Source organism: Lissotriton vulgaris, chromosome 3_1, assembly GCF_964263255.1.
Source record: "Lissotriton vulgaris chromosome 3_1, aLisVul1.2, whole genome shotgun sequence".
Taxonomy (NCBI): Eukaryota; Metazoa; Chordata; class Amphibia; order Caudata; family Salamandridae; genus Lissotriton; species Lissotriton vulgaris.
Window position 1 is genome coordinate 1482130133 of NC_141689.1, and position 72089 is coordinate 1482202221.

Consider the following 72089-nt stretch of genomic DNA (forward strand, 5'->3'; position numbering starts at 1 on the left):
ACCTTCCTGCATGATGTGCATACATGCCACACCATTCAGGAAGTGTGGGTACAAATACTGGGGGCACTGCGTGTGCCCCCCTCATGCACCTCCTACCCCAAATCCAACAGGGCCACCTTTATTGGATTATTGCCATCCTTTTCATGGCAAGATCAATGCCATGAAAAGGGCAACAAAAATGCAACTCGTAATATGCTCGGCTGTGCTGGCAGCATCACCTGCCAGCATGTTGCAGCAGGTTGCAGACCATAAGCCCAGCGGGAGCCTTGATCCCGGTAGTACTGGCACTCTTGTGGAGGTCTGACCACCTATGTCCTAATACTGCAGGTGGTCCTACAATGTGGCGGTGCTCAGACCGCCAGACCACCGAACTTGTAATCAGGGCCTAAGTACGCATTTGCAGCCCTGAAATACTTTGCTGGTGGTCATGTTTGGTTTGCTAAATTACCTGTGCTGTTATTTTTATTTGCTGTCTTTTATTTTGTACTGGACTTTTATTACAAAATAATTGGAGAATCGCACTTGATTTTTATGTAAGAAAACACCAAGCCTTTTTTTCTGTCTTTCATTAGTTACTGATAACACATACTCTTCTCCAGTGGTAACTATCCTTTCTGTGGTGGTCTCGGCTATGCTCTTCGGACCACAGATCGTGCCACACACAAGACACAGAGATAGTTGCCGTAACATACAGTTTGCCTTAGCACCGGACTCTCTTTTGTTGACTCGGGGGCATATGTAGGTAGGCGTTTTGTGATTCGCAAACGGCGATTTGGTATGTAGGTGCCACATCGCAAAATAAGGAATCGCGAAAATTGCGATTCCTTATTTTGCTCAAGCATTTAATTAATCACAATTTTGAGATTCCTTAAATGCTATGTAGGGGTGCCTTAGAAATACCGATTTGGGCTTAAGGAATCGCAAATTACCACCTATTCCAAGTAGATGGTATTTTGCGCTTTCCTTTCAAAATGATTTTTTTTTAATTCAAAGTGCCATGTAGCGCACTGGCATGCCCTTAGGTAATGTATGTGCGCTACATGTACTTACAGGCACATTCCAGGGGTGCAACAGGTGTCCTTTGGACACCCAGGCACCCTTGAATTTGAGATTCTCAAATTGCGATTTTCTATGAGAAAATCGCAATTTGATAATGTATACCCATTCATTCCTACATAGGAATGAATGGGACACTCATTCCTTAATTGCGATTCGCAATTTGCTAATGGCAATTAAGGAATTTTTGAGATTCGCTAAAAAATTGGGAATTTTTACCTACATTACATTTTGCAAATCTCATATAGCGATTCCTTAAAAATCGCTATTTAAGAATCGCAGAATGTGAATTACCTACATATGCTCCCATGTCAGGTGACCATCAGGCCAAAACAATAACTCACAACTCCAGGGCTAAACCAATAAACCACCCGCCCTAAAGCAAGGTCCCTGTTAACTCACAGGGATATTCCATTACGCAAGTATACGCCGGTTGGTCGAGTTAGCAATGACAGATTATGGTACTACATTTATCGACGTGGGATGGATGACAAACTGCCTGTACGGGGGTCCAGTCTCTTGACCTTCACAAGGTTCCTGAAGTCACCAGCAAGCCATCGCACAAGGAGCCATTGTGCCAGTTTGAAGACCTGAATCACAACAGCTCACTGCTGCTGAGCGGTGCCATAATGCACTTCACAAATGTCTGTGTTGGGACAACGTGCCCTGCCTTATGTGCAATGCATCCAATATGGAAAGATACTTCGTGTGCTCGAGATGACAAAGTGATGAGAGAAAAGGCATTCAGAGCCATAGCACAGTAATATGTTAGAAGTTTATGAAGTGACATCCAGTGACTGCCACTAAGTAAGTATGCCCGTTCAGGTGGCAAAAGTATTTTTAATAAGAGGCAGTCAGAGTTTCTCTGAAAGTATATTGAGTCTAAGTTTATCAGTATTTTTGTCTTTTAGAAACAAATTGATAAACCTGACCACTTGCTGGTCTCCCTTGCATTTACCCTGCTGCTTTCCATACCTCTGACCTTGTCGTAGTCTAAACATTCTAAATGGGGTGATGTTTCCATGCTCCATTCCAAATGTCTCTTAATTGGGACTGCTGTGCAGCTGGCCGCTCCCAGCAGACACTCCATCACTTGCCGCTATGTGGCTGCTAAGTGTAATGGAAGCGTTATTCGCTTCGCTCTTGATGAATTAAAGTTGTCACTCTATCCCTCTGCCTCTGGACTATCTCCTTCCGTCTCCCTTCTTTTAACTAACTTCACCACCACAGTTGTTTGCATATATTTGTGTGTTGACCACTATGCTCTTTTATGCCCAGTGCCAGAAATAGGGCATGTTTGCCCCCTGCTGAGTATTCAGTGTCTTAATGTCTTCAAAGCACACACAGGTTATCGATCCCTCCATGCCATGCATTAATACCCCATGCCATAGGTGAAAACTGAGCCTGGGGTGTCGCCTATCTTTTCCAAGTCCCTTCTAAACGGATTCTTTGGTTATAAGTAACTAGCTAATATTTTTAGAAAGTGGAGGACTCATCATCGATTTTATGTTCCCTGACAATTCATATAAGTGCATAGTCTCACATCTTTTCAAAGTTTCAGGCTGTGGGGGGTTTTAGTGGGATCTGGGCCATCAGACGGTAGCAGGGTCGTTCACAGGCCTTGGACGTGTTTCAAACTTTAGAAATATGTCCTGTGGGGATAGTCGCATCTCCTTGACTTCCATGGCAAAGCTTTATTTTAGGGTCAGTTATGCGGCCCTTGAGAATACTGCTACCCTATACTATAAGAAACTCCTCTTCTGCGTGCTGTCCTTGTGCCTTTTCACCCTACGATATCAGTCAGTGGGGCTAATATGAGATGGGCGCAGTGCCACCAGCTACAGAGTATTCAATGTATAAGTCAGTAATAACATTATTTCTATGTACTCTGTTAACAGTTGTGAAGTTGGCCTTGAAATCCTTGTTGATCAAAATATAACACAGAAAAAAACATTCAAAGATGTGTTGTGTTAACTTATTTCCTCTCTTAGGCGTCTCACATGCTGGGTTTGTTGGCATTTGCTTCAAAATGTCCACTCCTGAAACAAGCAGTGGCAAAGCCAATAGGTTTCGTCTTTTGGCTGCCAATGCAGACCTATTGTCTTTATCAGTGCTTTTTTTCCCAATGTAGTTTAGCGTCGACAAAGTAAAAATGTACTTTCTGCTGATGGTGTTCAGCATCTGCAAATAAAGTTCAATGAGACAGCACCGCCGCCTTTAGCAGCGCCGCCTTTAGCGCTGGTGGCGCCCAGTGTGACTATGTTTGTAGACGCCCCCCAAAGACAACCTCAACCACGACTCCCTCTCTAACACCCTTTAACCATGACCCTCACATCTCCATAACCACTCTCTCTCACAGGCTTTTCTTTTGGTTTATGGCGCTACTCATACCAGTATAGGGTGTCAGAGCACTTTACATCACACACAAGTTACACAGAGGCAATGAATCACACATGTGTAAATCAGTAAATAGGTAATGTTACATCAGAAAGAGGACTATAGGGTATAGGAGTCACATGTCATCCATACTGGTAGGCTGCATACTTCAAGAGTGCTTGATATAGAGAAGCACAAGCTCAGTACTCAAAATGTACCACCATGGGTGGGGGTTGTCTTTATTAATAAGAATTACCCAACTGAACCCTTTTTGCAACATTAGGAAAATGAAAGACTGGGGTTAACCTATACCTTCCATGCAGCTCTTTGATGACAGTTAATAGTTCACTGTTCTATATTTGGATTTCATTTATAAATTGAAAGTAAGAAAAGGATCTCTCTGACAAAAGCAGTAACCCATTGACCTATTTACAATATGTGAACGTCTGTGATCGGCATGTTACATGTCCTTTGCTAGCAGGCATATTAACACTCTGCATTACTTTATGATGAGTCAAAACCTCCACTAGATAAAACTCGATCTCGCTGCAGCCAGTCCATTAATCACCGTTGTTGTCTTGACATTTTTATTGCTGCCTGAAAACTGCTTGAGGCAAGGAACATTGCAGCAGGTGCTTTTAAATCCAAAATATAATTGACAACACAGCCTCCCCTGAAGTCAGCGCCCAGTGCGGTTGCACCAATAGCACCGCCCTCTAGCCGGCCCTGTTGATGTGTCAACACACATGAGCACATTTGTTATGATGCTACAACTGCACAGGTTGATAAAGTGTTCATGCTTTAGCACACATGCACGTGTATAGGGGCGTGATGTAATCTACTCTCTAAGAAAGCAAACACCAATGTTTGAGTGGTAAATAAAACAAATCATAATTTAAACGTGTGTTAAAGTGTGTTTTGAAAAAGGAGCAGCCTGTCAGCAAATAACAACTGCCTGGACAGTCAATTATTTTTATATTAATTTCGTTTCTCAAAGAAGGTAAATGTCATGATGGGTGGGACGGGAAAGCAATGTAGAAGTAGGAGCGAGAAAAGTCAAAGCGGAGGGGGGCAAAGGAAAGTGGGAGAAGGTGTCAGGGATCAACTGAGAAGCTTGAAGAGGAGAGGCATGGGGAAAAAAGGTTTCAGGGATCAACTGAGAAGCTTGAAGAGGAGAGGCATGAGGAAAAAAGGTTTCAGGGATCAACTGAGAAGCTTGAAGAGGAGAGGGATGAGGAAAAAAGGTGTCAGGGATCAACTGAGAAGCTTGAAGAGGAGAGGCATGAGGAAAAAAGGTTTCAGGGATCAACTGAGAAGCTTGAAGAGGAGAGGCATGAGGAAAAAAGGTTTCAGGGATCAACTGAGAAGCTTGAAGAGGAGAGGCATGAGGAAAAAAGGTTTCAGGGATCAACTTGAAGAGGAGAGGCATGAGGAAAAAAGGTTTCAGGGATCAACTGAGAAGCTTGAAGAGGAGAGGGATGAGGAAAAAAGGTGTCAGGGATCAACTGAGAAGCTTGAAGAGGAGAGGGATGAGGAAAAAAGGTTTCAGGGATCAACTGAGAAGCTTGAAGAGGAGAGGCATGAGGAAAAAACAAATAAAAGCAAAACAACTGGCGAGCTGGGTAGGAGTTGACGGGTACAACAGGGGAGGTGTTTGAGAGGGGGAAGCAGCACACTGGGAAAGAAAAAGAAAACACATGCAATCCCATGGAGTTTACAAAACTAGTTCCAAAATTCAATTAGTGGCAGGACTAAATCATCGAATTAGAACACAGAAAAGCAGAAATGCTCCATTGGCAGGACAAACAAAACATAGGGAAGCAGGTAAATGGGATAGACAAGAAAGCTATCGCACTCTATGAACTCTCTTCTCCATAATGACAAAAGTTCCTATATAGCTTGATAGTATGTATTCTATCTCCTTACCACCACATAAAAGTCACCTTTAACCTGTTGTCCTACTATTTAAACCTCTTTTCCCTTTTTCACGCACCTAACTCTTCTTTACTGCCTCCTTCCCATTTTTGAGCCTTTAATTCTCTTTGCGCTTGATTTGGATCTTGGAGGGACTGGTCCCACCGCCGCTTTTTCAGTGGTCTTCCCACCTCTTGCCTTGGCAGTCTGCCAGCTCAATTTAGATGTTGGCTGGTCAGTGGAGAAGTCCGCCGCAGTCCTGTCGCCTCCGCCAGAATCTTTCTACTGCGTCAATGCCAACAGAGGCAGAAGCTGCTGTTAGAGTAAGTCTCACCAAGATTCCCCGTCCATATTTACGATGTGCCTCTCTGTCGAAGCAACTGTGATGGGGACACCTCCAAGCTCAAATTGAGGGAATGGAGGAAAGAGGTGAAAACCAACCATTTGTGCACGTCCCAGCACTTATTCCGTCATGAACGCCATTGTCCAGGTCCATCCTGTGCTGCTGCTACTTGACCACGATGCTCAGCCATCCTGATTGTGCAGTACACATTTCCTAAATATATATTTTGGAAGATTCACAACACATATGTGGATTGAGATGAAAATAAATAGTACTTACCTGCCTCTACACCACAATGGCTTAACTCTGTCAGGATTCCACCTCCAGCACAACAAGAACATCTAAATCATATTGTGGCTAGTCCGCCAGCTGACAGAGTATTGTCAGCCAGCAGAGAAGACCACCATGGGGCAGTGTATATTGCTACAACATCTAAATAAGGCAGGTGGGCAATCATCGGCTCGATGGAGTACTTGTGTGCACCTCCGCAGCTGGACAACAGTAATACTTCCAAGATATAAATTAGGCCCTTTGTCTATTCATTGCATCGATCCCTATCATTCATTTTTTCTCTCACAATTAACTCAAACTGCCCCCATCCCCAATCAAACATCCTCTCAATATGCTTCTTTATTACCACATGTTCTGTCTAACCCCTCATCTCAGAATCCTGCTAATATGTTTAGCTTTTGCATAACATCCCTTGCCACCTTAGGGCTTTTATGTAGCATAAATTAAAGAGTAGACTGTGCCGCATCACATCTCCACCCACAAACCCTCTTTTCCCAGTTTCCATTTTTCTTCTAACCTCCCAACTCTTGACAACCTTAACTTACAACACTGGCTAGCTTCCTTCTTCCCACACGGACCATATCCATTCTCTGCCTGCTGACTTTGATCTCTCTCCCATTACCCTGCTTAACCCCTCTTTCTAAAACCCCTATTAATGCCTTTCCCTCTGTACCTTCTGTGTGCTCCCAACGAGCCCTCATTTAAGTCACATACTGATCCACACAAGCATTATCCAAAACTCAGGAAAAGAATCTAACTATGAAGCAATCACTGCCCTATCTTTTTCATCCTTAGGTTTCCTTCAAGACAACTCCGAGATAATACAATTAATTCAGCTTCTAGGAACACAGATTACAACTCTTGACAAAATAAAAGATGTTAACAAGTTTACTCCACCAGACAAATTCAAGTAAAAAGCTATTGTGATACATATATTGTTGCAGTAATATTGTTATGTCAAAAATGTAATCAAGTTTAATATCACAGGCAAGAATATATTTGTAAGTGTTTTATTAATATTGTTGTTAATAATATAATTGTCTAAACCATTGTTATATTTACTGTCAGTTTATGCTATTTTGTATGTATATGTTTTCTGTTACATTTAATTTACATTTTTAGGAGTGGGCTGTGAGGTTTATAGGGAAATAGGGTAAGAGTAATTTTTGTATTAGAATGTTTTAAAAAAGCTTACAGTATGATTGTGATGTATTTTCTTATTTTTATATGTATTGTGTTTTTCTGCATAATGTAATAATAACATCCAGATATTGGTGATTTACTTAGGCATGCACTTTTAAATATTAAAATGTTTTTTTAGTGGAATGTTGGGTTCATTGGGGAATTAGGTGAGGAGTATTCAAAGTGTGAATATTTGTTTAAAGTTTATATTGTTTAATCAGGTAAAAACGTAGGATAATTCTCACATATTTGAGTTATATTTTTAAATGCATTGTTGTGTGTTATTTAAATAATATTATTGCTTAATTGTGAATGCTTTACAATATAATAATATTTATATTTACTGCTTTCTATGTGGATTGTTTTATTGTTTGAACATGTAATTACTTTCTTGGGTATTGTTATTTTAATAAAAGTATTTATATATAATGTACATTTTAATAAAATTATTTAATTTGTCGCACTTTGTACATTTTCAATTTATGCATACATTTTGAATATTCATTGTACTTTGCATTTGCTTTTATAAGGTTGTTTACATTTTATAAAGTAGAATAGAATTAAAATTGTAAATCTACACCCTCCAACATTTCAAATTTACTACACTGTATTTTATTTTGGAGCTAGAATATCAATTTACACCTTTGTAAATGTAACACTTGGTTTACTGTGTTTAACTTTTTTTTACACAAAGTTTGCTTTTTATGCAGTATTTTTTTATTTTGTTGCCTTTATTTTTTTTATAGGTAAAAGTAGTATTTATATGTGAATGTAAACTCTTTATTAGCATGCTTTGCTTTCTATTTAAGGCTATCAAGTGGAAATTCAAGAATGACACGCTGTTTTTTATGAGATACATTTTATGTATTACATGTAGTCATTTTGGTAACCCCCAATACCATTGTATTTGCTGTGTGTTAATAAATTATATTTATTTGCATTTCAACACTCACTGTCATACGTTTTTTCAACATAATTGTCATTTACAAAGACTTTTTTATCAACATGAACATTTTAACCCCTTGACTGCTGGCCCGTTTCCGCCCCTGTGCTGTAAACAAATGAACAGGGGCGGGCCATGACGAACCCCAGCCGTCATCAGCACACGAGCACCGTAGTGCATGACGACTGGGGTTCGTCATCAGCATGCAAGGGGTTAAACATATTTCTTTAGTGTTTTGCAATATATTGTTTTAGCATATATGATGTATACATTACGTTTCTAGAGTTTTATTATGTAAATATATGTTTAACATATTTTTTCACAAATATAATACATTTTGTCTTCATATATACAATTTATTGTGTATATCGTATAATATATTAAAAAGTACTATAAGTTATTTTAAACTTGTTTTTATTTATAGATTTTTTAATATGTGTTTCCATTTTTGGTACAATTATATTTCTTTACATTTTTTAAAATAGTTTTTTGCTTTTTACTATTTTTTTATATAATAAAATCAAATATTATAAAATATGAAATAATATGATGTAATTTTAAATTGTTCTCCGCAGAGTTTGAGCCATTTGTGTACACTGTTTGTTATTTTGGGCTGTTTCTGGTTGTGGTTCCTGTGTTACTTTTTCTGGGCCAATTAAGATTATATTTTTGTAAAATTTAGGGGTTTTAGTGTTTTGGGGTGTGTGTTTAGGATTAGTTTAGTCAGATTATGATAGCACTTTTTAGCATTTTGTTTGGTTCTAAATGTGCTGTATTTGTGGTAGTTGATTGTGGTAGGCCTCATTATCTTGTCATTATAGGTTTATTGTGTGGAAAGGAACGCTGAGTGGTCCTCATGTGATACTTCAGAGAGATGCAAGAATCTTTCCAAATCTTGTGAAATTTTCAAACATAGACAGGATTCTAAAATTTGCATTGAAGAGACGTGATGTTTATAGTTCAGAAATGTTAGTGAACATGTTAATCAATACTAAAGCCAAGTCAACACATGTTTTGCTACTTCTACAATTAACTGTTGCTTCTTCTGGGCTTCTTATGCACATTTATTTTTAAGTTTATGAAAATACATAAAGGATTATTTATTGCTCACAATGTTTTAATGCTCTATATATATTAAATTGTATTTTGTATCAGATCTTGTGGTTTTCAGAGTTGATATTTGTTTATTTAATATTGATTTTTTTAAGGATTTTTATTTGAGTATTTTTTACAATTCAGTCCTATAAATTAAATATTTTTTAAGCTTATTTTTTAGCGCCGTACTCGCGGAGTCAGTCCGACGACCACTGTCCGCCCGCTGTATTAAGATTGCCGTGGTCAGAACGCCAGCAGCCCGCTACACACTGACGGGACCGCCAAGATCCTTGATCCTGTGATGCCGGTGGTGTGTGAAATAAGGAGGAATAGAGGTGGTGCCAATCCCGCCACCGCCAGCCATATTACAAATTGCCCATTCGCAAGCCTTTTTATGGCGGTTCTTCCTCCATGAAAAAGCTGGAAGAAAGGCAAGGGTGGGGTCCCAACATGGCCCCTAGGCAAATCATCCCATGGGGTCGGGTACAGGGGGTACTTCATAGAGGGCACATGAAGTGCCCCCCTACAAATGCATGGTCATGTTTGCAATGTGTGGCATTCACGTATGAGCATTCAGTGGTTTTACAGGTGCTGTATGCTGTATAGGCTTTCCTATGAGCCTAACATACCCTCCGCCATGTCGACACCACCATATAGCCTGCCCACCCTGGATTATACTCATAATGACCATCAAACTGGAAATAAGTCCCTGTTTATTGAATAGTAAAAATATGAATGTATTTATAGCCAAAAAATAAATTGTTCAGTTTTTTATAGATTGGTTAGGGTTGATTTTTGATGTGATGTCGACTTTCTCCCCTCTCCCCCGTCCTCCAGGTAGCTTATCCGCGCTGAAGACCTCCGACAGCGACATGCCTGAGCAGTGGAACCCAAGCAACTGGGCTTGAATACTGGGCCTGGTACTTCGACAGCTGCCCCGGCCCTTGTGTTGATGGCCGGACCGCCCCTCGACCCCGGACTTCGCCGTCCGTGCCACACTGGAAGCACCCCTGGGGAGTGGGGTTGCTGGACCTGGCCGACAGTGGTGCATCCTGATATCCAGCAGGTGGCCCTACTGGTGCTCCGCCTGAATCTGAGGACAGACCTGGAAATGGCCTAAGTGCCAGCAGGGCCCTAGCGGAACAGGGGAAATCTGGGGCAGTAGGGACTAGAGGTAGTGAGGCAGCCTCAACCCTAGTAGCCCCACCGCTGCTCCTCAGACCCAGCGGATGGAGGCACACCCCTTGCCCTACACACTTGGCATGCCTGGGGAACAGGAGACATGGGGTGGGTCAGTGGCCTCGGAAGAACCCAGCTTCACCCTGCAGCTGAGCACTGGGCCTAATCGAGGTCCTGGACTGGCCCACACCACAAGCCCAGCAGATGCCCGGGCACATCTAGGGGGCCTACACCGACCCAAGCCCCTACCCAGGTGAGCAGTGGGACCAGTAAGGGCAAAACAGCACAGCGATTTCCCCATCTCCCGCTCTCCCTGATTCGCACAACAGGCACGCGGGAACCAGGGAGGAGGAGAAGATCAGAGAGGACGGAGACTCACCCAGTGGCCTTCCTAGCCGCACAGGCCCTCACACCTCCATCTGGACTGGTGGCAACACACACGCCTGCTACATCATTCCTGAGTTGCCTGCAAGACCCCAATCACAGGGATACAGCGGAGGTCGCTCCAGCCTTAATACCATTTCAGACCAACCCTACTGCCTAACCTGTGATGTACCCACTGCTTGCGAAGTCCCATTCCGTGCCCTGCCTACAACCGGACAATGTGAGGGTCGAGAGGACTGCCCGCCCTCGGACCACATGACAAGCAGGTGCCCACTCACTGTATCCCATGGCCCCAGCAGGCGATCAGGCCCATCGCATCAAGATGGCATGGAGGAAAGGCTGGATGGGGGATCCCTACCTCATGGACACTAGGGACGACAAAGCGACCACGGCCTCCCCCTCCTCTGCACTGAGCTTTGACAGCTGTCTAGGCCTCACCGCCTCTTTCTTTCAGGCCTGCCCCCTAAGGAGAATTGGTGCACCCCTTACAACAGGCCTCTTTAGCTTGACTTCCATGGGCATCTCCTGTGCATCCATTTCATACCCAACGGAAGCTGACCACTCATCACTGCCTCGTCAGCCTTCTCCTCCCGCTGAACCAGGTGCAATGGCATAGGGGAGCAGAGTATCACTACACTCCGGAGGGTCAATGTCCACTAGCAAGTACACAAGCAAGTCTTCCAGGCAATGTCTCATCACCGAAGCTCTCAAGAAGCCACATACTATGGCTATGAAGAGTATCGCTCCCCCCACGAGTAATGCACCCCAGCCCTTCACCACCTCCACGCAAGGTGCGACCATGGACCGCATCCTGCAGGAAATATCGTCAGTAGGCTGACAGCTGGAGGCAATGAATACTAACATTTCTAAACTCACAGATGAGGTAAAATCGATAAGGTCGGACATTTTGGGGTTTCGCTCACCAGTGGAGGGGCTGGACAAATAAGTGACAGCAGTAGAAGGCAGACTTGATGAGGTACTGGACAGGGACCGAGAGCTCCTCTTCCTCCACAGTAAGCTAATAGATTTGGAGGACCGCAGTAGGATGGACTATGTCCTTCCCAAAAACAGCAGAAGGATCAAACCTCAAAGCATTCCTCGGGGACAAACTCCCGGGTCTTACAGGTCTCACCTTAGACCCCCTGCTGGAAATGCAATGCACCCACTACGTCGCCCCCCACTCAAGGACTTCATGACGTGTCCCCTGCCCCCCATCGCCTGCTTCCTGGACCATGAATAGGTGCAGCAAATGCTGTCTGCGGCCTGCATACAAGGTCCATTCACATTTGAAGTTCAGAGATCTGAATGGCAGCCAATTGATCTAGGAAGACCAACTTTCACCACAAGGCCTTTTTCTCTCTTTGTCCCCGTCTTCACCAAATGGACATTAAATATAGTTTCTTTGGGATGGCATCTCCAAGCACCTGCACCTGTTCATGGACAATGTTGGACAGCAGGACATGGAAATCCCACAGACGGACAGGAACACAACAATGGATCCACCCTCCTGCCCCGGGAGGCAGGCGGAGAACCCACAGTGGGTCGCGGAACCATGTCAGAGACCAGGAGAGAGCAGGCCGAACCCACAGAAACAGGGCGCAAGCCCTCCAATCAGTGGCTGCCTTCATCCATGAGCAGAAAAGAGACAAATCTTGCTCTCGTTTAAAGCCCACCTCGGAGGCAAAATGAGAGGGAGAGGATTTTTGTTGTAACCCCACACCAGAGGCGCCCCATAGTGCTGATGTTGCACCAAGAGACTTGGCAGATCCCAGACTTCGGGCAGCTGAGTATCACTTGCACTTTTACTGGATTGATTGCATGGGGGCATGGCTTAGCCGGCTGCAAGATGGCTGCACTTTAAGTGGGCTGTGCCGGCCAAGCCTAAAATCCATCTTCATCCTGCGGATTTCACCAGAGCTGGCTCTCATACCTTAACACCTGTGATTCCCTGACTCCCGGGGCGATGAACGATCCTTCAGCTGGTGACAACTCCGCTGCTATGCCAATTTCTGCTGGGCTCCCCCGGCCCGCACCCAGTTGCTGGGCCAGCCTGATGAGGCACCCAAGACGCACCCGGCCCGTGTTCATCCTGTGGCAGTAACCTCCGCATTATGGGCGTGCCGGAATCCTCCAACATTTCCAAAATGGAAGACTTTGTTGAGCAACTCCTGCGTGACCTATTTGGCGAGGTACTATCCCCTGTCTTCATTGTCGATCAGGCCCAATGCTCCTTGGGCCAGCAGCTCGCTCCTGGCTTGCCCGCACATCCAATATTCGCCACGCTGTTAATCTTTCGGGACCGAGACGCAGTCCTCCGTGCTGCCAGCGAGATGGGCATGATCCACCACCAAGGCAACTCCCTTGCCTTTTATCCCGATTACACGCTGGCGATGCAGGCTGCCAGACATGAGTTTCTTCTGGCTCAACGGCTGCTCCAGAAGCACAACGTCTCCTACTCTCTGGCCTACCTGGCCAAGCTGCCTGTCAAACAAGGCTCCCACATGCACGTCTTTACTGAGCCCAAGGATGCCCTGGTCTACGCTAAGAAACTTGAAAAACAGCACCGCTCTACCCCACCCAGTTCCCAGCCAGTCGATGAAGGTGGTTTAAGTGACAATGACTTATACCGGTCCTCTTGGCCAGGACTATGATTGTTTGGTTGCTTGCTTTGCTGTTCTCTGATTCCACTGTCTGGTTGCCCAGGTGTGTTACTGCTACAACGCATCTTTTACAACGTAATGCTGTTACAACGCAGCTTTTACATCACAAATACCATTACAATGCATGCCATTACAACGCATGGCATTACATAGCAGATGCTATTACAACGCATACCATTACATCGTAAGTATTGGTAAGTATTTAATTTTTTTTTAATTTTATTTAATATTTTATAATTGATTTAATTATTATTAATTATAAAAAAATATTTATTTCGTTTTTAAATATTATAAATTAAATATATTAATTTAAGTATTTTTTAAAATAAGTATGAGTATAGGAGTATATGTTTTGGGGTACTGATGTATATGTTTTGGGGTGTTTGGGTATTTTTAGGTTTTAGGGCAGTGTTTGGGTTTTGGGGTACAGGGGTGTTTTTAGGTTTTAGGGCAGTGTTTGGGTTTTGGGGTACAGGGGTGTTTTTAGGTTTTAGGGCAGGGTTTGGGTTTTGGGGTACAGGGGTGTTTTTAGGTTTTAGGGCAGGGTTTGGGTTTTGGGGTACAGGGGTGTTTTTAGGTTTTAGGGCAGGGTTTGGGTTTTGGGGTACAGGGGTGTTTTTAGGTTTTAGGGCAGTGTTTGGGTTTTGGGGTGCAGGGGTGTTTTTAGGTTTTAGGGCAGGGTTTGGGTTTTGGGGTACAGGGGTGTTTTTAGGTTTTAGGGCAGGGTTTGGGTTTTGGGGTACAGGGGTGTTTTTAGGTTTTAGGGCAGGGTTTGGGTTTTGGGGTACAGGGGTGTTTTTAGGTTTTAGGGCAGGGTTTGGGTTTTGGGGTACAGGGGTGTTTTTAGGTTTTAGGGCAGGGTTTGGGTTTTGGGGTACAGGGGTGTTTTTAGGTTTTAGGGCAGGGTTTGGGTTTTGGGGTACAGGGGTGTTTTTAGGTTTTAGGGCAGGGTTTGGGTTTTGGGTACAGGGGTGTTTTTAGGTTTTAGGGCAGGGTTTGGGTTTTGGGGTACAGGGGTGTTTTTAGGTTTTAGGGCAGGGTTTGGGTTTTGGGGTACAGGGGTGTTTTTAGGTTTTAGGGCTGGGTTTGTTTTTGGGGGTACAGGGGTATTACGACTTTATATAAATTAAATTAATTAAATTAATTGAATTTAATTTAATTACATTAATAACTATATTTACAATTAATAATTTAATTGTATTAATAAACGATTATAATTAAATTATATTATTTAAAAATGTTAAATTAATTAAATTCTTTTAATTATATTAAATATAATTATATTATGTATTATTTATAATTTAATTAAATTATAATTATCTTTATTGTAATTAATTACATTATATTATTTACTATTTAAAAATGTTTTATATTTCATTAATTATATTATTTTAAATATATTAAATTAATATCAATTTTAATATTAATTAAATTACTATAATTAAATTAATTACTGTTTTAAAAATGTTATATTATTTTTTTTATTTTAAATTTATTTAATTAACTTTATTACATTTTTTTAAAAAAAGATATACTTACCTATACTTACGATGTAATGCCATGCGTTGTAAAAGTATCTGCTATGTAATGCCATGCGTTGTAATGGCATGCATTGTAATGGTTTTTGCGTTGTAAAAATCGCGTTGTAACGGAACGCGTTGTAATACATCGCGTTGTACTGACACCAATCCGGTTGCCCACTGTTATAATTGCACCTGCTGTTTACTTTATACGTGACTCAGATGTTACAATGTTATTGGGTATCTGTCAGCCTGTAGCCTGTTTTCCTCAGCACCACAATTGAAGCTTGTTTCTTATTTGTATTGATATGTTGCACCCTTGATGCGGGGATGCTCTTCTATTGTTCTAGCTCTTGATCACCACCATCATATAAGGGTAAGCCACCCTGTCCTAGCGGCAGGGGTGTACGCCTGGCAGAGCCATGCCTCCTCGGGAGGATTCCCTTTTTTGCTCATGACTATTCCCCTTCCAGTTGGGGTGACCCGGGGGGGAAGGAAGGGTAGCTCAACTTAATTGGGGAGATGGAGTGGGTGGGGGGTTGGGGGGTTGTGATATGGGATGTTGACTCCTCATGGAGGCCTGTGTTTCTTATTGCTTTGTTCTGTTTTTTATTATTGGTCACACAAGGTGCTCACTTGCATTTCATACATCTCAGCACTCGCTATTCTTAACACTCTGGCACACCTGGCATGCCTAATTTTTTATCCCGATCTCACCTCTCATGGCTGACACTAGAGTCTGGACCTGGAATATCAGAGGTCTGAATGACCACCGAAAAGCACGACTTATGCATGCACACCTCAAACGCCATCAGGTCGACATCTGTTTCCTCCAGGAAACCCACCTTCTCTCTGCTACCTCATCCAGGTTACGATTGCGGCACTGTGATGAGACCCACTCGTCATACTATTCTAATTATTACCGGGGCATCTCCATTCTGCTACGCAGGGGGCTCCCTTGGCACACCACCCAATCTCCTATTGATCCTGAGGGCTGCTATGTCATTTTAAAAGGGGCACTTTTTACACTACCCCTAACACTCACCACAATGTATGGTCCTAATACTGACATCCCTGCATTTTTTATTAATGTTTGGCAACTTATCACTTCTTTGGGTCCCTGCCCTCTCCTTTGGGGGGGGGGGGGATGACTTCAAAATTGCTCTTTCCCAGACACTGGACCGCTCTGGTCTGCGCGTGCAACACCCCCAATCCACCACCCTTCTCAATGCGATAATCTCCGACCACTCCTTGCTTGATATGTGGAGACACACCAAGCCGGATCGGCATGAAGGTACTTGCATGTCTTCTTCGCGGGGGTGCTGGTCCCGTCCCGACTTTTGGCTTGCCACCTGTGATACCGCCTCTTGGGTCGCATCTGCAGACCACATATCCTGCACCCTCTCCGACCACGCTCCCAGGCAGATACGCCTACAGCTTCCACTCTCCACGCGGCGCATGTTTGCCTGGAAGCTGCCTCCGAACGCCCTCCTTGAAGCAGCCTTCCAGGAAGAAATCCACATTGCTATTGTTGATTATTTCGAGCTGACTGTCTGCTCTGTTGAGTCCTCCTCAACTCTCTGGGAGGGCTTTAAGGTAGTTATCTGGGGGAGAGTGTATATCCAAACAATCCGGAAAGCTGCGCTCCCTTCTCGGAACCTTGCGCGCCTTGAAACTGAAATCAAAGCCCTGGACCTTCAACAAACCCTCGACCCAAGGCCCAAAACTGTAGCCCAGATTCGGGGCAAACTTTCTGGATTCCATGATGAGGCGGATAGAGAACTGGCGTTTCAGGGCTAAGTGGCGAAAGCCCGTCGCAATGGAAAAGGCGACCGGCCCGGCAAGACCCATTCCAACCTACTCCAGCACCCCTACGCTTCCTCCTATGTCACAGCTCCACAAACTGGACCCACTGACAGAATTACCACTCCTTCTATACTATCGCCCACTTCTCTGCTTTTTATGCCCAACTTTACACTGCACGTCCGGTGCCATCCCGCGAGATATTTAACCAATTCTTCGACACCCTCAGACTCCTGTGGCTGGACAATGCGAACCAGGAGATATCCGCTGTTATCCCAGGTCTTCCTGGGGATACAGCCCCTGGCTCTGATGACCTCACCCCGGCCTTCTACCAGCAATATGTGCCTCTCCTGGTTCCTCACATAGCTGCCATGTACAATGATTCCCTGGAAAGCTGGTGTCTTCCCCCTTCCCTTCATGAAGTCATGCTCATCCTTCTCCTTAAGCCCGACAAGTCCCCCGAGCTGTGTGACTCTTACCGCCCTTTGTCCCTCAATACATTGACAACAATATCTACGCTAAACTACTGCCCACCCGCCTTCTTCCTCTAATGGTGCTGATTGCGCTTCCAGATCAGTCTGGATTTATCCCTGGGTGAGCCACGTTACATAACCTCCAGACCATTTTTGCTGTGCTTCACCAGATAACCCAGTCTCTTCCAGTTGTAGCTGCACTTTTGGATGCTACTAAAGCCTTTAACACCCTTGAGTGGCCTTTCCTCTTCTATCTCCTCCCTTGCCCGGGCTTTAGTCCGGGCTTTGTGCGCAAGATCCAGCTTCTCTACACCCTACCTATGGCCCACATCTGCATCAATGGTCATGCAACAGAGCCTTTTTTCATCTCAAGGGGCACTAGGCAGGGGTGCCCTCTCTCCCCCTTGCTTTTTGCCATTCGCTGTGGAGCTTCTCACTACGTGCCTCTGTCATTACCATATTCAGCGTGGACTCGGCTTCCCTGCCCGGGTCCTGGTTGCATCCATACATGCTGATGACGTTACACTTTAAATCCGAAATCAGCAAGAAAATCTTGGCCCTATGACAAGGGAGGTTATGCGATTTGGGGGCCTCTCCGTCATCCAGGTTAACTGGAGTAAATCTATTCTTTTCTCCCTTACCGATGCTACTACACCCTTCACCCCAGACTATGCTTTTGTCTGGGTATCTGGCCCCACCAGATACCTTGGTATCTGGCTAAGATGTGACAGTGACGAACTTTAGCGCTCTACCAGTTTGGCATAAACTCCCTCTATCGCTGGTGGGGCGCATTGCGATAGCTAAAATGATCGTCCTCCCGAAATTTTTATATCTCATTTTAAACATCCCGCTTCCTCCCGCCTCACACTTTTTACGTAAACTGAATTCACATATCATCGCTCATATGGGCTGGCCGGAAACCTAGGATTGCATACAGTATTCTCACTCTCCCCCTGTCCCTCGGGGTTATGGGTGCTCCTGACTTCCATCATATGTGTTCTGCCCCCAAGCCAGCTTTCTTCACTTCTGGCTACACCCCACCCCCTTCCAACCCCACGTTGCTGTTAAAGCTGATTTTGCTCCTCCTTGGCCGCTCCAGACCACTTTATTTATTGCATCTAGTCCTCGGCGAGGTGAGGTGGACTCGGTGGAGTGTTTGCGCTGGGCCTGGAATAGACTCCGGAGACTTGCTGGGCTCTCTATTCTCTATGCTACTTCAATGCTGCTTGCTTGTAACCCTGCGTTTCCTCCTCTCCAAATGTCCGGCGTGGTTAAACACGCCGTGTCCTTAGGCCTCACTACTTTTGCTGACCTCTACCCTGCCTATACCTTCCTTGCCCTTCCTGAAGACATCAGGCCACTTGATCGGCTCCTGTACTAACAAATTCCTGTCACCTGTAGAGATCTCCACCCCACGTTTCCAAAACCACCACCTAAACTTGCTGCCCTTGAGTGGGTATTCTCTTCTAGCTCTTCCCGGTAATAGTCACTATGCTTTATGCTATGTCACTTGCCGCCTTCTCCTCTGATACTGCCAGGGCCTGCACAGCTTGGAGTGAGGACCTTGGCAGGGATCTCCCCCAGACTTCTGGCTGTATTGCTGCAACCAGATAAAACGTTTGTCGCCCAACTATCGTTTGCGGTTAATTCATTTTAAATATATGCCCAGGCTGTATCGCAACCCTGCTTCACTGGATAGAATAGGGCTCCTAGCCAGCGATAGATGTGTGCGCTGCTCTGCTTCCGCTGCCGACTTTTCACACCTGGCTTGGCTCTGCCCGAGGGTCTTTACCTACTGGCAGGCTGCATGTGCGACCATTGTGCTTTCATCTCTGTGAGAATAGACCCTGACCCGTTGGTGTATCTCCTTGGATATGTTAAGCATATACCTGTCGCTAGTCGTAAACTGACCTCCATGCTCCTAGTCCTGGCTAAACACAGGGTGTCGCTCCACGGGGGGCGCAGACCGGAGTCAACTGTGGAAAGATGGAAGAATGACGCTACCCACTGACAAACATAGGACCCGATTAGGATTGCGGTGAATCCGCATCCTCCGGGCCGGCGAAAGCCACCGCCGGCCCGGAGGATGCGGATTCACCGCTGCAGTGATGTACAAGACCCCCCGCCAGATTAGGATGGCAGGGGGGTCGTGAAGACCGTCCGCAGCTTTTCTGCGGTGGAAAAGCTCCAATATGGTGGCGGTGTCTGTCAGACACCGCCAGCCATATTAGGATTAGCCGTGTGACATGCCTTTCCGCGGCGGCAATGCCGCCACGAAAAAGCATACGGTCTTTTCTTTGGGGGCCCGTTGCGGGGGTGGGGGTGCACATGGGGGGTTCCTATGGTATCCCCTGCATTTGCTTCCACATAGCGGCAGGCACCACGCGGTGCCTGCCGCTCTGTGCATGCAAATGCACTGCATGCAGTTTTAACATTGCCAGAGTGGCGGTCACATCCTAATTCGCTCGGTGAGACCGCCGCTGCCACTGCAGACGGTCCCTCCACCTCTGGGGTGGCGGACGGACGCAGGTCCGTCCGCCATCATAATGACCCCCATTGTTGGGTGAATTTTGGGATGCGCTGCCTGCAGCTAGCCGTCCTCCTGAAATATGGGACCCCCTTATTTCATATTTACAGACTTGAACCACCAATGCCAGTTCCTTACTGGGCTCCCCCAGCAGTGACATTCGGGTCATTCCTGCTCGAATTACAGCCGACCCTCCTGCCCATGATATAGACACTCCACTCCCTGAGTAACATTGCTCAAACCACCGTTCTGATCATCTCACCTGTAATGTACCCTCTTTTCCTTTTTCTCTATTATGCAAGATTTCCTCTCTCAGGATCTGAAGTGTAAAGATGCTGTATACTATGTGTTGATGTCATTAAGTGACTGTATACTGTGCTGTGCAATTGCCTGCCTATTTTATACTGTATTCTCAAAACCAATAAACAAAATTAAACAAAAAAAAAACTGTATTGATTGCATGCATAGTTGCTCATATTACCTGGGAATGGCGATGTTATGGCTTTTGCTGGTCTTATTGGGGTTACTGTTTGTTTGATTAATATTATGCTCCTTATGACTTCGCTCATGCCCCGTCTAACTCCCCCTCCCAGAGACAGCAGCATCGCAACACCGCTTCCCTCCCTCTGTCAACGCTTCAGCACATCTGGTACTACAGTCCCCGGACTCTCCCCCCTCGCCCTTCTGAAGGTCCACCCGGAGCACTCAACATAGACCCCCTAGCTCAGACACATACAGGGGCACACTAGATCACTAGAACCATGAGACCCCCAAGCCCGCACCTGCCTGTAAGCATGGCCCCAAATGCCCCCTTCTCCTCTCAGACTCTGATTGCTCTATCAGTTCATGCTACTCGTCCTGACCACTACAGAACAGCCCCTGAGCTCCCTCCCACACATACAGATACTACACCCAAACTGCCCAAGCAACCTACAGACTCACATTGGGCAACACCCTGCCTTCCTGAAGGGGCCTCCCCTTGAAGCGAGGCCCCAGCAAGTTTAGATCTGTGGTACAAAGTCTAGTACAAAGTATTGTAGTAAATTATCTACGTACAAAACGTATATAGAGTCGCTGGAATATAAACAACTACGGCCATACCTGGGCCTCTCACTATCACATGGAGCTAGAAGGTGTATTACTATGTTGCGTCTAGGCATTCTCCCAGTTTCAATTGTTACATCTAAATGGTTCCCGGGAGATTCCCCCATTTGTAACCTTTGTTTTGGGGGTGATCAGGATATTGTGCATACTTTATTTGTATGTCCTCATATAACTGTAGTAAATGCACGCGCAAGATACCTCAAGCCGATATATCAGAAATGCAACATTACAACGATTAATAACTTACTTGCAATTTGTAAGCAACCGACCGAAGAATGGGTTTGCTATAATGTCTATAAATTTTTTAAATCCTTTTTAAAACTGTATTGAATACTTTGACAAAACTTTTATATTTTGTAAATTGTTTTAAATTTGTGGTCCTCAGATGAGTACCAAAACAAATAAAAACTTTTTGACTTTGACTTGACTTGACTACAAAGTCTAGGACCCTCAGCACTGCACACTAGATAGCAGACACCCCGGTAACTATGCGGAGCCTTATTGCCTTAAACTACATGCCACCATTCTACAAGACATCACTACATCTTCCCCTTTCTTAACAACAATGAAACATTGTTGACTTACATATAGTAAAAATCAAAATAAAACAAACTATAAACATTGAATCTTTGAGGTCTTCTTTGCATTAATATTGTTCAATCAATCTTTGATGTCTTCTTTGCATTCTTCCTGTTCTTCTGAGAGAAACACAATCATTCATATCATCTCTCTTTTCATGCACTGTGATTGAAGCTGGATTTAGAAACTTTCTGAAATGCACCTTGTTTCTTATTATTGTCTTATCTTCACTCTGTACAGTAATAGCTGATCCATTTACTTTTGTCATTTCCAAAGGAGATGGAGGATATCTGCTCACAGACGTTCATGTCTGATTTTGTCTAACTAATGTCAGATCTCCAACTTGTAGTTTCTTGTGTGAATATATTTCCTTTGCTCTGCATAATGTTCCATCTTTTCTTTCATCATTTCATCCCTGTTTGCAATTTGTGCATGTTCCTTAAGAGGTTTCAAAGGTATCTGTGGTAAGCACGTTTGTCTAGACTGTCCAAACATCAACTCTGAGGGACTTTTTCTAGTCGATCCATGAGGTGCATTTCTGTATCACGGAAAACTCAACACACAGCTTGGTTTATAGAAATGTCTGTTAGTTTTTCCCTTTGCACACTTTTTTTTAAGTTAGCCATCAATCTTTCCACCATTGCATTCACTTGTTGCCAGACTGGCGTAATCCATTTATGTTTCACTCCCATGTAATCAAGAAACTTGTCAAACTCTTTTCCTTTAAAACGGGGACCATTATCTGTCTTTAATACTTTGGGTATACCCCAAGCTGAAAAAATGTCTTCAAGAATAGGTAGCATCATGGATGTAGAGGTGGACGATACTGACTTTACAACCGGAAATCTTGAATACTCATCAATTAGGACAAACAAGTATTGTCTAATGTCCAATAAAAATCACATGCTAGCTCAGACCACACTGGATCCAGTAGTTTAGACAATTGTAACTCTTCAACATCTCTTTCTCTTGTCGTACACGGACAGAAATGACAAGATTGACTGTCAAGTCTTGGAAACCACACTTTTCCTCCTGACAGAGTTTTTGTTGCTGATATTCCTCCTAACTTTCAGGTGTAAGATTAATGACACATCTTTGTAAATAACTTGGAATGACTAGTCTGCTCCTTCTTATAGGAATCGGCACTTGTAGCCAATCTGTAACATTGCAGAGCCTTATTGCCTTTTTAAAGTTATTTATTCATGTAGATATGGAGCAGTCTCCTTGACTCACAACCATCACCAAACCCAATGTTATAATAAATTGTAGAAAAATCTACATTCCACATGTGGCCATGACTACAGGCCACCATTCTACATGACACCACTACAAACCCTTACTTGCTCACCCTAACTACCTCATTCTTCCTTCCCCAGTCCTAACTTGGTCTTCCCCTCCTCTTCTCTTCTCCCTATCGGCTGCCATTCTTACCGTCTGCTGCATCACTAAGACTAGAGTCAGCCCACCATCGGTGCCGGGTACCCCTCAGAAGCATCCCACACCCTTTGCGTGCCAGGGGTTCTCCCCACACTCTCTTCCCCTGTCCCTCTTCTATACCTGTGTAATCTTCCTCTACCTCCCCACTTGGCACCTGCCTTTACAAACTATCTCTCCCACATACAGGCTTATCTCTGGGCTCCCTTTCTCCCCTGCCTCGAATTTCCCTGCCTCTTACATATATCCACAGACTTTAACCTACCACCACATATGCTGAACCCGTGTTCTGCTCTTACTACTCTCTTTCACACCCATTCACTTTGAGGGGCTCTGATATACGCCAATGCAGGGTCACATCACTTCGGGCACTATAGCCCCCAACATGTGTGTCATGCACCATCGATGTGCCATAACCTGAAATGTGAATGTACTCACACACTACAATAAATGGAAAAAGTACTCTCTTACCTCCAATCCAAGTGGGTGGATGTAGCCCTCCTACTGGAAACAAACTTGAATGCCCTGGAAGCTGACAAACTGTGCTGGGACTGGGTTGGAAAAGTGATCCACTGCAGTGTACATAGCAGAGCCACCCTGGGTGACGGACCACCCCATAAATGTGGCACAGCAATTTAACTTTGCGAATTCCTACCGGTTATGATAAAAAAAACGTGGACGGACCCAGGTGGAAGGTATGAGTTTGCCAAACTACACCTAGGGGGCAATTCTATATGCATAGGGTTGGTGTACACTCCAACGGGTCAAAACAATCATTCCTCTTCCAGTTGAACTACATCTTAGGTGCCTCGCACTACCTTATCAGCGGAGACTGGAACCTAGAAAGGGACCCATCCTGGATAGAACAGGACCCCTTGATAAAGGCAACGCTGCGGACAGGGCATTCATGGAGGATGTGCTAGTGACACTGGTCTTGTAGACCCCTGGTGCCTCAGCCACCCGACAGACAAAGAATTTACCTTCCCCTCCCCAGTACATGGCACTCTGTCCAGGTTAGACTACTTTCTGGTCTCCCACAGGACAGTAGCGATTATCCCAAATTCTCAAATATTGGAGGCGTCACTCTCAGACCACTTCCCGTTTTTCCTGTACGTGGAATTAGGGCTGGCCAGACAGGGACCCTAGCCTTGGCGTATGACTGTACAGTGCTACCGGCCCCCACAAGGCAAATCCCAACTGAAGGCACATCTCACGGAGTGCCTCACTTATAACCATGGGTAGGTGGCTTCCCAGTGGACCCTTTGGGCTACCGCGAAGGTCACCATCAGAGACCAACTCATGAGGGATGCAGCACAGGCTAACAGGAAGGCGGCTGCCAGACAGCAGGAACTGGAAAGGGATATCTTGTCCTATACCCACCTATACTCAGCACACCCTACCCTACAGCAACGCAAGTCTCTGGAAGGTGCCCAGATGGCACTAAATAGCCTCCAAACAGAGTATGCCCTGCAATAGATGAAAGGGAGAAACTACGAGCAGGGGGAAAAAGTGGGATGACTACTGGTGGTGCAGCTTTGCCAGTGTGAAGCAACCATGGCCATCCCTGCCATACAATCAGCAGGAGGCGAGACCCTCACCCGTCCCCAAGATATCGTGAACAAATTCACCTCATTCTACAAATCCCTTTACACTCCCGGAGAAGCAGCTGAGGAATGACAACATGACCGCTTTCTTTAAGAATGCAGACCTCCCCAGCCTCTCAGATAATGGTAGAGAGATTCTGGATGGGGATTTCAGCAAGGAGGAGACCAAGCTAGCCATATCTAAATTACCGTACCACAAAGCCCCAGGAGAAGACTGATTTTTTGTGCATATTTTATAAAGCGCGAACTCGATCCGAAGGAATTGGGGCGCTTTACATGAGCACTGTATTCACATTACACATTCAGGCATGGGGAGATTAAGTGATTTGTCCAGAATCACAGGATGCGGACGCGACCTTGAGGCTCGAACCCTGGTTTACAGCACCAGCGTCGGGTGTTTATGCCGACGGACCACATCCACATTCTGCTTCCCTGCAGAATTCTATTGGTGGGCAGGGGATGAGATAGTTGGGACGTTGTAGACTGCATTCCATGAGGCGGAGAGAACGTCCTACCTGGGTCCCCTCTCTGACAGGGAGGTGATTGCCATCTTATCCAAACCTGGGAAAGACCCCCTATTATGCAGCAGTTACCGGCCTATCTCCTTACTAAACTGCGATATCAAATTCTTGGCCAGTGTTTTGGCCTCCCACCTACGCAAAGTTCTTACCTTCCTGATACATCATACTCAAGTAGTTTTGGTGCCAGGCCGCTCCCCAAGCAATCACCTTTGCACCCTGGGTATACGCTCTAGTCAGCTAAGACTCTTCGTACAGACACATTGGCTCTCTCACTTGAAAACAAGTAGGCATTTGACTGCATCAAATGGCACTACCTCTTTAAGATGATGGAACACTTTGGCCTGGGGACCAATTCATCGCTAAGGTGCGACTGTTGTATGACAGCCCCACTGTACAGGTCAACTGTGGGGGCTTTCTATCGGACCCTTTCCTGATTCGTCGAGGGACTTGCAAGGGCTGTCCCCTTTACCCGCTTCTTTTCCTCCTAGCCATGGAACCCCTGGCCTCCACCATACGCAATGTGGCCACTGTTACGGGCATACCTCTTCCTTCCAGCACCTCCAAAATATACCTCTACACGGACGATATACTACTCACACTTACGGACCTGCACCACTCCCTACAGTGTCCACTAGGCATCATTGACTACTTCTCGTCCTTTTCTGGATACTAAATCAACTGGGATAAGAGTGAAGCTCTTCCCGTCTCAGTTGGCACCAGTTAGGTGGCCATATGCGGATACCCCTTCCTCTGGCAACCCCCCAGTCTTAAGTATCTTGGGATCCTGGTGAACAGAGGGCTTGTAGGAATGGTACCGTACAATTTTAACCCACTGCTTGCTCAGATGTTAAATGACTTTGAGAAATGGGCCATGTTGGGGTTCCCTCCCATGCTACATATATACCCTTGGAATGCTCCCCATCCAAGTACCCTTTACCATACTATGCCTCATAGATTCCTGGATATGGTCCTTTATATGGGGCTCTTCGAAACTCTGCATAGCAGCGTCCAAATTGAAAGCCCGCCATAGCAGCGGAGGCCTGAGCCTCCTATCTGTGGAACACTATGCCCTTGCCCTCCAGCTCTCTCAACTGGCCTATATTCTACATGGGGTCCCGAACCCGCCACAGTGGGTGGCCGTCGAATTGTAGCTACTATCAGTGGATAAAGACCTCTCTGCTCAATATGGGAAGGAGACGTGCCAGCATGATCCCACCAACCCGGTACTGTATGGCATGCACAAGGCCTGGCAGTGTGCACACCGCTTGCTGGATGCAAATACACAGCTCCATGAGAAAGCCCCCTATGGGGAAAGCTAGCATATGCATCAATGGACAAAGTCTGTCCTGCCCTGATGGAAAGCAGCAGGAATACACACCCTTCAACTATCTCCTCCATAATGGAGATCTCACACCTTTCGAAAGGCTTAGGGAGGAGTTTGGCCTTTCTGCCCCACAGTCTTGGTACTACATGCAGCTGCAGAACTGCCTGAGGGGATGCCTGGGTCCACTCCTGTGATCCCTGCCAGCATCACTGGTGGCATCATATATTCACCTCTGGGGAAGCATAAAGGGGTGATGTCAGGACTATGCAATACACTATCAACTCATCATTTCTCGCAACCCCTAGCGCGAGCTCTCTATACCAGATGGCAGGCTCGACTATCAGTCTCCTATGAAGAGGATGAATGGGCGGAATCCCTGGAAGCCCTGAACAGAGGTACCAGAGAGGAGAGACTGAAGTTCTGCCCTTTCAAGACAGTACATGACTGGCATTGGACCCCAATAAAAAATTGAGTAGAGCAGGCTTACTTCCACACGCAAACGGCTGGAGATGCGCTAACAACTGCTGTGACACAACTCACATTATCTGTGAATGCACATTGATACAACCCTCCTGGTCTTATGTGTGACAAGTTTTGAGCGCCTCCATGCCCCTCCACTAGCCGCTTACCCCCTCAGCTATCCTCCTCCAGGATCTATGGAATGCACATGAGTTGTCGAATCTACAAGGCCGTCACTTCCACACGACATTGGCCGCAGCAAAAATTTCATCCCACAAAAGTGCAGGTCACCGACACCCCTATCCTGGGAGACATAGCTTGTCACCATGATACACAATGCCTCTCATGAATGAGTCACTTACTACTGACAAGACCAGGCAGATCCATTTTACAGACATGGGCGCCCTTCCTACACGCGGAAGACAATAAGGGAAAGCCTAAACAGTGTTATCAAGGCTCCCCCACCATGTCCGGATTGAAATAGGCACTGTTGCCCTATACACTGGCCTGATCCCTGAGATACCACGCCCAGCGCACTCATAGCCCCTTCTCTCTGCCCCCTTGCCCCTTTCCTTAAAACTCTACCTGCAGCAAATCCCCCCTCTCACAACCCTTCCTACCCCCATAGCATCCCTCTTCCATCCCTCCCCACCCCCCGGTCACAAAGAGCCGCAGACCCTCAGTGAAAGGACTCCCCCTTTCTCCCCCCTGATAATAGTAGGGGAGACCTCTGACACTGCTGGACAGAACTGCACACCCCTGCCTGTCCTTAACACCCACCCCAGTAGCTCACACTTATCGAGGCTTCGTGCACAGACAGAATGGCATTGCTGTAATTCTTCCTCTAAACCTTGCTGCTACATTTGACGTAGTTCACCAGCCGCTCACTTATATAGAGATGACAACAATTTTGCATGTATGGAAGTATGCAAGATCGATTCTCCTACCTCTGTGGCACATAAAGCATCATCTCACTTCCCCATGCACAGGACTGCATTTCAGTATCAAGACCTGCATACCTGAAAGATCAATCATTGTTCTGCTCCTCTTCAATGTCTCCCTTGGCGTAATACTTGATCTTATCTAATCATTCAACCAGTCATGTTTTAACTATGGCAAAATCCTAAAAAGGATTAAAGGGACCTTCATTGATCATGACTAGACCACTGTCTCTGAACCATCAACCAATGGAGGTTGACAAATCACCTTAAACATAATTCATCCAAAAGAGGTATCTTGACATGTAGAAATTAGAAAACTGACATAATTTATCAGACTGGCATAAGGAACAAGGAGTCCCACCAATAGAAGTGAGAAAACCAGACGTGATCATGGATTCCAGCCTATTCCTGGTTTTCCAACCTCACCAAGTCACAGTAGAGGCTACTACTCAATGCACTCCCTTAGACAAATGTAACCACATATAGGATTCCACAGCAGCTCTGGATGACCATCTCTTTTGTTTTGTCTGCGAGGCTTTGTCTAGACAAATGGACGTTAACAGACAGTCTCTATCTCATCATTGTAAAGATTTCAAAGAATACAGTTCACTTCAGCAAGACTATTGCTGCAGATTAATTTATATGATCATATCTAACCCCCCTTAGAAGCTCTTCATTGACTTCCTATCAGTAGACATTAAGCTTTCATGACAATTGGTATCACCCAAAGGCCCATCAACTGCAATTGACCACATTTCACACAAGCGAAGATCAAAAGATAGTCATGGAAGAGAATATGCTATCCCTTCGTATGTGAAATATGACATTGAAGAGTGGGACCTTCTCTCTCTGATGCTAAGCTCTGAGGCTCCCTTCCACTGAGGTTATAGCCATCTGAAATCACCTGGATGTCAAGAAGGATCTTGAGACCGGCTTTTTCCAAGATGATGTGAAAATGTCTACACCTATTCCCATAATGATCAAGAAGCAGTCATAGTCTGAGCTGCTCTAGATGGACTTTGCATGACCAATGCTCTGACTGAACTATAAAAGCTGAATGAATCAATGATCTTCAGATTACCAAAAGAGGATTTGACTGCCACCATGATGTCCTGCCAGAAACTGAAGCAGTATGCCTAATGCTCATTTTCTAACATTTGCCAAGAAAGTCTGCCTGGTCTTCAAAAAGTGCTGATTACACTACTTAGTGTGTTTTTACCTCACTAAAATCAAAAAGGGGTTTTGTACTTTTCATGTGTTTTGTGTGAACAGTGCTACATAACGTTTTATTGCTGTGCTATTATTTTTACAGTCTGTTTAACGTCCGCCTGAATTCTCGAGTGCTGATCTGCTCAAGTTTTGTGAGAATGGGACCACCACCTTAATGCTTAATTTTCTGTACTGCATTACTACATCATTTGATCTGTTTGAGGTTCACCTGAATACAAATGAATTCTTCAATGAATCATGTTTTGTTTACAAAATGCCACTGGTGCAAAGAGTTTTGTGTTGTATTGCAAAACTAGCAAGCTCTGCATCAGTACCTGCAGGCCATGCTTCCTTGGGCAGTGTCAATCCCTCCCAATTATCCTTTGAAATGTTCATCTGTCACCCCCTTGATTCACCTTATAACTTTCTGGAAAGATGCTTATACCATGCTCAATACAATGGGTTGATATCTGTACACTTCGGTAGGCACAAGAAGACGTTGACTATGGCTGGCCAACAGTAACCCCTCCTATTTCCACTCCAAAATAGACCTAACAGATGATATACAATGTCTGGTACTAAAATGCCCCTTCCTTTGGAGTTCTTCCTTTCACTCGTGAAAATCTCAGAGCATATGACATGGCTGATTACATAATGTCCATTCCTATGGGTCGCTTCTCTACATCCTGGAGGGACGCCACAGAATATACTACAGTTAATGCCAACTGCAGCTCTAAAAGTAACATCCTTGAACTCTAGGTGTCTCCCTGGGTGCCATAGTTAACTGGATGTCACGTACCTCTCCATGAATTCTTGTGTCTCTTACAGTTTTTCTTACACCCATGCATATGCACAGCTGATTAGGATGGAATGGGGCTTTATCACAAAAACTGAGCACTGGAAGTGCTATTTGAAGACAACTTTGAGCAACAGTTTTGGGCAAACAGATGTTTTAAATAGCTGAAGAGCTGAAACAGGAGTGTTCTGCCACCTTAGATAGTTATTTGTCACTGGAACTTTAAATGAATGTGCTGTTTTATCTGGTAATGTAGCATCATCTCTAAAATTAACAACAGAACATAACACAATAACCTTACACAAAGCAACATTGCAACACAACTAAACATGAGACGACACAACTAAACAGTCAAAAAGAACACAGTCTTCGGACTTGCAGAAAAAAATAAAAAAGGGAAAGAGAGAAAGGCAAATTGGGCAAGTATGAGAGAAAATATAAGCACAATAAAGGAGGGAAGAAAAGAAACAAATATATAGCATGATACATTAAGGAGAGAAAGAAGAATTGAAGGCTGAGACAAAGGAGGAAAGGTTGCAGAAACAAAGGGGAAAAAGAAAGGAATGGTGAAATGATGGATGAATAGCAATTTAGTAAAAGGATGAAAGGAAAGATGGAAAGCTAAAAACAATGGATGGAAGTGTAAAGGCTCCAGCGATTGATGGAGGACAGGATTGATGGGTGAAAGTTAGAAGGATTGAAGCATCAAAAGATGGGTGTAAGGATGGATGAAAGAATGGAGAGAAGATGAAAGGATGGAAAGTTGAATGGAAGGGCAAAAGGATAAAAGAGTGAAAGGATGGGCATTCCCATGCAACTACCCAAGCATGGGTTCTGCTGTAAAGCCCTATCTACTAATAATAATGCACAGAGGGGTGTATTAGCAAGAACCTCGTTAAAAATATTGTTGTTTTAGCAGTAATAAACTGCCACTAAAACTGAGATAATGGGCTTGCTAATATGCGTTATAGAATTCCAATAGAAGCCCAGGTTAGATGTCTAGGACATCTAACCTGGGTTTCTATTGGAAATCTATAACGCATATTAGCCAGACCATTATCGCCGTTTTAGTGGCAGTTTCCTGCCGCTAAAATGGCGATAATTTTAACGAGGTTCTGGCTAATATGCCCCAGAGTTTTGGTCCAAAAAAAAAACCTTTTCGATATTTGATAGTGGCGTTATCTCGGACAAATGCTATTATTTCTCCAATTTGTCTGACTTTGCACGTGTGCTACACCGGACCGTGTTTTGTACTTGAAATACAAAACCTAAACTAGACATCACACACACTCCCTGGCATTATGGCACAAAGTTGTGTGTGGCGGCTAGGCAGACCAATTGCAGGGCTAGGGAGAGAGCAGGACAGTGCCATACCTACTAATGTCAAACAATGGAACTCAACAACAGTAGCTGCTGCACTGATTCGCAATGGTTTTTAGCAAATGTCCCAACATGAAAAGAAGAAGCACAGCTTCCTTTTGGAATATATTGTCCCCTGACATAGTTCTGATACTTCATACCCCCTTCAGGCCATTTTACTATAAAACTGCCTGAAAATAACCGTCTAAACGGTATACACCTGTTACAACGCATTCGTTACTCCGCACTACCATTACAACGCGACTTTTACAACACATACCATTACAACGCATTGCGCTGGGGGGCGCTCTAGGATAGGGAATAAGTATAATTTACTATCCAACACCTTCCCTAGGGTCCACGGGGACTGGAGTTAGAATAGTAAATTATACTTACCACTATCCAGCACCTCAAAGCGCTATGCGTTGTAATGGTATGCGTTGTAATGGTCGCGTTGTAATAGTAGGTAGTTGTAACGGTATGCGTTGTAACATGGTACATCCGTCTAAACGGCCCCAAAAAGGCATTTCTTGCAGCTTTCAGGTACTGTTAGCAGAACTTTCAGGGTACATTCTGTTGCAACATTTAGAAAGTTCACCGTGCCTTTATGGCAGCCTTTCCAATGTATGCTGAGTCATTTGATAAGGTGGTTGTTCTGACAGCTTTCTGCTCCATCTCAGAAGCATTCTGGTATTTTATTTAACTTCTAAAGCTTTTGTCTTTTATGCAAGAAAAGATGAACGTCGCTGTCAGCGTAGTTGTGTGCCAAGAGTCCCCCGGGGTAATCACTTGCAGATAGATACGCTGACATGGAAAGAAATTAGATCTGGCTACTGAGTAGTAAAATCATATGATACCATGAGGAGCAACCCAATAAAATGACCAACAGGCTCTCAGGCAGTTTTCTTCACTTCTGGAGCTGCAGGGGTATTTGGCCCTGTCTTCAGGTCTGATGCCTCCAGTATTCTCGTGCTTGCGTGACACTGATTAAAAAATGTTGCCCTTTGCAATCACATCTCTGATCATTAGCCATATGGAGGGGTTGGAATGCGTGTCCACCTGATATGCATGTCAAGGGTATCGTTTTTATGGGCAGAGGTGTGCAAAATATATTCCATTTATGTGCAGCGCCCACAGAATTTGTCAAAGCTGTCAACTGAAACCTTCTGCTAATTAGCCTTTCTGTTATTTTACACTCAGAAGCTTTTGTGCTGACTTTGGAGACGAGGGATTAAATAAAAAAACGCCATGTTGAACGCTCTCCACTGATTTGTGATTACGTTTCATTTAGAAACTTACTAGATCGGTATACTAATGTCTTGAACCGGGTTTGCATCAAAAAGGATTTACTTTCCAGTATTAAACTTTGCACTGTAAAATAGCCCCAGGGAATGCAGAGTAGTGCCAGTGCTGCTATGCATCAACATGGCATACCATGGGTGGTACGTCTGCATCCCAGTTCAACCACTCATGATTTTTTATACAAGGCCCCAGCTGCTACCATTAAACAAGCATTTACAATGCAATGGTTTTGCCTTTGTTAAAGTTAGAGCTATTGGCATTGCTCTTGACATTATTTTTATTTATGTTTTTTTAACATAAATAAATGGCATTGTCATTTACAATGCCACTAGCTTTATCTATCGCAAATGACACACACAAACACACACAGAGCCGCCCCACACACATCCCCACACAGAGCCCCGCACACACAGCCCCCCACACACACAGCCACACAGAGCCCCCCACACACACAGCCACACAGAGCCCTCCACACACACAGCCACACAAAGCTTCCTACACACACAGCCACACAGAGCCCTCCACACACACCAACACAGGTTTCCGGGTTATCTTGACATAAATAAATAAGACGATAGTTTCCTCATCGGATGCTACCTACGCTTAATTATTACAACTTAACACAACCCATAGTGCATGTGCTGTTTTAGGCGAGACCGAAAAACTAATGGAGCCGAGGGTCATGATGCCTGCTCCTCCTACATTTGAAATGATGCCTGGCAATTCTAGCCTTTTGCTGACAAAGCACTTAGTTGTATTAAAGAAGAGCAATTTTTGCACTCCAATGTGTATTTTACCCCTGACAAATACAATTATTACTATCCAAGTATATGAACTGACATAGCACTTTAAAGGTTACTAAAGAAACATTAGTCAAAAAATGTCCTTCTAGACAACAAAGACCGATTTTTTTCACTACAAATCTTGGAAAAAGCTAATAAATATTTTGCCACTTTTAGAAAAGTTGGTGTTTCTTATTTTCTATGTAATTTTGTCTACACGAGGCTGGAAAAAATAATTACAAATAATTTACATACAGGCAAATTTAAAATAAAGACATTTTTGATGGGAAGTTGCTGCCTTCGTGAATAACTGCGATTCCTGCTTTCAAGTGCATGAAACACTTATACTTCCAAAATGGCTTTCTCGTCTGGGTAGGTGCAGAATAATGTGCGCCTATGCATGCCTTTATCGTCCCTTTTCTATATCTATGCTTACTGTACTGAACTGTACAGTACAGCTGCAGCTCCATCCGGGTAATTTTCTTCCCCTGGGCAGCAAACGAAACGGCGGCAGCAGAGGCTACATCCGGGTACTCGCTGGCTACAGGTTAGTGCACCGAGTGGGTCCATGCTGGTGCTTCAGCCCGCAAGACGCTCTTCCGTAGTCACTACCAGAGGAATGAGCCGCGATGGGCAGGGAAAGGCCGCGACGAAAGGAAGGGGCGCGTGAACGTTCAAATCCTGCCCAGCGGGGCCTCGTCGCTCGTCCCCCGGGGGTGAGAAGACACGGGCGGAAATGACATTCCAGTCAGCGCCGAGAGGCCAACCGCCATTTTCACAGGCAGAGGGGAAGCCATGCGCAAGGCAGGGCGTAGAGGAGGAAGGGTGCTATTAGGCGGGGTAGAGCCCTGTGCAGGCAGATTAGCGGGGGGACTTTACTGCCGGAGGGCGGGCAGCCGCTGTCGGCCGGGGAGTGGGGTGGTGGAAGCTGTGCTCTCTGTCAGTCAGTATGGAGGGAAGAGGTGCGGCCGCTGACTCACCAGGGACGATGAAACGCTCTGCCTTCGGGTATGGAGGAGGAGAAGCTGCCGCCGAGGGAAAAATCTGCAGTTCAAGTTCAAGGGTTTTCATGCAACATAGTCTTATTTAAGTGAGGGCAGTTCAGAGGGGAATAGTTTGGCATGCTGTCTGTTGCATTATATGCTGCTTGCTTTTTTTAGTTTTCACCATTCCTCCACATTAGATTTTGGCATGTAACCCTTTCGACTTTCTATAGAAAATGTTTCCTCTAGCGTGGAAGTCTAAACCTTCGTAGCTTAAAGATATTCATCTTGATCATGACATTGACAATACCTCATGCTCAATGCATGGAATAATGGTTGGCTGTCGGCATCAAGCCGGCATTTGAATGCATCGGCATTTTTAGAATGCATCGTAAAATCAACACATCTCGTGCAGTCATTTCTGTATCCGATAGCCCGAAAACTCGATCGACAATGGCTGCAGGCATACTAAAATCACCATTTATTTATTGATTCCATCCGCATGATGACATTTTCCTATTGTATTTTGCTATTGTTTCACGCGCTAGCATACAATTAACGCCTTTTCCAAAAACGCACTCTGACTATACTTCCGACTAGTGGTTGTGAATTAAGATAGGCAGAAACTGAGACCCCACCGTTGGAATTTAGTGAAATTCACATCTTGTGAGCTTCCCTTTACCTAGAGACAATCATTTTTTTCTTGCCTTACGTAGGAGGCCACAGCATTAAATGACATCCCTGATCCACGTCCATGCCAACTTGGTGTACTTCAATTTTAATACAATGGCTGTGCACCATTAACGGTACTAGCTGATTTTGGTACCTGATTCGAGTGAATAGCTAATTGTTTTATTCCCAGCATGCATCTTAACTGTGTTCTCGTTGGCTCTCGTGTCTGTCATGTTGCCAACTTTCCTGACTCATCCCGTCTTTCTGCCGCTCATTATTTTATTTTTCCTTCTGTTGCAATTTATGCAGCTCATTCCTCCAGGTACCATGTATGACGGTGATTTTCCTTTTATCTCAGACTAGTACTCTTATACTTTGCAGTTTTAATTATTGGGCCGCTACCCGTTACTCTACCTGCACCATTCCATTACCTCCTCCCCCATTATAGTACTCGTTGCCCCTGGACATTGGTCTGCTGGTTTCGGTCCGTATGCCGCACCGCAAAGGTAACTGTTTGTTTCTAAGGTAGCCCGAAAAAAGCGCCGCAGCATTCAGTCACATTTATCCTATTTAGCAACCTCGGCTTTCTCTGAAACATGATTTGCGAAAGCCCCACCCACGCGATGAAAGCCGATAGGGTCCCTTCATATTCTGCTTTTTGCCGAGTGGTTGTTCGGACTGCCAATTTCGGAACGACGTCACTTCCTCCACCAGGTTTGCTGGAAGGGGAGACCTTGGCCTTGGGGGTTGGTATGCTGGAGGTGTGTCCCGGCCATCTGAGCCGACTGCGCGCCTCTGCTTTGCCTGTAATAGGCAGTGTGCAGCAGCCTACAGCAGCCGACCGATCGGAAACCATGCGAAGTAGGTAAGAAGCAGCAGATTATCGTACTTTTAAAAAACCTTATTTAGCTTGTTAAGAACTATAAATAGTTGCATTGCACGAATGTTAAAAAAAAAAAATACCCCTTTTTAAAATGTAATCTCGGGGGCGTTCTTGACATAATTTTTTGTTTTCTCAGCAGGAATTGTACTCGCAGAGGCAAGCGGGTTTATTTCTGTCGTTGCAATCGTATATTTGGCGTTTTAGAGGAAAACAGACTAGGTAAGAGCTCGAGTTGTAATCTCCAACCCATTGCCTAATATACTATCCATTAAACTATCGGTGTATTAGTTTCTTATATGACTTTTTAAGTAGTAACTGCACCGGGACAATATTTTTTTTAATCTGTCTTGACCGCACATACCTATCTGCAACTTCTGCTGAGGGTCCCGGCCAGGCGAGCTCCGTATACTCTTGCCGTCTTCCTTCTTCCCCCGGGCTGCGGGGGGCGGGCACTTCCGGCCGGCCGTGCTAGGATTGGCCGGCCGGCCAGTCACGGGGCAGGAGAGACGCAGAAGTGCCGGCAATGCCGGACCAGACTCGGGGGCGTTCCCGGCGTCGCGTGACGTCGGCAAAAGCCAAAGAATGTCGGGAACGCCCCCGTGTCTGGTCCGGCATTGACGGACAGGCCCCTCGTCCAATGGCAAGGCTCCATTTACGGAGCCAGCCAATGAATGACGAGGGCCGAGCCAAAGCACACTACAATTCTCATCAGGTTTTCGCCTGCGCGAAAAAGCTGCGCAGAAAGCGCAGCTTTCGCCAGGCAAAACCTAAAAAGGAGAAATGTTTTTATTTCTCCAAGCTTTTTTCACTTTGCATGTGTGCTGCACTGAACAGTGCACATCCAAAGTGGGAAACATTTTAAAGTTTCTCTTGGCGTAGTAGTTTGTATTGGAAGGATATTCTTGCTGTGGGATCTGACTGGGACAGAAAATAGGCTGTGGCACTAAAATAAAAGTGCCCCTCATTAGAGAATCAGACAGCTAAGAAAGTGGCCCACATTTTGGGTGGTATGGCAGATGGCATGCATTTGTGCTTACTCTCGGTAATATTTGTGGTAACATCCGTGCAAACGATAGTAAAAACTGTCCCATCCGGCCATAGAACACTCACACAAACATGCAGAAAACTGGGCCACACACTGACCTGTAAGACCAGCCCCTCCACAGTGCCAGATTGCCCTATAGACTAGTTCAGTTCAAGTTCTTTATTCGGTTTTAGAAACAAACCATACAAGCATGCCAATAAAAACAATTACAATTTCGATAATAGGCAGAAGTAATCATAAAATATGTACAATTTAGTTCATCTTGAAATTAAAGTGCGAATAAAGGGGTTCATTACAATGGTGGAACAATTGCCACAGCTTGGCCGGCAGTGACGATTGTTCCGCCATTACATTGAGATTTACCCACCACCATATTAGGATGGCTATGAGTTTTGCGGCGGACGCAAAGTTCATCCGCTGCTTTTCAGCCAGTGGAAATTGTGCCGATTGCATGGTGGGCGGAGAAGGGCCTCTAGTATGGAGGCGGTGCCTAGCAGGCACCATCTGCCATGTTAGGATGTGTGTGGCCAGGCGCCTTTCCATGGCAGCGGTGCTGCCATGGAAAAGCTGGCAGGGATTGGGCTTGGGGGCCCATTGCGGCCCCACCTTGTTGGGGGGTGGTGTCGATTACTGGGGGGGTACCCATGGTACCCCCTAAATTTCCAGGCACAAGGTGGCAGGCAACGGGTGGTGCCTGCCACGTTGTGCATGCAAATGCACAACATGCATTTTTCAACACTGTGGCGGTGCTGCAGCCAGGAGAACTGTCTGCAATGTTAAAATGCTGGATGCGGCCACCACGGTGGTGGTCACATCCTGATTTGAAGTGCAGGACCACCGCCTTGCATGCGGGTGGTCCCATTACCGCTAGGATTGTGGGGCGGACTCAAATCTGCCAGCCACCCTATTGACCCCCATAGTGCTTTAGCACATATTCAATAAAATATCTCATAAAACATTTCACTTAAACCATATTAAAACAGGTAAGCGTCAAATAATTCATACTTATTTCCCAATGAATTTTCTGTGTTTCATGACATGCAGTACATCTATATGCAGTTATACAAATATGCACAGCATGGGTCAATTGTAGATACAATAAAGCCTCTTTGCACTTTCTAATGTTTAAAATACTCATGAGGGGCTTTAGAATCCAAATTCTCAGTTCTTTATGAAGGTTGCATTAACAAAATATGTGCATTTGAAGATTGGAGCATAACTGAATTGCATGGGCATGGAGTTAAATCTATTTCACTACAAACATTGGAAGGGTAAGACACCAAAAAGTGGGCCAGACCACGTCTAAACCTTAACAGAAGAATTCTCCGGGGACGGGGCACCTTCAGCAGATATGGCTCTATGCTAGATGTAGTGCACAAAGGAAAATGCATCCTCACCAAACCCTTCTTCTGCTCACCCTCCCCCCTCCTTTCAGCTACCAGATGCGGTAGCTCCCTTTTTACCAGTAATCTGGTCTGGTGGTTGATGGGCATCGCATCAGTGAACAACTCTATCCTGTCTATTGATCGTAACTCTTTCTTCACATAGATCAGCCACTTGATCTTGTGGACCCCTGATAAATTCCACCAATCATTGATCATTGTATCAGTGCTGCCTCAGATCTGGACCAAACTGAAAGTCAAAGTAACGCAGGTGCCATCCTTACTTTGTCCCCCAAATACTGCAATCCTAATTCCTCGTGCATTATTGATGAGGGAATACTACTAGGGAGAGATCAATTTGACACTGCGTTCAAGTACAAATCTATGCTAGACATGACCCAGGAACCTTTGCACTATAGTGTATAGGTGAGTCCTTGGCCCCCTCTAGCCTGCTCTTCGCTCTCACGCAATCCAAGGCCGCAAATTTGATTTCTAGGCTGCCTAAAAACTTTGTAAATATGCCACTGCATCTTTAAATCCACAGATCCGTTCAAATATACACCTAAATGGGCATGCATCTGTTTTGATATCTATATGTTACTCATGTGCCTCAAAGTTGTTAGGTGGGTCTGAGAGAGGAAATACCACAGATGTAACCCTGTAATGTACAAATGGGAAAGCAGCACTGGCCAGGTTTCTTTCTCAGTTTGGAATTCTGCACACAAGTTGTGCACAAGACTGTGATGTCTCTGATGATGATAGGTTGCCTAAATAATTAATCACTGACAGCTGGAACAAAGCAGGGCTTTCGGTGCTGTAGAAATTCAAGCTTTTTGTAAATGGGTTTCTATCTGCGCCATTACAATTAGGTAATTTTTGGGCCACACCCCTAAAGTTTATGAATGAAATTTCAAACAATTGCATTTAGTGACTGGAGTAAAACCTAGTAACGACTTGTAGTACTACAGGTTTGTGAAGCCTTGAAGCAGTTAGTTCACACTCCAGAGGGATAACTAGTAACCACTTGAACTACTGCTGCTTATTCAAAAATATAGGGCCAGGTTTATTAAGAGTTAGCATTAGGGTTGCATCACTTTTATGGCACAGCCCAGACACATAATACATTGTGGCAGTTACTAAGCTGAAAGTCGATTTGCATGACTTTGCATGGTTTAGTAAATTGAAAATAACAAAACACAGTGCATAGTGCTCCCCTGCCATACTTTGCATCGGGTAGGCTTTACTTGGGTGTGGTATGAGTGCTCCCATGTGTGTGATGCAAACCCAGATTTACAGACACTTGTAAACCTGGTTTTGCACTAAAAGGGTGCCCCTAACTGACTGAGGAAGAACAAGGAAAAACATTTTCTTTTCTCCTCAGTGTTTCCTCTTTCCGTGTGTGTTGCATTTTGCAGCACTAAAAGAATAAGCATATGCATATAAAGCTAGTTTTTTTTGCAGGAAGGCATCCCTACCTTCACAAAAACTATTCTGCCATAACTCAAGCATCCTTGCACTATGGCGCAAGGGTGACTGAATTACCACAAGCAGCCACTATGTACCAGCGATTAGAGGGCTCTGAACAGCACCATATTTTGTTAAATGTGGCACTATTCAGCTCACTACTATCAATGCAATGCAGCACAGCAAGGCACATTCCATGAACTGTAAGTAAATGTGCCTCCAGACTTTTACACCTGCTGAAAGAGGAACATATAGTACAACACACCAAACACACCTTTTCTAAAGTTATTCATAGGAAAAAAGCATCATTCTACTTATACTTCTGAGTAAAATAAAAATCTTTTCCTTTTTTTATTCAATGGTTTGTGCAACTGGTCTTGATATCTTACAACAGAAACAGCCTTGTTTTACTAAAACCAATTGCAATTTACTAGCATACATGTATATAACTACTCTAAACACAGTGTGATAAGGATACATTTGAAAGACCTTAATCATGTCAGTACATAATTATATTGGTATGTCATCACAAAAGCTGCATAGTAATCAAGACATGAATTGAAAATTGCGATATTGACTAATCATATTTATCACTGGCATATTTATTTATCCTATAGGACAAAAAAGAAATCATTAGAGTAGCAATTGCATATATGCACATTTCTAGATTGAACCCACGCCCCCACAGATTTTTGAAGAATATTTGAGGAAGCTGAATTTAACTTGAGAGGGACATCGACTTAATGTACTGCAATGTTGTGAAAGACATTATTTTATGCTTTTACATCTGACTTGAGAAAGCCATCTAACAAAACGCAGAGTAACAGCAGCTTTTGAAGATGTTCAAACAGTTGCAGCTGTCTCAAGAAGTGCATTTAGTAACCACTAGAAAGTACTGCATAGTTGTAAAATACATTTCAGACTATTGACTTTGAACCAAGAGGCACGTTTTAATAACATGAAAAACGACAGCTCTGTGAAGATTTTAAACAGCACCTTCTAACTAGAGAGGGGTAACTAGTAACTTCTTGAATGAATGCAATTTAGTGATAGACTTTTGAAACTGTTACATCTAACTCAAGAAGGACTTCTTTTTAATAGTAATGGATCATGGAACGCACATATTAATCTATGTAAATTAAAAGTTATAAGATCGAGTGAGGCAATTTTTAGATTCTCCCAAGAAATAGGCAGTAAGCCAGTACGCAAAATCCTTGAGCTATACGGAAGCAAATATATAACCGGTGCCATTTATGGTGGAGAATTATGGGGTAGGACATGTATTACCTCATTACAAACCCTCGAAAATAAATTTTTAAGGAGGGTACTATCGGTGCCAAATTAAACGGCCACCTTCATTGCTCATAGTCATAAGGAACTAAACACACCTTATATCAGCGACCTTATTAGTATGACTGCGCTTACATTGTGGTTCAGAATATGGACCAAAGATGAGACGCATTTTACAAGAGATATAATAAAGGACTGACTTACACTAGATCATTATAGGAAGATACCATGGTTAAAGTATATTTATAGCTTTTTATTAGAGTGTAATGTGACAATTGATCACTGCAACCCCAATACTATTTTGAAGTATACTAAAGGGGAGTTAAAAAAGAGATTATTGGAATCTAGAGAATTTGCAAGAGAGGTGGAAGCAAGGAAAAAATCATTTGTTAGTTCTTACTGGGATTTTCCGATTTCACTAGGCATTCAGCCATACTTAACAGCAATAAGAAATCCGCGACATAGATTTTTTCTAACTAGGTCAAGGTAGAGCACTCTGCACTTCCAGGTTGCCTTTCCCAAGATGGGCAATTGGAGTGCCAACCTACCCAAATGCCCATGTGATGGCAAAACACTTCAGTCCACCCTGCTCTTTCAACTCTTTCGCAAATTTTATAGGGATATCAGAAATGCAATCTTACGTCCTTTGTTCAAGGCCAACAGTTTGTTTACGTATAAATTTGCTTATTATTATATATGCAATTTGGAAAATGGTACAATATGTAATACCATTATCCTCTTTGTACAATCGGCTATAAAGAGTAGAAAGGTCTTTTTTTATCTGGAATCGTTGAGTTATGAAAATGAATAGTACTCATTTTAATGAAATTGTTTACTCTTTTAGATTATTTTCATCCTTGGATAGCTCTGTGATGCCAAGTAATATTAACTATTTTGTCTGGCCTGAAAGTATATCTAAATGTTTTGTATATGGAATGTTCTTTTTTTATACTCTATAGATGAAATGATTTTCTGAAATGTTTATTATGATGAACCGTTTTACGTAGTATGTTTTTATGGATATATTGTGTATATTCCGAATAAAGCTGATTTGATTTGACTTCTAGTAATAACTTGAGATAATGGAAATTTGTTAAAGACTTTTCATGCAGTTGCTCCGAGCTCAAAAGGGACATATAGTAATGTCTTGAAAAACTGCAATGTCGTTAAAGACTTGAAGCTAGTAATGACCTTGCAGTACTGCAGCTATGTCAAATCCCATACTAATCGTTGTTGAAAATACTTATCTCTGTGTAGGAGAGTAGGGTCTGCTATCCTATGGTCACCCCAATTTTTGCTTTTTGCTTCACTGGTTTTCGACTTACTGAGGCTGTGGGCCTGCTAATCAGACCCCCAGCCTGCTGTTCTCTCTCTAAATTTATAATACATGTGCTATAGGTACATACCACAATTGGAAATGGACTCCTTGTCAGCCCCTGTACCATGCACTATAGGTGCTCAGGGCATAGGTGCCACCAAGGCCTACCAGGGGCTGAAGCATAGCTTTTGCCACCCCTGGCTGGTTCTTAAATTGACACAACTGGCTGATCACTCAGCTGGGGCAAGTGGGTGTAATCACCCCTTGCTTAGATATAGTATACCTATATCTAAACCTATATCTGGACACATATATAGCCTGTAAGCCACTCCTATGGAAGGCCTCATCAGTCCTGGAGGCAGAGTGCGTGGTTTTATGTGAGATGGTGCTCTGGCATGAGCTGAGCCTGTCTGCAGCTGTCGGGAACAACTCCCTAAGCTGATCCGGGATAATGCCATACCATATACTCTTAAGCGCCTTATAATCCTCGCGGTTATATAGCAACTTTGGTTTGGCTTTATCAAAACATGTCGTGTAAGGTGTCATACGAATTGGAATACTACCCCCTCGCCAGTTCTGGCGACGGGGGTAGCATTCCACCCTTCTAGAGGGAGAAGACATGTTACTTTACTGAAACGCGGTTGATTTAAAATGAGCCTCAGATCCACAAAATGGATGCCCCTGCCACAGACACGGGTCTGGCCTCCTGCTGCTGACCGAAACCCGGCAGAGGAGGCCTGGACAAAGAGTATCCTGTCACAGGGCGGTGTCAAACCACCCCAGACAGGAGATAGTGGATTGGAGTAGGGAGGTTTCAAAGAAACCAGACACTGCCTGGGGAGCACAAGGCTGCCCCTTGCAGGATCCGGCCAAACCGGTTCTGGGGCCTCCCAGCCCCTGTCCCAGCGCGGCCAGGATCAAAGGAGAGGGGTGTAACCACCCCCTTCCTGGGTCCCACCCATAGGAGGGGACCTAGCAGGATGTCCAACCCCCGAGATTCGAATAAGAGGGGGAGCAGTCCCAATGGAACTCAGATCATCCTGAAGAAACATAAGAAACGAATTCTGGACCCTTCGACTTTCTACACGACGTGAGAAGACTGAAGAATCTCCCTTGTGGTCAAGGAGTGACCACCCTGTGCAAACAGGTACCATCCAGCCCTCGACCCTTGCTTTGTTGCAGTTCCCGCCGGAACTCGAGCGACAGAGATCGACGAGATCAAGCTTGCCTTCCTTCTACCTGCCCGATCCACAGTCCCTGCAGAGCTGAGACCCGTGGAGGCGACCGGAAGCGTGGGGCACGCCATCTTGAAAAGGCCACGAGACGCTGACCGTGCAGCCCACGAGTGACCCTCGAAGCTGTACACCGGGGTTTGAGAAGCCCCAGCCCCGAGCTCCACTTGCACCAAAGCTCACCCCTCCACACTCGACGAGTGCTGCGTGGGGCCCTTCTGCTTGTGTGCGCTCGACGCGTTGGCCCGGTCACTTGCCAGCTGGCTTGTGGCCCCTGTGCCGACGAAACTTGAAATACGACTCGCTTTTCTGGTTGCTCCAGATCTGCACCAGCTCCTGTGAAAAGGAGCCCCCACTCTGACCCTCCTGGTTCGAGTGATAAGCAATCTCCCGGTTCCGCGTGGATTGCTTTTGCCAAGTGCTGTTTGCTGCAATCTTGAAGCCGACGGTGCTGACGGCGAGAGCCTACGTGGGACAGATCGTGACCTGCTCCTGGACGTCGCAGATGCCCCAGAGCCCACGTGACAGCGGAGAGAAGCCTATCAACAACCGCCTGATTGCGCCCGACATTGCCTGGTTCCGTCCTGGTTCCACCCTGGTCACTGCTGAGTGACCCAGACTCTGTCCCCTCTGCTTTCAGGTACTTTTCTACTTCGATCCAATCTTGGATCGCACCGGACACTTCTGCTTCACAGCGCCTGCAGCTGCAACAGCTTCAAGCACCAAGAACCTGCGTGTCAGAACCCGACGCCACTTCGACCCTGTGCACCCACGGCCTGTGGGTGAGGTAACATTGCAACGCCGGTGTCCATACACTGGTACACACCTCTAGGGTCTGTGTCTAAAGTTTTGTGTTCCTAGGTTCAGCGGAAGTATCTTTTAATTCACTTTAACTAACTTTTACGCACCATTGACAGTGCATTGGTGCGCGCCGCACTTTCCGTGCTGCACCCGTCTCCTGTGGGCTTCTCCCGACTTCATCATTGTTAGTCCTGACTGCTCCCAGCGAATCTCTAGGCCCTAGGCCTAACCATTGCTCGATAAGTGTTACTTATACCACTTTTTTAGTATATGGTTTGAGTGGCCACCCGCCCTCATCCATAATTGTGCAACTTTATATGTGTAACAGTGCTTTTGATTTAACGCTTGTGCCCCTTTCCTCATAAAGAGTACTGGGGAGTAATTTAGAAATAAATACATATATTTTTATAATATATACTTGTGTGGTGTCCTTTCATTTGATTACAGGATTGTATGTGGTAAAACAGCTCGCTTAACACGACCTCTTAAGTTAAGCCTTTAAGGCTGCTTAGTCCATGCTACCACTAGGATAGCTTGTCTAACAAGGTTGACTTACAACCTGACATCTTTGGGGTTTGTCTGGACTGATACCCAGTGGTTCCAGAATTGGAAACACTACATATCAGGCCAACTTCTCACATTGGTGTGCAGCGGTGCGGATTTGAGCTTGCTGTTTGTTTTACCATTGCAATCTTTATCAAATTGAAAGATCACATCAAGTACCTCTAGGTACATATAAATCAAAAGCTTAGCATATTAAGTTCTACTGAACTTAGTAGTTGTAGATTAAAGGGATTAGCACACCCTGACTACAACTCACTAGCAAGGTACAGTAGGAAACCACTTAGTGTAGGTAAGTGCACCACTTACACCTCACTAGCAGTCATGTCTGATACAGGTAGAGCTTCAGGCTCTGCTCCTGTAATAGTTGATCCTATAGGGACAACATCCAGATATGACAACCTTAGCCACAAAGACCTGAGTGCCTTGTGCACAGCCAGGGGGCTAAAAAAAGGGCAGAGGCCCTACCATTCCTTCCCTAGTAGCTCTCCTAGAAAAGGATGACCTAGATAAGGTGAGTCAGACTCCCTTAGAAACAGAGGAAGGGATAAACTCCCCTGAGAATGAGGATCTTCAAGAAGAAGTAGAGGAGGAGGAGGAAGACCCAGAGGAAGGCTCTGATTTAGAAGAGCCTGAAGATCAGGATCAGGGGGGAAACCAGGTACAGGTTGCCAGGCTTAACCAGGCCAACTTGGACCTACATGGGAATGGAGAGGGCCAGCACCACTCCAGATCTCATAACCACATTCTCCCAGGTAACAGGAGGGTGAGATCTCTATCAAGGGATTCTCATCGTTCTAGTGCCTCAAGAGAATCTCAAAGAGGAATGACTTCCTCCCAGAGAAAAGAGCATAGGGCCAGGATGAGGGCTGTCCAACTCCAAATAGAAAGGGAAGAGGTAGCCTTGGCTCAAGCTAAACTTGCTTTAGCAAGAGAAAGAAAATTGTGTGGCTTAGATGCCACTGGTGGCAGCAAAGTTCCTAAAGAAAAATACAGGGCCTATGACAATAGAAACCTGACAAAAATGGTGCCCCCCTACAAGGAAGGGGATGATATCCACAAATGGATGACTGCTCTTGAGAGGGCCTGCATGGTACAGCAGGTCCCTGAGGATCAGTGGGCAGCAATTTTATGGTACTCCTTTTCTGAGAAAGGGAGGGACAGGCTCCTCACTGTTAGACCTGAGGATGCCAAAAACTACTCTGTTCTGAAGAGTGCTCTTATTGAAGGGTTTGGCCTAACCACTGAGCAATACAGGTTGTTGTTCAGAGACACCCAAAAAGCACAGACTCAGGACTGGACTGATTTTGTAGATTGTGCCACTAAGGCTCTGGAGGGTTGGCTGCAGGGAAGTAAAGTTTCAGACTATACAGGATTGTACAATCTTATGATGAGAGAACAGATCCTTAATAACTGTCAGAACCAGCTGTTGCATCAATACCTTGTTGACTCTGATTTGACCTCTCCCCAAGAATTGGGAAAGAAGGCAGACAAATGGGTCAGAACAAGGATTAAGCAGAAAAACCAGAACCAAGGTGACCAGAAGAAAACAGACCAGAAGGGTGGGAATCAAAAAGATAAAGAAAAGGACCAGAAGTCTTCAGGCCCCCAAACTAGCAATAAGGAGGGGGGTTCCCAAAATGGAAACAAGAAAAAGAAGAATGATGGCCCAAAGAAACCTTGGTGTAATACCTGCAAATCAGTTTCACACTGGGGCAGTGAATGCACTAAGAAAAATCCAGTCCCCACCACTGCAGCTCCTAAAGCAACTGCACCCCCTAGTACAGTCAGCAGTGGTGGTACACAGCCAAAGGGTTTAGTAGGGTTGACCCTGGGTACTGAGGTGGAATCTGGCCTAGTCAGAATCCCCACACAGGCAGTTCTCCTATATGATGTGGACTTATCTTTGCCCACTGCAGTAAGCCCTAGTAACCTGGGCAAATATAGGCAGACTCCCTTAATTAATGAGAAACTGGCTCAGGCCTACAGGGACACTTGTGCCAGTGTCACAATGGTGACACCTGGCTTTGTGGACCCTGGGCAGATTGTACTAGGTGAAAGTTACCTAGTGACCAATGCAAGCAACTCCACTACTTCCCATAGTGTGGCTGTTGTGAACTTCTCCTGGGGAGGGGTAGATGGCCTAAAGAAAGTTGTTGTGAGTGCAGACCTCCCAGTAGACTGTCTGTTAGGCAATGATCTTGAAAGCTCAGTTTGGTCAGAAGTGGAGTACAGGACTCATGCAGAAATGCTAGGGATTTCAGCTCATGTCCTTGCAGTGACAAGGTCTCAGGCTAAGAAGTGCCTTCCTGAACCAGTGGTGGATCTTGAAACAATAGACCAACCACAACCCAAGAGAAGGAGCAAGAGGGTTAAGGCTGTGCCTTCCCACTTGCCCCAGGTTGAGGATCAGGTTTCACAGGAAACTGATTCTGCAGTCCAAGAGGAGACTGTCTCTGAGGAGCTTGAACCTGATCAGGTTGAGTTTCTGGGGACAGGGGGACCCTCAAGGGCAGACCTGGGGCAGGCCCAATTAGATTGCCCTTCACTTGAACCCCTCAGACAGCAAGCTGCTGCTGAGGCTGCAGGGAATGCTCAAGGTACCCATAAGGTGTATTGGGATGAAGGACTCCTTTATTCAGAGGCTAGAGACCCCAAGCCTGGCACAACCAGGAGGTTGGTTATACCTTTGAAGTTTAGGGGCTTCCTTCTTACCTTGGCCCATGATATTCCCCTTGCAGGACACTTAGGCCAGAATAAGACTTGGGACAGGCTTGTTCCACACTTTCACTGGCCTCACATGTCAGAAAATGTCAAGGAGTTTTGTCGCTCCTGTGTCACTTGCCAAGCCAGTGGTAAGTCAGGTGGCACAACAAAGGCCCCCCTGATACCACTACCTGTGGTGGGGGTACCCTTTGAAAGAGTTGGAATAGACATTGTGGGTCCCATGGATCCTCCAACAGCATCTGGGCACAGATTTATACTGGTGGTAGTGGATCATGCCACCAGGTATCCAGAGGCAATTCCCCTGAGGACCACCACAGCTCCTGTGGTGGCAAAAGCCCTCATTGCAGTTTTCTCAAGAGTGGGCTTTCCAAAGGAGGTTCTTTCAGACAGAGGTACAAACTTCATGTCTGGATACTTAAAAGCAATGTGGAAAGAGTGTGGAGTAAACTATAAGTTTACCACACCCTACCATCCACAGTGCAATGGGCTTGTGGAAAGGTTCAACAAGACCCTAAAGGGAATGATAAAAGGTTTACCAGAGAAGCTTAGGCGGAAATGGGACATCCTTTTACCCTGCTTGCTCTTTGCTTACAGAGAGGTCCCACAGAAGGGGGTTGGCTACAGCCCTTTTGAACTTTTGTTTGGCCACCCTGTAAGGGGTCCACTGAGTTTGGTGAAGGAAGGATGGGAGTTACCTCTCAAAAAGCCTAAACTAGACATTGTGGACTATGTACTTGGTCTCCGCTCCAGGATGGCTGAATACATGGAGAGAGCATCCAAAAACCTTGAGGCAAGTCAGGAATTACAGAAAGCCTGGCATGACCAAAAGGCTGTTCTGGTTGAGTACCATCCAGGGCAGAAGGTGTGGGTGTTGGACCCAGTGGGGCCAGCAGCTCTCCAGGACAAATGGACTGGACCCTACCCTATCATTGAGAAAAAGGGAGAAGTCACCTATGTGGTTGACTTTGGCACCCCTAGGAGCCCCCACAGGGTGCTCCATGTCAATCGTTTGAAAACATTTGTTGACAGGGAGGACATGAGTCTCCTCATGGCCACAGATGGGGAACAGGAGGAAGAGAGTGACCCTCTCCCAGACCTGCTTTCCCAGAACCCTGATGATGGTTCAGTTGATGGAGTAGCCTTGGCAGGCAGCCTCACTGAGCAGCAACAGGTGGACTGCAGACAGGTGTTGCAGGCCCACAGACACTTGTTTTCACTCACACCCAGTCAGACTAACTGGTGCACCCATGAGGTGGATACTGGTGACAATCTGCCTGTGAAGAATAAGATCTACAGGCAACCTGACCATGTCAGGGATTGTATAAAGGCTGAGGTGCAAAAGATGTTGGAGCTTGGAGTGATTGAGCCATCAGAGAGCCCATGGGCTAGCCCAGTGGTCCTTGTGCCAAAACCTCATACCAAAGATGGGAAGAGAGAAATGAGGTTTTGTGTGGACTACAGAGGTCTCAATGCTGTCACTAGGACAGATGCTCATCCCATTCCAAGAGCAGATGAGCTCATTGATAAATTGCTTCTGCCAAGTTTCTGAGCACATTTGATTTGACAGCTGGCTACTGGCAAATCAGACTAGCTGAAGAGTCAAAAGCCAAAACAGCATTCTCTACCCCTAGTGGACATTATCAGTTTGTGGTGATGCCCTTTGGTTTGAAGAATGCACCTGCCACCTTCCAAAGGTTGGTGAATCAAGTCCTTGCTGGGCTGGATGACTTTTGTGCAGCATATCTAGATGATATTGCTGTCTTTAGCTCCACCTGGGAGGATCACCTGATCCACCTGAAGAAGGTTCTGGAGGCCCTGCAAAAGGCAGGCCTGACTATCAAGGCTACTAAGTGCCAGATAGGGCAGAGCAAGGTTGTGTACTTGGGCCACCTAGTAGGTGGGGGTCAAGTTCAACCACTGGAGAGCAAGATCCAGACCATACAGGACTGGGCTCCTCCAACTACCCAGACACAAGTCAGAGCCTTCTTGGGCCTGACTGGGTATTACAGAAAATTTGTAAAGAACTATGGGTCCATTGTGACACCATTGAATGACTTGACATCCAAGAAGATGCCCAAAAAGGTTCAGTGGACAGTTAGCTGTCAAAAGGCATTTGATGACCTGAAGAAGGCCATGTGCTCTGCACCTATCCTGAAGAGTCCTGACTACTCCAAACAGTTCATTGTACAGACAGATGCTTCTGAGTTGGGGGTGGGAGCTGTGCTTTCACAACTTAATCAAGATGGTCAAGACCAGCCCATTGCTTTTATTAGCAGAAGGCTGACCCCCAGGGAGAAACGTTGGTCAGCTATTGAGAGGGAGGCCTTTGCTGTGGTTTGGGCCCTGAAGAAGTTGAGGCCATACTTGTTTGGTACTCACTTCCTAATTCAGACAGACCATAAGCCCCTCTTGTGGCTAAATCAGATGAAGGGTGAAAATCCCAAACTGCTCAGGTGGTCCATTTCCCTACAGGGGATGGACTTTACAGTGGAGCACCGCCCAGGGACTGACCATGGTAATGCAGATGGTCTCTCCAGGTACTTCCACTTAGAACATGAAGACTTATCTGGTCAAGGTTAAGTTTAATGTCCCTGCGTTTGGGGGGGGGTTATGTAGGAGAGTAGGGTCTGCTATCCTATGGTCACCCCAATTTTTGCTTTTTGCTTCACTGGTTTTCGACTTACTGAGGCTGTGGGCCTGCTAATCAGACCCCCAGCCTGCTGTTCTCTCTCTAAATTTATAATACATGTGCTATAGGTACATACCACAATTGGAAATGGACTCCTTGTCAGCCCCTGTACCATGCACTATAGGTGCTCAGGGCATAGGTGCCACCAAGGCCTACCAGGGGCTGAAGCATAGCTTTTGCCACCCCTGGCTGGTTCTTAAATTGACACAACTGGCTGATCACTCAGCTGGGGCAAGTGGGTGTAATCACCCCTTGCTTAGATATAGTATACCTATATCTAAACCTATATCTGGACACATATATAGCCTGTAAGCCACTCCTATGGAAGGCCTCATCAGTCCTGGAGGCAGAGTGCGTGGTTTTATGTGAGATGGTGCTCTGGCATGAGCTGAGCCTGTCTGCAGCTGTCGGGAACAACTCCCTAAGCTGATCCGGGATAATGCCATACCATATACTCTTAAGCGCCTTATAATCCTCGCGGTTATATAGCAACTTTGGTTTGGCTTTATCAAAACATGTCGTGTAAGGTGTCATACGAATTGGAATACTACCCCCTCGCCAGTTCTGGCGACGGGGGTAGCATTCCACCCTTCTAGAGGGAGAAGACATGTTACTTTACTGAAACGCGGTTGATTTAAAATGAGCCTCAGATCCACAAAATGGATGCCCCTGCCACAGACACGGGTCTGGCCTCCTGCTGCTGACCGAAACCCGGCAGAGGAGGCCTGGACAAAGAGTTTCCTGTCACAGGGCGGTGTCAAACCACCCCAGACAGGAGATAGTGGATTGGAGTAGGGAGGTTTCAAAGAAACCAGACACTGCCTGGGGAGCACAAGGCTGCCCCTTGCAGGATCCGGCCAAACCGGTTCTGGGGCCTCCCAGCCCCTGTCCCAGCGCGGCCAGGATCAAAGGAGAGGGGTGTAACCACCCCCTTCCTGGGTCCCACCCATAGGAGGGGACCTAGCAGGATGTCCAACCCCCGAGATTCGAATAAGAGGGGGAGCAGTCCCAATGGAACTCAGATCATCCTGAAGAAACATAAGAAACGAATTCTGGACCCTTCGACTTTCTACACGACGTGAGAAGACTGAAGAATCTCCCTTGTGGTCAAGGAGTGACCACCCTGTGCAAACAGGTACCATCCAGCCCTCGACCCTTGCTTTGTTGCAGTTCCCGCCGGAACTCGAGCGACAGAGATCGACGAGATCAAGCTTGCCTGCCTTCTACCTGCCCGATCCACAGTCCCTGCAGAGCTGAGACCCGTGGAGGCGACCGGAAGCGTGGGGCACGCCATCTTGAAAAGGCCACGAGACGCTGACTGTGCAGCCCACGAGTGACCCTCGAAGCTGTACACCGGGGTTTGAGAAGCCCCAGCCCCGAGCTCCACTTGCACCAAAGCTCACCCCTCCACACTCGACGAGTGCTGCGTGGGGCCCTTCTGCTTGTGTGCGCTCGACGCGTTGGCCCGGTCACTTGCCAGCTGGCTTGTGGCCCCTGTGCCGACGAAACTTGAAATACGACTCGCTTTTCTGGTTGCTCCAGATCTGCACCAGCTCCTGTGAAAAGGAGCCCCCACTCTGACCCTCCTGGTTCGAGTGATAAGCAATCTCCCGGTTCCGCGTGGATTGCTTTTGCCAAGTGCTGTTTGCTGCAATCTTGAAGCCGACGGTGCTGACGGCGAGAGCCTACGTGGGACAGATCGTGACCTGCTCCTGGACGTCGCAGATGCCCCAGAGCCCACGTGACAGCGGAGAGAAGCCTATCGACAACCGCCTGATTGCGCCCGACATTGCCTGGTTCCGTCCTGGTTCCACCCTGGTCACTGCTGAGTGACCCAGACTCTGTCCCCTCTGCTTTCAGGTACTTTTCTACTTCGATCCAATCTTGGATCGCACCGGACACTTCTGCTTCACAGCGCCTGCAGCTGCAACAGCTTCAAGCACCAAGAACCTGCGTGTCAGAACCCGACGCCACTTCGACCCTGTGCACCCACGGCCTGTGGGTGAGGTAACATTGCAACGCCGGTGTCCATACACTGGTACACACCTCTAGGGTCTGTGTCTAAAGTTTTGTGTTCCTAGGTTCAGCGGAAGTATCTTTTAATTCACTTTAACTAACTTTTACGCACCATTGACAGTGCATTGGTGCGCGCCGCACTTTCCGTGCTGCACCCGTCTCCTGTGGGCTTCTCCCGACTTCATCATTGTTAGTCCTGACTGCTCCCAGCGAATCTCTAGGCCCTAGGCCTAACCATTGCTCGATAAGTGTTACTTATACCACTTTTTTAGTATATGGTTTGAGTGGCCACCCGCCCTCATCCATAATTGTGCAACTTTATATGTGTAACAGTGCTTTTGATTTAACGCTTGTGCCCCTTTCCTCATAAAGAGTACTGGGGAGTAATTTAGAAATAAATACATATATTTTTATAATATATACTTGTGTGGTGTCCTTTCATTTGATTACAGGATTGTATGTGGTAAAACAGCTCGCTTAACACGACCTCTTAAGTTAAGCCTTTAAGGCTGCTTAGTCCATGCTACCACTAGGATAGCTTGTCTAACAAGGTTGACTTACAACCTGACATCTTTGGGGTTTGTCTGGACTGATACCCAGTGGTTCCAGAATTGGAAACACTACATATCAGGCCAACTTCTCACACTCTGGCATTATCAAAGACTTTAAGGAGACAATAATGGCAATGTGTGTTTTTTAAACTCCACAAAAATATTTTAGCTTTTAGCCAAATATTTTTTTTATTGACAATGGTCCAGCAGTTTGCTCAAGAATAAAGATTTTCAAAACCCTTGACAAAAATATTGACAAAACTGAACCTATTGACTTTGCCAATCCTTGTTGTTAATTGGCAACAGCTAGTGGTGGCTCTATAAGGCTGCTGCTATACCTCTCTTTATTGAAGTACCCGTTCTACCTTAAGTACTGCAAAGGCAATCTGCAAAGGCAATCTAAAACAAAAGCCTAACTTTACGGCCTTTTGTACTCACAGAGGTCATTTACGAGTCGTATCTTTATGTCTCCGCACTAGGGCCGTTCTTTCAAGCTCAGGCCGTACTCTCCGGCTCGGGCTGCATGAAGTGTAATCAATGGGCCAGAATACAATTTTTACACAAAGGGACATAAGGAACGTGTGATAAATGGTGGAGGAGGTCATGAACATCAGTTTGGGCAGGGAAAAGGGTGTGGCGAACACTAAATCATATCCCAAAAAAGTTTGCTACTTTACATAATGGTACATGTAGACCACAATTTGCGCTCCCCACAGTGTTTGACTGTAGCGTCAACAGTACAGTTAACATTAAGGGGAGCACAAAATTCTAGCTACTTCTAATGTTTTCTTAAAACATCTTCTTTCCCAGAAAGAAGGAGAACTGGATGTTAAAGAACAACAATCCAAGACCAGGGAACAGCAGTCTCTTCTGGCCCTACGGTTGCAACCAAGTCATAATGCCAGTGAAAAGTAAATGCAAAAGAGGGATATCAGATACTATCTGGATTATAAAGGTGCATGTTTAGTGTTCCCATTAAAAAGTGCAGATTGCTAAAAACAATGTTTAAATACAGCCACTTATTTATATAATGCTGAAAATTAATGGTAGTCAAATCTGTAGAACTGTATCATAGCCATTGCTTTATGTTATTTAAAAACATTTTTGTGGGACTTGACTAATAAAGTTGGGATGGGAAATTAGTGTCTGCTGCAGACATTGTATGTGAGTGGCAGTGGCCGAGAGTGGTTAAGGTGGAACTCAAGATTGAAGTGACCACTATTGTATTAAAAAACAAAATAACAAGAAAACCTTATATATTGGCATAGATTTGAAATGAAATAATTTCCAAAAGTCTTAGGGGCCGAATACGATGTTGAGCAGAAAGCCTCCTCCCGGCAGTCGGATTCTCTCGGACCATGTCGGAGCCCTTCTGACTGACCCGGTCGGTTTACAATCCGCCCGACGGATTACGATGTTCGTGGTTGGAAGGTAAACCATGCAGTCATTTGGAATCAGTTCCGACTGGCTTTTGGAGGATTTGTGTCGGGAAGGACCACATCATACACCCCAAAGGATAGCTTTTCTGACCTTAGGATTATGATGCTGATTTCCAACAGCCATTTGGCATTGGCCTGTCTGACATGAAAAGGCTGTCCAAAAGTGACTTTTGGGGGTCCAGGCTGGGCCTCCTTCATCCTGCGGCCTCCAGTTGTGGGCCAAGGGGATACCTTAGGGACCCACCTGCAAAACCATGCACTGTGTGACAGGCAGCGTGGGGTGTCCGCGGCAGGGTTCAGTGTTTTCCACAAACACCCCATTTTTCCATGGGAGCCTGTGTTACTGCCGGTTGCTGGGCAGAACACAAACTCCCACAGGAAACAATGGGAATGCGACCGAACTTGTGTTCAGTCGCATTGTGATAGGGCCGGCGGAAACGCCGACCAAAAGTGGGTCAGTCCTGATTACTTGTCGGTGTTGGGTGGGATGTTTCTGCCCGACATCGTAATCGGCCCCTTAATGTGTGGACAGGACAGGTTGTGCTGTCCATCAGTTTATTATGATTTAACTACTTTAAGCACATTCAGAAATCATTTAAATGATTTGGGTGCTTTAGTATTCTTACAATATGGGGAAGAAGCCCTCAGTAGCTCTATGCAGTGTGAAAAACATAGCGTGTCTGCTGGTAGTAATGGGCTGCAATGCACAGAAACACATTTTCCTAGCTTTTTCTCTGCAGACTAACAGATGGAATTTCTGTTACCATAGCACAGTGTAATCAAATGTTTTACTGTGCAAAGGCAAAATACGAAGGTCCTCATTACAAGTTTGTCACAATAGAGTGGGTATTTAACATATTTACCACACTTAGTAAATACAATTACCACAGTGTGAGATATTTCTCATGTGATAAAAACGTTCTGCTCTTAATTTTCACACGGGGCAGAACATGCGGAATGACACGTTTTGCCTTTTTGTAGAGAATTGTCCTCTGATAAATGTTGTCAATTTTGACCTGCCAGAATTTATATGGGGGAAGCTGCAATGGTGTCATAATTAGCAGACAATTTGTAATTCTGATCCCGGTGCAAAAACCTTTCCACCAGGATCATAATTTATCTCTGAACTAGCAATGAGGGCCCAAAAACATTGTGGCAAAACTTTGCACATTTGAAATACCATCAAAAGTTCATTCTATGTGTGAGAGTATTCACTGAGTAAAAATATGAGCAAACCAGTGAGCGACTGTAAGAATGCTGTGAGTGTATACAGGTTGCAGGTGAGCAGGTGTTTGAGAGAGATGAACAAGAAGTAGGTGAGTGAATTAATAAGTAAACAGGTGATTTTTTTCTTAAAGCTCACATTTCAACTCAAATTTCTGTTAGCTAGAGTCTTTCCTTAATACAAACATTGGTATTTCCTGTATTAGTGGTTTCTATATTGCAGGAGATACTGATTGGAGGTCAGTGCACAGGCACTGGGCACATAACTCGGGCAGTACCCTTCGTAATTACTATTTAGAGCCCATGAACAACATGCATACCCTCCTTCCCTAACAAACATGTGTTTGCTTTATCAGAGGTATGGATTAAATAGTAACAAGTTGGCACATGGTGTCAAGCTCTTGACAGCCACATTTCTACTCCGATTTCTACTCATTTCATTTATTTCTTCCCCTATAATAAATAAAGCTACTGTACCTCTGTTAAAAAGGGTGAAGCTGGAGCCTATGTAGAATTTGAGAGTGATAAAAAGGCTGGAAAAGGCACACTTAATGGCCCACATGCTTCTGATAGAAATAGTACTAGTAAATGGCAAGGTTAAAGCTGGTAAATAAAAAAATGTAAACAAATAGTAAGACTGGATGTGGACTGCTGTTCTCATTTGCTACAATTTTCTGTTGTTCACAATCAAATATCTCTGTGAGTTTAGCCCAAATCTTACCACTCTTAGTGATGTTCTAATAATCAAAGTCCACACCATCCAAGTAAAATGTTGTGTGGTCATTTCCTATGTTCTCATTGTCATGTTAAAGGTTTTGTGATGTCATGTACTGTGATGTCCTTGCTGTGTAAATTAGCATGTTTGAAACATGAAAACCCTACCTTTTTGGTCATAGAATATTGTAGAATACATTATAGCCTCATAGTGGCTGCCTAATGGTGCCCTGTGGTGTGCTTTATGAGAATCAAGGTAGCTGAAGGTCAGTTCAAGAAAATGGAGGGATCTTAAAGGGTATGGGTGAGCCAGTAATACAATTATATAAGTAATTGCTTATTATTTGTTTTCTTCCTTGTAGTGTTCTGACATTTTGATTTATACTTCAGTGGACATGAATTAGTGCAAATGGAATAGAAATTCAAAGTTGGTGTATATATTTGAACTGGGGCCTCCAAAATCCTTAGTATTTGTCCCTGAATGTAACTTCCCTTTTCTCCCTATATATTTATGATGCCGTAAAGGTTGAGGCAGTAGAGGAGTCCCCACTCTCTAAAAACACTGAAGTACTAAGGCCCTCGTTATGATGTTGGGCAGACACTATTTCGGTGAGGGAACCGCCCGAGCATTGGTCGGCGGTTCCGAGTGCCAAATTAGGATTCAACCACTCATGGTGCGGTCGCAAACTTCCATTTTACAATGGGAGCTTGTGCAGCGGTCCAAAACCGGCCACAGCACAAGCTCCAATTGTAAAATTGAAGGTTTTTGGACATCCTTAAACCTACCATGTCGGTCGGTACGCCTTGGACGAGCGGTTAGAGGCTTACAGACTGACATCCTAATTAGGCCCTAAGGGCCCGATTCACAGAACTAACTTAAGACAAAATCCTAAACTTACTACTATTTTGGTGTTCACAGAAGGCACTTACTCATTTTGGTATTCACAGAAGGCACTTACTCATTTCGGTATTCACAGAAGTTAGGAGTCCTAACTTTAGGACTCCTAAATGCCTTCTGTGAATACCGAAAGTCTTAAAATTAGAATTTTTCTCAGTTTAGGAGTCGTAAAGTTAGGACTCCTAACTTTAGGACTCCTAAATGCCTACTGTGAATACCGAAAGTCTTAATATTAGGATTTTTCTCAGTTTAGTAGTAGTAAAGTTAGGACTACTAACTTTATGACTCCAAAAGTTATGGTTCCCGGAAAATCAAGTGGCTTCGGAGTGCTCTTTTTGATTTAGGCCTAGGAGAACTGTGGGAAGACCCATCAAATGTTAGGTTCCCACCAAAGAAGGTACTTAAGAACTTGTATTGGAACCGTATGGCCTCAAAAGCTTTTAGTAGCACTCCTTCCCACTCTCTCACAGGTTTGTTCTTGGAAATTAAAGAGCGGCCTAAACTCTAGAAATTTTGGGATACCATCACGAAGCCCCTTGATCGCAAGCTCTACTTCCAATTAAGAGTAGGAAGCCTACCAGTAAGGGCGTTTTCTAATAGGTGGACTAGCGGGGGTAAGGTTGCTTGTCCAGCTTGTCTGGATATACCAGAAACCATTGGCCACCTCCTGTTTGAGTGCCCAGTTTACACGATGCCTCGTCGGAAGTGGCTACGCCCGATGTGTAGGTTACTGGGCGCTAGCAGTGGACTAGTTGCAATTAGGATTATTCGAACCTGCCCAAACATGACTGTGTATATAGCGGTGGCGAAATTTTTAGGTTGGGCATGGTCAATTAGAGGCCGATTGTTGAAAGAATAATCAGAATTATGTAGGCCATGTATCTTTGCTAAACCATTGTGCAATAGTATCGTCCATACCTGTATTGGTACTGAATTGATTGTATTTTATGAATCTTATGATCTGGAAATTTTAACTTAGTTTTATCTATTTTATGCATGTATTTTATATGTGAAATATGCTTTTATGACAATCATCGAATAAAGCTTGCTTGACTTGACTTGACTTGCCTTCTGTGAATACCGAAAATCTTACAATTAGGATTTTTCTCAGTTTAGGAGTAGTAAAATTAGGACTCTAACTTTTCTACTCCTAAACTGAGAAAAATCCTAACATTATGACTTTTGATATTCCCAGAAGGCATTTAGGAGTCCTAAAGTTAGTAGTCCTAACTTTACTACTTCTAAACTGAGAAAAATCCTAATTTTAAGACTTTTGAAATTCACAGAAGGCATTTAAGAGTCCTAAAGTTAGGAGTCCTAACTTTACTACTACTAAACTAAGAAAAATCCCAATTTTAAGACTTTTGGTATTCACAGAAGGCATTTAGGAGTCCTAAAGTTAGGACTCCTAACTTCAGTGAATACCAAAATGAGTAAGTGCCTTCTGTGAATACCAAAATGAGTAAGTATCTTTTGTGAATACCAAAATGGTAGTAAGTTTAGGATTTTGTCTTCAGTTAGTTTTGTGAATCGGGCCCCATGTGTATACTGACCTGAATGCTTTTTAAGATTTTAAGAGGTTATGCATTGTGCAATAGTGCACGTGAGTATCAAGCTATCCCGAGCTTCTTCTTTTTCATAATACTATAAATAAGGTAAAACTCCTACCAGGTTGCCAGATTACATAAGGTTGCAGGAACACCAGACCCAATTTTACCAGTTGGCTGATAAATCCAATGCAGATCAGACTGTGGCTGTGGATACAACAACATTCCAACTCCCATCCAAATTCCAGGACTTCACAATGTTCCCGCCTGCCTGCCGGCCCAAAGCCAGCTGTGTCCCCTGTCACTCTCCCTAACCTATACCTTAAATGCCTAGTCTGCACAAGCCTCCTGCTGTCATTCGCAATCTGCTCAAACACGCATTATGTTAGTACATGAGCATGGTTATGAGCAATAGTATTTGGCCAAAATAAATTGATGCATACTTTCTTGTTTACTCATTTGAGGGAATGTGCATAAGACTGTTCCAGTCTAAGAATAGAACACTGTGGTCAATTCGGACAATCACAGGACTTCAGCAACTCGTTTTCCATTTTGAGTGGCATTGTTTTTGACATGCTCCTGCCACCTTGCCTGTTCTAATTACCGCAGCTTAAATTGTCATCATTCTAATGTACAATGGTGTGTACACATTTAAAAATCTTTTTGGAATAATAACAAAATCAGTCATCAGTGTGATTAAATAGCTGTTTTTTTTTTAAGTAGTGGACTTTCAGGCCACTTTCTCCGACACACCTGATTCCAACATCCATTTAGTACAGGGTAGCGTGTCCTGCGCTGTGACTGTGTTTTATAGACCTTCAGACCTACACTTTGCTTCTTGCTACCACCAAATCAGGTTCTCCTCTTAACCCCTGTCCTCCCTCTGTGCATGGCAAGCTTGTTAATCCATCTTTGGACCAATTCACCCAACTTCTGAATGCTTCTCTCTCAAAGGGCATTGTTTCAGAATCCTGGAATATATGCTTTGGTCACACCACTGTCATTTTTATGGTAGAATTATAGACCAATCTTGCTCTTGCCTATGCTGGGCAACGGGTTAGAAAATACATGCTTACATCATGCACTGACCAAAACTGCCTACTTCACCCTTTGCAATCTGGCTTTAGAGCTGTCCTCGGCAATGAATCAGCCCTGCTCGGTGTCACCGACTATCAGAGGCAGCAGCTAGACAATGGTGGTTCAGCTGTGCTCATTCTTTTAGACCTGAGCGCCGCATTTGATATGGTAAACCACTCAATTGGGTGTAGAGTACTGCCCTGTCTCTCCTTGGATCTTTTCTGTAAGACTGCATTTTCCAGAAGCACATGCATCAATATTTGTCAAAGAATTATCCTTTAGCTTCTGGGGTGCCACAAGGTTCCACCCTTTGGCAAAGATCGTAGAAACACTTGGGGCTAGATGTAAGAAGCCGTTTGCGATTCGCAAATGCTTGCGAATCGCAAATGGTGTTTTGGTATGTATGAGCCAAATCGCAAAATAAGGAATCGCAAAAATTGCGATTCCTTATTTTGCTCAAGCATTTAAGGAATCACAATTTTGCGATTCCTTAAATGCTATGGATCAAGCATTTTTTTTTGCGAATCCTCATTAAGAAATCGCAAATTACCACCAACTTGAAGTTGGTGGTAATTTGCGAATTCTTTCACAAATGCACTTTTTGCATTTGTGAAGGTGGCATGTGGTGCACATACATGCCCTTAGGGCATGTATGCACGCCATATCCACACACATGTAAATTTCAGGGGTGCATCAGGGTGTCCTTATGACACCCTTGCACCCTTGAAATTATTCTCAATTTGCGATTCTCAAATTGCGAATCGCAAATTGAAAATAACTTCACATTCATTCCTATGGGCCTCCTGGCCCATAGAAATGAATGGGAAATTATTCCTTAATTGCGAATTCGCAAATTGCGAATTCACAAATAAGGAATAATAAGAAATCGCTAAAAGTTGCGATTTTTTTAGATACATACCATTTTGCAATTCTCCAATAGCGATTCTCAAAAAATCGCTATTTGAGAATCGCAAATAGGTATTTTGATACATCTGCCCCTTGGTCTCATACTTTTCTAGTATCCCTGTCATCAAAGGGGAATCACAATGCAGAAGCCTTAAACACCTGCCTCTCTCAAGTTTCATCCTGGATGAATGCTAATTCCCTAAAGTTAAATGGGGCTAAAATGGCGCTACTGCTGGTGGGCAACACTCCCCACATTTGGGGACCATATCTATGGCTTGTGATCATGGGCAATATTCCTACACCAGTACCAGTTTTGAAAATCCTAGTGGTCTGGCTTGATGACAAGCTATCTATGAGCCATCAAATTAACAAGTTCGCATGCCACCTGCTTCAGTATTCTTCAATTGCTTTGAAAAATGATTGTCTGTCTTCCGGTCATAACCCAGAGAACTGTAGTTCACACCTTAGTTATTTCCAGTCCGGATTATGGTAATATTGTTTACCTGGGAATCTCAGGATATTTGTGTAATCTTTGCTTAAGCAGCTCCAAATGGTGAAAAACATCACTGCATGTTTTCTACTGCACCCCCTAAATTTACTTCTACATCTGGCATGCTTCCCTTCATGACCTACACTGTCAATTGAACACTGCGTACAGTTCAAATCATTAGGCTACATGCACAAATGCCTATCCAATTCTCGGCCTCTCTATCTGAGATATTTAGTGTCACTATACTCACCCAATCGCTCTCTAAGCTCAAGTAATCTCAAGCTGGCTGTGATTCTCAGAGTAAGGAAATCCAGCCAGGGAGGCAGGTCTTTCTCTTATCTGGGCCCGCAAGCTCTGAAACTCCCTGCCAATGACTTTGATATCTTGTTGTTTGCTCTCAGCCTCCGTAAATTGAAAACTACATGGCTGTTTAGAATCCTCTGTTAACAGTTAGGTCTGACACATGTAACTGTGATGAGTATAGTGCCTGGAAACCTTTTTTAGACAGCCATGCACTTTATAAATCAATGATAATATATTAAAGGTGTCCAATGTATAAAAGGGCTTCGGGACCTTGCTGCTAACTGAAGGGCACATACTAACACATATCTGGAGGGTATAACAGCTCACGTAGCTAAGCATGCAGTGCTAACCAGCCAGGCCTTACAAATATTGGATAGATCACATTGATGGTTATCAGAGGACTCTGCTATAGCCCACCCTGCAGATACCAAATAGTCACATACTCCTAGCACTGACAGCCCATAATACCAATGATACTACACATGACTGTAACACTGAATTTTGGGAAATCTCCCTACCCGAGGCAATCAAGTTAAGGAGGACTTTAGCATAGTCTATCCAGCCAGATCTTTCATTCCTCTCACTCTTACTTTAAACCAGTTACCTCTCCCAGATCGATACAATCTCAGAGTGGATAACTTCCTGCTACAACCAGTATAGGAAATTGTATCGAGAACATAGAAGAAAAAAATATTAAGACTGTAAAGAGACATGCAGAACTGATCACAGCTGCCAGCTGACCACAATCTATAAAAATGCACATCTATCTTTCACACTTCCTCACCTAACCAACAATGCTAAGCACTGTGCTCAATAACTGTACATCAGTGGTCAATATGCATAACCGGGAAACACCCCATAGGACTACAGCAAAGACAAAACCATTCCAACCATTCACTTCTCACTGTGTAGCTTGCTATAGGTTTGGATAAGGGCTTCTGCGTCCCACATAGAGACAGTAAGCAGTGTACAAATGCTACAATACAATAGCTGAATAGCTCTGTTACACTGATACAAATAGTTATGATTTTTATGTACTTTACATTTTTGGTTTAAATAAGTTTTGAGACTTTTTCCATTAACTGATGACATGATCACTACACTAGAGACTCTGACTCTTCTCATAATTAAATACGCAGCACTCCAAATATAAATTGTCTAATTAGCTTGGGTGGTGTAGTCAGGACCATGTTTCCATAGGAAATAGATTTTTGGGTTTGCCAATAACTTTGTCGCGGTTTGACAAATTTTCAAAATACTTTCTAAAAAAAGTCTCATCTTCCACAGCTTCTTTGTGAAAAGGTTCCGAGAGATCCATCAAGTGGGGGCTGAGAAGAAAGGGGGGGGTTCCGAAACACATTTCCCAATGCATTTTCCATAGGATAATTGAAGAGCAATACCGCAAAAACGGCTGAAGGTAATTGCCAAAATTTGACAGAAAACTAAATCCTGATCCAAAAAGTTTTTTGTGATGTGATGCAATTTCAATCAGCAGTTTCTGAGAAATGAAGGCTCACATTTTAGGTATATTTCACCCCACAGAGGATCCAAGAATGACCTGAGATGCATTCTTGGATCAATGAGCTCAACCACGCATAGCGATTGGCTGGCTGAAAAGTAAAGGAAAACTTGCAGCTGGAATCTTAGGATTAGAGGCCTAGTCATTAAATATTAAATAAAATAACCTGGACCTTCTGGGGGGTCCCTGAGCAACCACCTTAGTGTTAAATTAACCCCTGGTGCATTGCTGGTGATCTGCAGCGCACCCAAAAAATTAAAAAGGCGGTTGGGTACTCAACCCCATGCCACCCATGGCAAAGGCTGTCCATGGGATTGAGCGCCCTCAGCAGTTGAGTGCAGGGTGAGACCACAGGCCAGCAGGTGTGACTGGCACAGGTAAAAGCGGTGGGGTGGTGGGGCAGGGCAGGAGGGAAGTCAACAACAGCATAGGGAAATTAAGATACAAATAAATAATAAAACCACTCAACTTGTTGTGTTGGCGATGCTGCGAGCACAAGGTAAGTGGTTTTATTTATTTCACTTTCCCTATCCTGTCATCTGTTGATTCTCCTCCAGCCCTGCCCAACCACTCCACCGCTGTTACCTGCGTCCATTGTGCCTGCAGGCCAGGCTCTGTTCCCAACCCAGTGGTGCACACTGCCAAAGGCAGTGCATGGCAGGGGTTTGGGTAACCATAGGGGTTTGGGCCACAGGCCAGGCTCTGTGGGCAACTCCATGCTGCACACAGCAATGGACATCTTACTTTAAGTTGAAAAAACAAATATATTACAGAGAAAACAAAGGCTAATGTGACGCTAGCGCGGGTGTGGTTTGCAGAAGGTTCTGTGGCGCTCAACAGAAGTACACTTGAAAGTTGTTGTGAAGTTATTTATATCCGGTGCTGTGAAGTTGAGAGATCATCCACTCCCCAGTTGGACGACCAGAATCACCCAGTTTATACAAAAAATTGGTTTATCCCAGGCACGAGATAATGTGAACATGTATTACATTAATAACAGATATCAGCAATTGTTGTCTTTCTTTGTATTTGTTACGTTTATTCTCATATGTTCTTGTTTAGTTTTTTTTTGTAGCCAACACGTGTTTTTCGTCACCTATGGCAGGAGGCCCGCGACTTCCTCAAGGCTAAAAGATACAAGCATATGTAATTGCTACTAGAATATGAACATTTTTTTCTAACAATTTATAGTATAGATGACATATGTGTCTAAATCAATCTTACTTTTTATTGAGGTGACTTTTTGTGTGTGGCAACCCATGCAAAATTGTTATGTCATACAATAGTGGAAATATTAATTAAAAAAAGTTCTATTCCTCAGAAAGAATTTGCATCCTAATTATTGCGACCATTCTTGTTATTTGGTAGATCTTATCTTCAATTGTTTTTTAACTATGCCATATTTATCAAATAGCCGGCTTAGTTTAGACCTTTGTATTTACATCTTTGAAATACTTTCTATTAGCCTTATATATTAGTTTTCATTTCTCTTTTTATTTTTTGTATTTTACATATGTTTTGGAAACATGCTCCTTTGATGAGATCAATTGCATGCCTATGTGTTTTGTCTAAGTAATATCAATCAAGCTTTTCGTGCAACCTAATATTTATTGACTTGTGACCCCCCCCTAAAAACATATAGTATGCCTGTTTTGTTGGTATGGTTAGTGTTATCTGAAATAGTTTAGGTACAAGCAATGTTTTTGTCAGTCAACAGGCCATGATTTGTTATGTAAATCCTACTAGCATTCTATATCGTTCAAGTGATGTTATAGCCAGGAATCATAATATTAGCTTACACACATTAAAAAAAACTTAGACATTCACTGAAAAAACTAATTTTACATGCATGTTATGGTTAGGTGAAAATGCCGTCACAACATAATACTTTATCTCATAAAACCACTGAAATTCATCAGTTATAGTTATCTCAACAAACTATACCTCATGCCTTCCCTCGCCATGCACTGCTTCTACTCTCGCATAATACATCACTCATGACATGTTCAATGGCTTCATTGATAACATACCTGATAACATCTGAAGTGATATAATTAATAACAGCACTCTTCATGTCAGTATACGAGTTTTAGTAAAAATAGGGTACAAGTTATAGTTACTTGGCTGAAATTCAACATCTCTTATTTCAACAATTTTGCTCTTTGAGAGTATTTACATTTTGTATTGAATGTAAGGTGTTAGAACTCTAGTTCTTAATTTCTAACACAAAAAAAATCCTCATTTCATCATTTATTTCTTTAACGTACATAGGCAATGCTTTCATTTTTATATATTAGATTCCAACCAGATGGCTTCAGGGGTGCCACACTTCTGTTACATTTGGAGAATGTTAGCAGTCCAGCTCTTTATTAGAACATTGTTGGAGGTTGCAGTGGAAAACAGGGCTATTAAACAACAGGCTCCTGCCTCTATGGAAGTACGTTTAACTCAGACTGCGTAGTGCGTTAGGGAAATGCTGTTCTCAATGGTTGCACAGTGCCAGATGCTTGTCCGTACTGTGCAGTCATTGCGAACAGCATCATGCACAGTGCAAGCGGTTGTTTTCTGACGCTCGAGTAGATTTGTACTTGAGCGGCACCTTTCTCGACACGGACTGGTAGTATTTCATTGTGAGCAGTCACGAGCATATGCAACCACTCGCAATGAGAAAGATGACTTCCCCGCGTTGAGAATCTCCCCGGGAGTTTTTTTTCCCACACAAGCGATCAGCAACTTGATGTTGCTGATCGCGAATGAAGGAAAAGTCTCGCCGGGATGTTGATTTTGCTCGCAAGTCGCAAACCTAATGTTGCGGACCACGAGCGAGCAAAAAATGCAAGCTATGCGTTTTTGCACTGTGCTACGTGTGATTCGCGTAGACAGTAGTTTTGCGAACTACTCACACTCCGCGTGCGTAGCGTAGTTTTCTGCCCAGGGTTACTCAGAATATCAAACTTTGGGCTTGATTTAGATCTTGGCAGATGGGTTATACCGTCCTAATGGTGATGGATATCCCATTCGCCGAAATATAAATCCTATTATATCCCATGGGATTAATATTTTGTTGGATGGGATATACGTCACCGTCGTGACGAGGTGACCCATCCACCAAGATCAAAATCAGGCCCTTTGTTATAACTTGACTCTTTTTTCAAATGTTACATTTTCAGACTTGTTAAATCTTTTTTGGTCTATGCACTTGACATAATTGTTTGCTACTTGCTTTCCTTCACTTATTTATTCTTCAAGACATATCATTTTGTTGTTCTCCCTAGCCTATGGCTATTTGTATTTATGCAATGGCTTTGTCTCTAGTTACACCTGAAAGGGATTTGAAATAAATTGCCTCAGAAACTGATCCCCACTCCTGTGTTTGCAAAAATCTACTATTGCACACTCCATACCCATATACATCTTTATGGAATCATTTAGGACACAATCAGATGCTTTATAGTTTAGACTTGTATGCAAAGCTGTGATCATTCTGATGCTGTATCCACAAGCCCATATTTTAAAATCACTTGCTGCAGTGCAATTCAAACCTTAGTCACATATCCCCATTTAATTGAATGAACAAGTTGAAATGCACTATTTGAAGGAAGGACATCAAAACACGATTACATCTTTTAAACATTTGGATCATCAAAAAGAGTAGTAGAAGCTTACAAGTGCAACCTTTTGGTTTGATATTTACACCACATCAATTGCCCATCATCCAAATGGATTCACTTTACAGCCGACTCCCTGAATGTTATAGCCCTTATAAATATAATTGCTAAGTTGCCATTGGTTGCAGAAACTGAGTTAGTAAAAAAGAGTTGTACTAGTAATATGCAAAGATAACACTTTTATTTCTGGAAATATGGATTTCCAACAGAAGAATATTTCCACTAATCAAATATTTAAATAAGGTCACTATCATGGTAAATTGATTGGCTATTTACACTATTTAGTTTGAGAGTAAAAAGCTTCAGGACTTGCAGTTTAATTGCCTCCTACACTGTGGCAGTTTTAATATATGAAATTACATGGATAACTTAATGCCATCCTGATTGCACTTATCTCTCTTTTATTTTTCTCCTATGCTCTCTTTGTCATCCCACTTGACATGCCTTTCCCAACTCTTCCCTTCTGCATCTCTGGAATGCACACTATTCTGGATTTTCGGCATCCAAACAACCTATCATCAGCTCCCAGTTTACCCATGGTGGTGGACTGGCCACCCTACACTGCGGGTCCACCTGCAGTATTCTGAGTATGGTTGTCAGACTGCCACAAGACAACTGGGTCCGCAGGGATCAAGGATCCTGCTGGGCTGGCAGTCCAAAACCGGTATGAGTATGCTGCAGGTGCTGCTGCCAGCACCAAAGAGAATATTACGAACTTCCTTTTCACCGCCTTTACATGGCGGTGAGCCCACCATAAATGGGTGGCAGAGAGGCATCCTGGGCCTGTGGGTGCATATTTGATGTGTACATGTTGTGTCCCCCCTTTAATTGCACCCCCATTCCTGCATGGTGTGGCATGCATGCCACAATGTGCAAGAATGTGCACTCGCCACTATCACTGGAGCAGGCTGCATTTTAGGCTGTCCTATGAGCATAACAGCCAGCTGCTGTGTGATTGAAACAGCACCGCCCGACTGCCCTAGATTCCACTCTGAATCTAGCGGGTGGGGGCACCACGCCTTGGCAGTCCTACTGCGGGAGGAGTGGTGGCGGCACTGCAGGAATACCGCCAGATTCGTAATAAGGCGCTTAGAATAGTTGATTTGCCCAGCTTCCTCCAAAATGTTGTCTTTTAATGAGAGATTGGAGAAATCATGGTGGATAGTTCTAGTTCCAGTATGCAATTTCCTTCTCCAGTGGTTAGGTAGAAGTGTGCGTTCATGCACAATAGAGAATTCTTCAGCAGTGGATTGTGGAAACATTGATATCTATTATCAGTAGATAAAGGCACAACATTATTTCTCCTTCCTGTTACTAATTCTGTGGAATTGTTACCATCCACTGATTTTGATATCTGCATGAATTTTCCAAATCCTCATCTTTAAACAATTTGTTATTTTTTTCTCCATATCTTCCACATCATAAACTTGCTTTTCCAGCTCCTCAAAATACTGAACAAATGCTTCCAATTTCTGTCCTCTGTCTCCCTTTTCTTTGGCAGCAACTGTGTTTTTGCTGGAGAGGACGACGCTTTAGAACGCCTGAGGTCCGTATCTGCTGAGGGTTGGGGTGCCGATTTATACCCAGAGGAGACGTCCTCTAATATCGGCGGAATCTGCTGACAAACTTACCAAGCACGAAACAATGGCAGTGTTAGATGCTAAACGAAAGGCCACTGCAGACAAACTGTTCTTCATGCAGGGTGGTAGCCTACCCGACTCGAATGTTCAAGCGTCGAGCAACATAAGTAACGAAGTACAATTACAAACTCTGCTAATCCAACTAGAGAAACTACAGAAAAAAGAACTTTCCAAATGGTTTGAGGCGGAGTCTCTCCAACGTTATATTGAAGTTGGTAGGGTACCCCGTGGCTTAAGTATTTTCACTATTCCCACTTTCGAGGACCCTGATCCCGATATGCTCGAGGAATGGTCCAGTAATTCCTCAGCATGTTCAACTACAATGATGCAGATCTTAGTCAAATATGCCTTAAAGGACAGAAGTAAATTACTGGAAGAAATTGACCAAGTGCTAAGTGAAATAAGCTCTTTGATGTCGAAAGAGGCACTTGACATTCTCCTGCAACAGCTGGAAACTAAAATGTTAAAATTGGAGGAAGAAATCACCATGAAGAAACAACGCAAATTTTTGCGAGATTACAAAGACTATCAATCTGGTCGTACCTTGACATTCCATCTTAAATAGACCATCTTTTTGATAAATCTAATCCAGCGAAAACCAGCATTCCTGTGACTCCAGCTCAATCAGTGGTGGAAAGGGATGCATCGGATGGCAGTCTTCCAGATATTTCACCGTCAGCGTTGAACCAAAAAATATCTGATGATCAACAAAAGAAAAAGAACAACAATTTTTTATTACAGTTTCAAGTCCTGAATCAAGGACGGACAGACTCACAGCAGGACCAACGAAACCAACGGGGAAGAGGCAGAGGAAATCGCGGAAGACCCAGAGGAATAAACAAGCCAAAATCCGACAAAAACGCAGAAAAATCGCCCATGGGAGTAATGACGAGGGGCAGCAAGGCAAGAGTATGATGGTAATTAACCTTTCTCAGATACCTTTAACCATGCATGAAAATGATGTACTGTCATTAGGACTCTCCTTTTGCCCTTCGACAAATTTTAACTATGCTCAAACCAGGATAGACTTGTTCTACTTTTCGAGAAAGTTAAAACTTAAAAAATGGTTTGAAACCCACCCCACCAGACCGCCTCTTGATAATGACAGTTCTAATCTGATTGATTTTGACTCTAATGATGTGGAATTACTAGAAGTAATCTCTTCTGGAAATGTGATAGCAGATGATTATTTGGCAGATGCAGATATTAATACCAATGTGAATCCAGGAAGCCATTTCAAGGTTACATCTAGATTTCTCCCACATATCACTTGTGAAGCAGTAGAAATCTTTGAAAAATGTGTACTGAATGACATCAAGAAATTAAGAACGACACGTGTACCTAACATAAAGAAAAATCTCTCTTTTGAACACAAGCAGGTTATTGATAATTTAAAGGCAGATAATCAAATAGTGATCCGTAATGCAGACAAAGGGGGAAATGTTGTAGTCCTTGATAAAGCCAAATATCTAGCTGAATGTCTTAGACAATTGGGAGACACAACATGCTATGAACCATGCACCCAATCTGATATTAGAACATCTAAGAATCTCTTTGATGACCTTCTATTGGACTTTAGAGACATAGGACTTTTGGAATGGGAGGAGGACAATTTTTTTACGATGTGAGCATCCTAAAATTCCCATTCTATACCTCCTCCCAAAACTCCATAAAAATGCTATAGATCCCCCGGGAAGACCCATTGTGTCTTCAATAGGCTCGTTATTGGAAAATACATCCCAATACATCGATCACTATTTACGACCCTTTGTTATCTCTTTGCCAGCCTACCTTAAAGATTCGACACATTTTCTTAAAATCATTGAAGGCATTCATTGGGAACCTTCTTTCATCCTGGTAACTCTGGATGTAAGTAGCCTTTATACATGTATCAGACATGATTTGGGACTCACAGCCAAAACAATTCCTGAAGGCCAGGACCATCTCATACTCAGGCCACTCCTCAATGCTAATCAAACTTATTGAGTTTTGTTTGACCAATAATTTTTTTTTCTTTGATGACCAGATGTACCGACAGTCACAGGACACGCGATGGGCACCTGCTTCGCCCCCAGTTATGCTAATCTTTTCATGGGCTGGTGGGAGGAGCAGGTGTCCAACCAACTAGCCGAATTCCACACTGAAGTTGTCCTGTGGCTTAGATACATTGATGATATTTTTATGATTTGGAACGGTAGCATTGAGACAGCCAGGGATTTTGTGAGCCTACTGAACAAAAACACACTGAACCTTACATTCACTGAAAATGTCCATAAACACACCATTGATTTTCTGGACATTCGGGTTGTGATTCAAGGTGATACTATCACGACCAGCCTATTCCGTAAAACCACGGCAGGCAACAGTCTGTTGAACGCCAGAAGTGCCCATCCTCGAAGCCTAATAGACAGTATACCTTACGGTGAACTGCTACGGGCCAAATGGAACTGTAGCACAGAAATGGCATATCAATTGGAGAAAGAACTAATGTGCAACCGGTTTCGTGAACGAGTGTATAAAAATAAAACTATTGTGCAAGCATGCAATAGGGCTGATATAACAATCAGAAATGAACTACTGAACCCCAACAAAACCGAAGAAATAAATGATAAAGTAAGATTTATCACAACATACTCTGGACAGGCACATGACATCAGAAAAATCTTCAATAAACACTGGAACGTTCTCTTGACTGATCACCATTTGAAACCCTATCTGAACACCAATCCTCAAATCACCTTTAGAAAATGAAGATCGCTTAAAGACGATCCAAGCAAAAATCTAGTTGTGAGAAAAAATGAACTTAAAGAGATCCCAGGCTTTAAATGTTGTGGGTCGTGCAAAGCTTGTCGTAACAGCGTGAACTGTAAAGAGCTAACAGTCCCCACTTCAGGAAAAGTATTCACGATTAATAAATCTTTATCGTGTAACACAATGTACTGCGTTTACGTACTCATCTGCCCTTGTAACAGGTGGTACGTGGGCAGCACAATATTGAAAGCAAAAGAGAGAGTCTTATAACATCTGAGAGCCATAAAGAATCTCAATTTACAATACCCAGTAGCTCGCCATTTTGCTAGCAATCACTTCCAAAATGAAAACCAACTGAGGATGGTGGTTATTGATAAAGTTATGTTGGGTGTACATGGTGGAAATAAGAAACTGGCTCTACGGAAATTAGAGTCTCGCTATATCATTGACTTTGAAAGTATGACCCCAAATGGACTGAACCTGCATGAAGAATTACCTGTACATCTTGTTGAGTAACAACTGAAATATACAATATGCAATTTTGTTGTCTGCAATGTGACCTTGATAGGTCTAATTTTAAACCTTTTAATATTCCATTTTTCACTTAGGTACCTGATGAATTGGTGTGACCAAGAAAAAGGAGCATATCATAATTACCCTAATTGACACAGACTTAGCAGCCCGGCAATATGTCCAAACTTGTGACAGAATAAGCATCATTTGCCCACTTGGGCATGGACATTGCGATCATGATACACTTAATCCGCATGCTTTTCATGCCCACTTGGGCGTGGCCTTTCACCTTGAATCCGCATAGTATCAATATTAACCTAATCAGGATATACTCTGATACATTTCACGCCCACTTGGGCTTGGCTTGCCGCTTATACCAACTGTTGGCGACATATGCGGAAACGTTTATCATAATTGACATTTTATTGCCATGAAGTATCTGATAAGTCCGACTGTACTTCACAACAGTGCCGAAATGCCTTACTATCGGAGAATGAATTTATAACACTCTAATTAGAAATGTGTTTTATTCAACTGACTTTTTTGAATTTTACATTTTGATATATTTCTTTATTGTTTAGATATTCATTATTGTGATTACCAACAACGAAATGAACTGTGTATGG